Source organism: Bactrocera tryoni, chromosome 5 (genome assembly GCF_016617805.1).
Source record: "Bactrocera tryoni isolate S06 chromosome 5, CSIRO_BtryS06_freeze2, whole genome shotgun sequence".
In the NCBI taxonomy this organism is placed as follows: Eukaryota; Metazoa; Arthropoda; class Insecta; order Diptera; family Tephritidae; genus Bactrocera; species Bactrocera tryoni.
Window position 1 is genome coordinate 33,246,924 of NC_052503.1, and position 72,089 is coordinate 33,319,012.

The window sequence follows — 72,089 nt, forward strand, 5'->3', positions numbered from 1 at the left end:
ATAATATATTCATGTTTATGTATGGGATGTATTTGAGAGCTGTAACCTTTTACTTCAAGGAAATACAGAAAATTTAGCAGGAGTTCTAATATTTTTACTAGTTTTAGCAGGAGTAACTCCATTTTTGAATTGATTCGATGGTCAAAAGTTTCCCAGATAAATTAATATTTTCGCTTAGAATAGGCTTGCTGTGACGTTCTATCAACTCTATTTAGCCTTAGTTATAGATATGACGGTCGTAAATAAATCGACCGTAATCTCTTTAACGAAAGCATCCTCTTCAGTTTAAAATTTCAAAGAAGTGTGACCAGTCATGGCTCCAGTATGTCTATATCATAACGTGTTTTCTTTAATAAGGAAGCCTGTGTTGTGTTCTCAATATTTGATTTCAAAACGAAGTTTAAAGATAAATTTTTTTGACGTGTCGTAACCCGTATGTACTCACCTCGACAGCTACCTCTCAAGGAAATTAACAGCCCATAAAAGCGGGAAACACTGTGACACTACTTTCCCAGTTTGAAGATCCGAATTAATTCTCTCGACTTCACTTTATGAAACCCCTATGAACATTAAAAGAGAGGTCAATTTTCTATCTTAGCTGAAAGGAAATTATAGGATCTTATTTTGCACCTTTCCGACTGTTTCTGCCTAAAATTGCACTACTATATAGCATTACTCTGTCTGAGTCGTATTCACCTATTCTGAAATGAGGCTCGGCAAACTTTCAGAATATCTGCTACTAAAATTAAACCATATTTGACATATTGAAAAAACTTCGTGATTAATTTATACCCCCAATTCTCAGCCCTTCCGATAGATGAGAGATTTCATTAGCGCCCTCGCTAGTCATGCTTCCTCGAAAATGCGGTATTTACAACATACAACTTTCTAATAAATATTTTCCGCACTCATCTTCTGTAGTCTTTTTATAGACATACATACTATGTATAAACATACATTTGTAAATGAGTATGGCATAAAGTAAGTGTTTCCGCCAACTTCCGTTGCCGCAACCAAGGCAACGAGATGGGACACGCGAACCGTTTGAACTTTTTATTTCAATATTTTGTTAAACATTTCCATACATTTCCTAATCCCAATGGAGCAACTTTTTCCCAAAGCTATGCTTTGTGTTCATTTTGAAATATGCATAAGGTTGAGGCATATTTTTTCAGCTAATTTTCATTCGTTATTTAAAGAAACTTTGTTACATATAAAGAACCAAAAAAGGGAAGACGATGAACTTACGAACCAACCTTTTGGTTACAAATCGAATGTTCAATGAAAATGTTTCATTTATAAATTTTGTGCCTTTCACATTTTAATTTTTAAGATGGGTGGGATACTGATTTTGCGTGAAAGTCGGCAGATGAATTCCTTGTAAAGCATAACTTCAGATTCTGCAGAATGCATAAATATTTATATACATAAGGAGTGTTTCAATTGGGATGTGACTATTTTGGTAATTTCTGTTTGGCATTTTGCCTATAATTCTATAGCGACAAAGTGCTATAACTTTATCAAATATCGTAAAAATGATATTATTTTAACTAAATTCAATTCGCCTAGATTACTAAAGCTCTTTCGCAACCTCCTTTCGACAACAGTTTAGAAAATCGTTAACACATTTGTCTGGCATAAATGCCTCTCAAAATAAAAACATTAGCCGATATGTAATAAAATGTTTCAAAATACTTTTTGACCTTGGATCTTCATTTGCAGATATACTCCGATACGTGTGCGCTGCATAAAACAATTTATTATTTTTCATTTTATTCCTGTCTTATACCAAAACTTTCCAAACCATCAGAGTCATATAATTAATCCGAAAAAAGTAATTAAATGCCGATTCTTCAATATTCACAAAAAAGGACCATTGTGCTGTCTGTTTTGAAGCCTTTTTACAAAAAAGAAGATGAAGTTTAAGTTTCGCTTCATAAAAAACGATGACAATCTAGTACTTATATTATATTATGTTCGTATAATCAATCCTCCCAACAAGTGCTTCGTTGAATAAGAAACTGAGATGTTTGGTAATATAGCCACACGGGAAACTAACCTAACCTTAGACTAGTTCAAATCTAAAGGATTTAATAAGTTGCTAACGCAAAAGACCTTTTTTTTATCAGTTTTACTTTTAGCTCAATCAGATCAGTTACTTTAATAAATATTTAATTTAGTATAAGGAAATTCCAACAACCGCGGATGCCACATTTTCATTACTTCAAAAGTTTAATGTAATGCTGGCAAAAACCCAAAAACCAAAGTATGTGTAAGAGGAAAGGAAAACTTTTTGTACCGAATGTATGCACTTAAAGGCCCAACAGCCATTGCGGAGACACCGCAACATTGTTATATTAAGGTTTAAAGGCCTACTTTAATATTAACTATACGGTAGTACATGCATGTATCAGAACCATTTTTACAAGTTCTACATGTAAGTAATTAAGTGAAAGCTCCAATCAGTGATGAACGACAACTCACGAGCATCTCAGTAATTAGTTTAAGGTTTAATTAGTTTTTTATCTAATGACTATGATAGCTGGCAATAACAGGTGCGATAAGTATATAGTAGATATCAGATTGAAAGAAACGAGTCCCTTAAACCTTAGCTCTCCTTTCCTACGTCTTTCAAATACAGCAGAAAACAAGTAAGGAAGGGCTAAGTTCGGGTGTCACCGAACATTTTATACTCTCGCATGGTAAAGTGATAATCGAGATTTCATTATACGTCATTTACATATTTTTCAAATACCGTATTTTTGTAAAGTTTTATTTCGCTATCATCATTGGTTCCTAATGTTTATACTCGTATTATACAGAGAAGGCGTCAGATGGAATTCAAAATAGCTTTATATTGGAAGAAGGCGTGGTTGTGAACCGATTTCACCCATATTTCGTACATGTCATCAGGGTGTTAAGAAAATATTATATACCGAATTTCATTGAAATCGGTCTAATAGCTCCTGAGATATGGTTCTTGGTCCATAAGTGGGCGGCGCCACGCCCATTTTCAATTTTTAAGCAAAGCCTGGGTGCAGCTTCCTTCTGCCACTTCTTCCGTAAAATTTAGTGTTTCTGACGTTTTTTGTTAGTCGGTCAACGCACTTTTAGTGATTTTGAACATAACCTTTGTATGGGAGGTGGGCGTGGTTATTATCCGATGGTACAGTACATAAACAATAAGTAAATTGGTGCCTAATTGGGCAAAAAATCATGTCAATTTACAACGGACAACTGTAAAGTGCTTTCGGTGTAACCAAGGGGACAATGCCACCAAGATACTCAAACTTGAAGTATCTTTGCGTATTTTTATACAAATGCGCGAGTGTGTGAGGGTTGTAATGCCTACAAGCACTTACCATCCACCAGTAGACAAATTTCTTCACGCAAAAAGCGATTATCACCAGCCTTGGCATCAAAGAGGCCCCAATCCATTTTAATGTCCCAAGTGTAAGCATAACATGGGGACGCAATGGCCGCCACTATCCAGCAATAAAACCAAGGATTATCGCTCGATTTGAAGTAGCCGTCTGAATATAGAGAGAAAAAGAGATAGAGAAAGTGAGGAAATGAGAGAGGTGCCAAACATTAACTGAATTATGTATATAAAATAAACTGTTGCTGCAGACATTATGGAATGTTTGTGCAGAAATGTTATTAACAGTCAATTAAACTTAGTTGTCGAGACGTCAATTATGTTTATTGTGTTTATTGCGTACTCATGGACCAGCGAAGCCAGCCAGGTCATGGAAGTCGAGTGGACTTACCACAGTACTTAACAATTCGTAAATAAACTTTGTGTTGGATTATTTGTGAGACAAAAGTATTACCATTAGCTGAGCAGTGACATATGTATGCACATACGTATGCTATCCCTCTCCTTGTTAAGAATATGCCAATCTTAACCTCAGCATTGATATTTAAGTGTTCTTATGTGTCTATATTATGTATGTAAATAGTTTTTTTTTCATAGCATATTCCATTTTTAAAAAGTTGGTAATACTCCCAAAAATATCTAAACTTTGCAGTTTCTATTCATTACCATAAAGCAGTTCAGAATTTTTCAGCAAAAACTATGCAGACATGTTTAGAGATCTGCAAGCAGCATACATACATATAATATATTCATGTTTATGTATGGGATGTATTTGAGAGCTGTAACCTTTTACTTCAAGGAAATACAGAAAATTTAACAAGAGTTCTAATATTTTTACTAGTTTTAGCAGGAGTAACTCCATTTTTGACTTGATTCGATGGTCAAAAGTTTCCCAGATAAATTAATATTTTCGCTTAGAATAGGCTTGTTGTGACTTTCTATCAAATCTATTTAGCCTTAGTTATAGGTATGACAGTCGTAAATAAATCGACCGTAGTCTCTTTAACGAAAGCATCCTCTTCAGTTTAAAATTTTAAAGAAGTGTGACCAGTCATGGCTCCAGTATGTCTACATCATAACGTTTTTTCTTTAATAAGGAAGCCTGTGTTGTGTTCTCAATATTTGATTTAAAAACGAAGTTTAAAGATAAAGTTTTCTAACGTTGTCCTATTTCTCAAAATATCCCATAACATACATACATATGTACTCACCTCGACAGCTACCTCTCAAGGAAATCTACAGCCCATAAAAGCGGGAAACACTGTGACACTACTTTCCCAGTTTGAAGACCCGAATTAATTCTCTCGACTTTACTTTATGAAACCCCTATGAACATTAAAAGAGAGATCAATTTTCTATCTTAGCTGAAAGGAAATTATAGGATCTTATTTTGCACCTTTCCGACTGTTTCTGCCTAAAATTGCACTACTATATAGCATTACTCTGTCTGAGTCGTATTCACCTATTCTGAAATGAGGCTCGACAAACTTTCAGAATATCTGCTACTAAAATTAAACCATATTTGACATATTGAAAAAACTTCGTGATTAATTTATACCCCCAATTCTAAGCCCTTCGCTTTGTATGGGAGGTGGGCGTGGTTATTATCCGATTTCTTCCATTTTTGAACTGTATATGGAGATACCTGAAGAAAACGACTCTGTAGACTTTGGATGATATAGCTATAGTAGTTTCCGAGATATGTACAAAAAACTTAGTAGGGGGCGGGGCCATGCCCACTTTTCCAAAAAAATTACGTCCAAATATGCCCCTCTCTAATGCGATCCTTTGTGCCAAATTTCACTTTATATCTTTATTTATGGCTTAGTTATGACACTTTATAGGTTTTCGGTTTCCGCCATTTTGTGGGCGTGGCAGTGGGCCGATTTTGCCCAATTTCGAACTTAACCTTCTTATGGGAAATACGTGTACCAAGTTTCATCATGATATCTCAATTTTTACTCAAGTTACAGCTTGCACGGACGGACGGACAGACGGACGAACAGACTGACGGACAGACGGACGGACGGACAGACAGACATCCGGATTTCGACTCTACTCGTCGCCCTGATCACTTTGGTATGTATAACCCTATATCTGAGTCTTTTAGTTTTAGGACTTACAAACAACCGTTATGTGAACAAAACTATAATACTCTCGTTAGCAACATTGTTGCGAGAGTATAAAAATACCTTGTAGGAAGACAATATTTTGACCGATTTCGGCGAACGAAATAAATTTTATTAACATTTTTGGATTAATTTAGAAGACATAAAATTTTTTTTGAATGCTTCATGCTCTAAATATAATAAATTATATTATTATAATTGAAACGAGCTCAGACAGTTTGTTGGATATGTAAGTTAAGCCTCTGGAACAGCGACGATGAGACACTTTTCAAACTATTAAAACCGTCTATGCTTTTCGAACTGAAATATGAGAAATATCGTAATAACAACTGCTGAAATATGGGTGTTAGTTAGGTGGGTATAGTGGTTTTCTGACGACACACCCAAGGCTTTAGGAGGCTCATTATGATACATTCTATTGCCCAAATATAGATAATACCGAAATTGTCGAATAAAATTCACCAGCAAATCAACAAAATTCCTTTGAATATACTCTAAATAATTGGCAAACTCTGCCACTACCGAAACTTTTCTAACCTCAATTATTGTAAATAACCGTTGAAACCAATCAAACTTCAGGAAGGCGCACGAAACGTACTACAAAAACCAATAACACTAACCTTTTTTCTGTGTTAGTTATCGACTTCATCGTTTTTTATTTGGGAGATTGTTACTAAAGTTTTTTAAAAATTAAGCGCGTTATACCGAAAAGAGGGTTTGAGTGGCGGTACCATGTTTTGCAGTCTGTTATTTGCGTCAGAAGGGAATTGAAACGGCATTTTGGCGGCACTCCCCTGAGTAGATACCTTTATCAGGTTGGTAAACATGTTTGCCGAATTTGGAAGTATTGCAAGAACACCGGCAAATCCAAGAGATCCAACTCGTAACTTATCGGCGCAACTTGGTTAGCAGATGGTCATTACAACGGATAATTCATGATGACTTTAACCTGTTTCCGTACAAAGTTCAAATGATAAGCCGGTTGAACGATCGTCTGGAATTTTGCCAAAAAGTGATTGGCCGAAGAATGGCCGAAGAAGACAACAACTTGGTAAATTGAATGTATGTGTCTGATTAGGCTCATTTTGACCTAAACGGAAATGTAGGGATGCAAATTTAGCATATGAAGCAAAATTAGCATATATGGAGTGAATAAAATACCGAAATAATCCACCAGACGAAACTTCCCCCAGAACCAGTCACTGTGTGGTGCGCAGTTCCATACATACATTACTTCTAGAAGAAAACGTTGTAACGGCTACTGTCCATGAGCACCGTCCTTTGAAGATGCTTAATGAGTTTGTTTTATCGACAAATTCAAACAACAAACACACATTTATATCGGTATTCTGCTTGAGACGATTGTCTCATGTCTCTAATTGTCACAATAGTAATTTAGTGACTCTGTTAGTCAGGAGCCTAATTTTGGTATTCTGGCAGATACAGTATAGTAGTATATAGTAGTATACTGTATCTGCCCGAATACCAAAATGAGACAGAGTTATTAAATTAAGATGGTGACAATTAGAGACATGAGACAATCTTTTCAAGCAGAATACCGAGATTAATTAGTTTTATTCTTTACGCCTCATTTTCTTCATTTGATTTCTTGAACCACCAGCTGTTCTGCATCGGCTGACTGCTCTCGTTAAGAAAATATTGAACAGATTTGTTTTGTATTGTTGGACAAAAGTGTGAGCATAAATATATCTTAAACACTCACATACATGTATATCACATATTCTAAGTTTACATATATTGCAACCAGCGTTATATTCACGTAGGCATACGAGTACAAAATATATAAATAGGAGCACCAGATGAGCATACTTATACCACTTAGCTGCATTAATTTAGTTTTTCTTATTGGTTTTTTCCTCATTTTAACCTTATTCCTATCGTTTCTTCTCCATTTTATCGCCACTTAGTCTTACTGTCTGCTGTGCGTGTTTGATTAATTTATAATTTATAATTATAAATAACAATTAAGTAAGGAAACGCAAAGTTTGGTTGAAACCAGAAAATTTACACCCTCGCACTTTGTAAAGAACAAAGCCTTCGACTTTCTGGTGTTTGCAAAACATTATTTTAGGAAATATTGTGAAAGAATTCATCATTCAATGTTCGTTGAAATCGTCAACGAATTGCAATCATATTTTGTACTTAATTATGTTACTAGATACATAGTTAATACTAGTACAACCATTTATGTGATTTCTATTAGTTAGACTATAACAATTACTTAATGAGATATAGCATTTTTGTGAAGCAACTTGTGTTCGTTTACAAAAAAATGGATCATAAAGCATTTCGTGTGTTAATAAGGCATTGCTTTTTCGGGGGAATTACTATGGAATTTAGGCTCTGCACCAGGAAAATCAACCATTGAAAAGAGGTTTGCTAAGTTGGAAGGAGGCAAAATGAGCACCGAGGACAACGACGCCCTAAAGTGTCGAAAGCTATGTGTAAAGTGGCTGCCTTGCAAGTTCATAATACAACAAAAACAACAAATTGCTGATTCTGAGAAGTGTTTGAGTGCTCTTTAATCGTAATAAAGCCGAAGCCCCGATAATAAACGCGTTCCGTCGCTGGTAAATTCAAAGTGCTATAGGGAGAACCACGGCCACGGCTCTATTCATAGGCACGCTCCCGCCACCCCGGCCGCCCTGTACCACCGGAAACGCTACGTCTCGCAATTTTTTAAGCTGTAATATTTTCAAAAATGTTCATTTAAATCATATGTAATAAGGGGTCATATAAATCTACATTAAATCAATAGTGTATTTGGCCATGAAAGGAAAGCGTTATGTAGACGTAGAGTCCATTCAAAAGGCTTGCACCGGCATACTGGCGGCCACACCGGCCAACGAGCTAAAACACTCGTTCGACATGCTTTTGGACCGTACAAAAGCTGTATGGAAGCAGAAGGAGACTATTTTGAATAAAATAAATTGATTTTGCCGAAATAACCATTTGTTCTCTTTTTTTAAGTCTGTTTACTTTGCAACACACCCTGTATTATCCATTTAGTTAATTTTGATATGATATTTTACCGATATATACAGTATAATCCGCCAGTTGGGAACTCTTCTATTAATTATGTAGTAGTAAGAGAGCGATTTTACCTATTTTCACAAGTTGATATTGTTATTAATAACATTTCAATAGCATATCTAACTGACTCGCTTGTTTTCTGAAATCATCGGTATTCCATAAGTACTCGCTTAGACGTTTTGTAAAGTTGTGGCCCCATATTATTGCCGAAAGTCTTTATTTTGATCCCATTTTCTCATTTACGCAAGCAATAGCAAACTCAGGGTAATATTACGAACCAATTTTGGCTGCAATTTGTCGAGTAATTTCTAGAATATAGAGTTTTATCTTAAGCTAGAACAACTTGTGCAAAACTGCTAGTTCCGCCAATATATTTTTCAAGGTTTGTGAGGTATGTTCATTAAACTCATAAGGAGATTTTTTAAAAAGTTTTTATATTCGTAGAAAAGATCCAATTTTACTCTGATGGTGGAGCTGGCTCGAGTCAGACTTATCTGCGTGCAGCGAAAATACAAAAATCCATCGTCAGGTCTTACATAACAACAAATCCGAACACGGACATTTCGACGATACACGAGGAGATGGACCAAAATTTTAAAATTCCTACGAGTTCAGGTAATTAAAAGATTTTGGACTTTGGTTGTTTGTAACACCTTAACTTAATCAAGTTAGATATAGAGTTATATGTATACATCGTAAAGATTAGGATGGCATTGCGAATTGGGTTGTCTGCGGTTTAATGTCTTTTTAATTGGGCGTGATCCCGATCTTAAAACGTTTCATTTTTATATTAGACGGTTATAATTTGGAATTACATATATATACTATCTGAAATTTAAGCATTAAAGATTTTGAAGGTAGAAACAAGTTTTACCCAAATATGCTTTAAGGCTGTAATTCATTGTTTATTACAACTAAACTTGAGTTATCCGACCACCACTCACTTAATTTAGCGTACATCAATAAAAGGTCTCGTTAATCACTTGATAAAGAAGGTCGAAGCCTTTAACTGTCAAAACAACATCAACAACAAAAAGTGCGGATATTGCGTCTGTATGATATGTACCACCTTATAATAGAAGCATACATCTAAATTCATATATTCAAGACCATCAACAAAAGTTGGCCATATCCCTTGCCACAAATTGTTTGCCGCATTTGCAGAGATTTGCTTTATTGTTTGAGAAAAACGTTGCGGGCGAAAGAGGCACGTACTAGATTGCTCGCAGCAAGCCAAAGTATGGGCTTGACAGATTGACAGTTTGCTTCCGAAATATTGACTGGGGCAATTTTCAAATATGTTGCTGCGTATGTGCTTATACATATGTATTTATTTTGCGAAAATTTCAAGGCTAATGGTTCGTCTAAAAATGAAGGGAAAACTTGCAAACTCATGCTAAATAAACGAATAAAAAATGCAAGCATAATTGATGAAAGTACATTACAGTACAGAAATGCATAAAGTCATACATTAGTAACTAAATATACCTACTAATGATCGCTCTATCTCATAATATTATGCCGTTACCTGTTCAATAAATAGTTAGATTAAGTCGCGCCATAATCTTATGAAGCTTCATTTTTTTCACAAATCTAAATCACTAAAAATACACTGATCTCTTAAAAAAAAAATAAGCTGAACTCATTCCTGAGATTTGTCAAATTAAAAGTTTCCAAAAATAGCTGTCTTGTTGCTCGCCCTTAGGTAAGCTTATTGTGAATTCTGTGAACCACAAAGAAGAAGTAGTTTTTTAAAAACTTTTTCCTTATAATATTAGTAAAATAATGATATTATTAAAAACGTAATAACCGTTATATATTTTTTCCATATGTGGAGAAGTTGAGAATGAAGCAAAAGCAAAAGCGTAGAAAGAAAACTGGAAATTTTGCAGCTGACATAGTATAGAAATGGTATAAGGGTTTGTATGTTGTATTTCTGTCCAACTACTTACCAGGTTTAATTTCTTTCGCTATTACATTTACTATAAATATGTGAGTATTAGAGCTGTGTCAACCCAATTTCATTGAAATATGTATGTACTCAATATTGCTATATTTCCAAATAAAGCACCGTGTGAAAAACAGAGCATTCCAAATTTATGCCAGACACTATGCGACTATCTTTAGGTCCTGTTGATGGTCATCTCAAATGCAATTTTCACTGGAAACTGAATACGTTTAAGCTGAAATGGCAAATCGTTGGAGCTTAAAGGAATTCGTAGAATTATGCATCCTCCTCCCTTGTATTCGATAGTCGAGTGAAAATCAGTCGGGTTCCTTTACGCAGTTTCGGCACATGAAGATTGCTAAACATAATAATGACAGATCAAACTTTGAGACGGAATGATGTGGTGGCAAACCAAGCCTCTCCAAAGAGTTAAGAAATTTCACTGGACTTCGTCTTCATTGTCAAGATGATCGAAATTTTCCCATTTCCAATTCTTACCGAATACGATGTAAAATGTCTTCGGCAATATAATTTTTGTTCGTATCACATATGTAATTGACGCAGATTTGAAGGCTGATATGTCGAAATTGTCATCGCGAAAAGTGTGCGAACTTCAGTGGGATACGAAATAGCTATCGCATCATCCATCGTTTGATTTCAGTGGTTATCATGTTTCAGCAATTGAAATAATATCAAGGCATTTCCGAATAGAGCAATGTTCCCGCAATCGGATCACTGACGCAAGTTGGCAATGTCAGTTTTGTTGCTGGCGGTATTTCCGCTGGCTGTACTGTATTCTCTGGGTTAAAATACACTCTTTAACTATTCTCCAAATGAGCTGCGACATGCACAACAGTCGGAAAATGTCTTACAAAACGTTTCAGTGCAGTTCATGTATCGATCGATTTGATACTAACCTCATCTCGTTCAAGGCCAATAACCGCCATATTGCTTCCTTTGGTGACGTACTTGCAAACGTATTTGATCGATTTCGGCAAACTGCAATACTCAACATTGATATGAGTTTTGAATGTAATTTAGACAACAGTGGCGAATATGGTATGATCGATGTGCTATCAGCTTCGATATTTACTCCTCTAAGTTGAATGCTTTATGTTCTGCCATTGTCGTCTGGTGAGCGACACCGATACAATGGATATCCATCTTTTCCTGTTTGCATTTCGGAAAGAAAAACACGTAGATAGTGTTTAGTGCATTTATTGTCAGACATACAAACCAAAATGGGATTGTAGTGTACGCAAGGTCCATGAACCATATTGGTTTTCACCACTTCGTTTAATACTAGATCTATCTCTGGATTTGATCTGGTGTAACCACCATCCACCATTCAAATAAGAATGTGTGCGTGCGCCAAACCTCTTTTTTGCCCCTGAACAGAGTACATCCAGCATCTAACAGCACCATACAAATATATATATGTTGCTTCAAGATAAAGTTCATCAAACATCGTAGCTGTTGTTGCCGTTCTATAACATCGTGACGATCTCAGATTGTATTCCATAATCTATGGCCATTTTGCATTGCAAGTGAATGTAATAAACAAATCCGTCCGTCCATAATTCCGCACGTATAGGTATACGAAGTATGCCAATTAAGTAATGAGACTGATTTCATAAAAGCCGTACATTTGAAAATTATTCTACCACTCTGCCATTCCCTTCAAAGTCGTCCCCTTGGGCAGCTATGCAGCGATTCCAGCGCGTTTTCCATGCTTCGTAACATTTCTGGAACGCTTCGACTGGGATGTCCGCGAGTACCTTCGTCACGGCCGCCTGGATGTCTGTAATCGACTCAAAATGGGTTCCATTGACCACCGCTTTTGTTTTAAGAAACAAAAAAAAGTCACAGGGTGACATGTCGGGCAAATAAGGCAGCTTTTGCAACACGGCGATCCCTTTAGATGCCTACTGGGACACGCTGAGTGCGGTGTGGCACGGCGCGTTGTCGTGATGAAGGATCTGTTGACTCGTTTTCGCAATCTTTCGGGTACTTGGCAATAGTAGACTTGATTCACAGTTTTCCCCGGTGGAACGAATTCTTTGTGGGCAATTCAACGGCTATCAAAGAAGGCAATAATCATAGTTTTCACCTTCGACTGGTCTCCCACTCCGCGCCTCGTCTTCCACGCTTTCACGACCCTCCTTAAACTCTTTGTGCCATCGAAACACCTGGGTACGACTAAGAGCACTAGCACCATACACTATTACAATTTTAGCGTACGTTTCCGAAGCTGTTTCGCGCAATCTGGCGCAAAATTTTATCGCGACGCGTTGCTCTTTATTTCGTTTTTCCAATTTCGTGACGAGCACTGCAAACACACGTCTACTCAACTTGACGCAGCAGGTGAACTAAACAAGCTAGAGCGATGGTGCATATTTCAATGCCGAAAATAGAGAAAGGGCCGAAATTTCAAGGTCACAGGTTTACCACAAGCGCGCTAATAAAATCAGTCTCATTACTTAATTGTCAAACCTCGTATCATCGCGTCCTGCGATTACTCGTCCCAGTGCTTTGGGCTGACAATGTATGTTGATGGCAAAAAGAACTCCGACCGATATTAGCGCGACCGCTTCGTGGCATCGTAACTAATTTCAATCTGTTATTGATCACTTCGTATCAAACACACCTAAGGTGTTCACTGAATAATTTTAAAAAATTTTCCTTTTGAATAGCCGAAATAAAAAAAGCAAACAGAAATTGAACGATTCAAATAATTTAGAAATAAATCAATTGGAAAACAAAACAAAAAAAAATGAAAGACCAAATTTTGTATGGAAAAGTCACCTTTTGGAAATTTACGCCCGTAAGTCCCTTACAAATTAAGTTTTTTTTTTGCAAACCAGCCTCATTGGACTTCCTTCAAAGTGGTTCAGGCCAGTTTTCATTTCATGCAACGATTTAGAGAGCTATAACGAACAGACAAAAAACCCAACTTATTTTTTATATAAGATATACATATGTATATATACATATATATGTATTATATGAATATATAACGCTATGTGGGTTCATTCTTTTAATATTAATATTCAAAGCTACAAAGCTACAACGCACATGTGCTCGAAGCCGATTTTAAATATTTGCGATTAAATGAAACGACCGTCAAATAATCTCTTTTCTGCCTCCCGGTTCAATTTATTTTTTATTTATATATGTATGACCTCAAATATATCCTACGCTTATGTTTTCACTTGTTGGCAATGAAAAATGATTTATTCCCAAACAGATGACAAGCAAATAAGTTTATCCGCATTAAGCGTTTATGCAAAATTGCGTATACGCAGTGTCGTCCCAACTGTAGGGTGCTAATTCTATTAACAACTGCAGATATATGAATGTATTTAAAGCAGTATTTCTGAATATTGTCTTTTTATGTATGACTTGTCAATGCTGTTGCTTAATGTCAGACTCAACGACGCAAAATTGATAATTCTACAATTCCATTGGCATTCTACATTAACTTGTTATAAAAATTAAATGATAACCATGGGTACATTGGTGGCGAATCGAAAAAAACGTGAAATTATCAGCTCACTGAAGTGTTCTCTCAATAAATCCATTGATTGATGCGATGTGTAGGAAGTGGCGCCGTTTTGATGAAACCAAATATCGCCGAGATAACAAGCTTCACTTTCAAGCATCAAATAAATGGTTATCATGGCACAATGACGGTTGCGATTGACGGTTACGTTCTCACGGGCATCATTTTTGAAGAAATATGGAGTGATGATTTCGTCAGCCTACAAACCACACCCACACGTTATTTTTTCCGGACAAAATAGTTTCTTTTATCACTTCGTGTTACTGTTCGTCCCAAGTGCGGCAATTTTGCTTGTTTACATAGCCATTGAGCTAGAAATGAGCGTCATCACTGAACAAAATTTGGCTCGAAAACGCCGCATCTTCTTGGAACATTTCAAAAGCCCATAGAGCGAAGCGATGTCGCTTGGAAAGGTCAAGCGGCTTCAGTTCTTGCACAAGCAATTTAATAAAGTTGAACGATTTGTAAACGTTGGTCAGGCATAAGTCTTTCCATGGTGAAAAGCCAAAAAATACCGAATAAAAAGAACATGACAGCTTGGCAGGACTCACGCGAGAATTTCCACAAAAGGCTATTGAAAAAAGTTTATAAAACGGTAAAAATCTTCATAGAAATACTAACAGAATTATGACACTTTGATATTACATGTACCATAAATGGTAGTGGCTACATATCCATAATCTTTCTAGATGTCTTTGTGCACAAAAATAATGGAAGTATATTTATGTTATGTCTTCTTAGAACCCTTAGAGTGAGTACCTATTAAACTATACCAGGTTGTAGAACTATCAACATTTTTATAACTTTGTGGTTACTCCACATGATTTTCACTTTCATAGGGTTTTCCTGTTTCCTGCTGTTTTGTTTAGTTAGATCATACTTGGTCAACCAAAAGCAAGCGTTGGCGTACATTCTTATATTTGAAAATATTAGGTTGTCAAAAAAGTCTTGCGGTATTTTCGCTAGTTGGCGCTGAAAACGCGTAGTTCTAGTTTTGTTTGTCGCATCGGGTCATGCTATACCTTTTTGGAAAGCTCATTTCAGGCGCTAACACGTGTTTGATTGATTGTCGTTTCTTTTAAGTCGTTTCTTAGTTATAGCGTCGCAAACATGGGTCAAAATAAAGAGAAAATACGGTATGTTTTACAGTACTACTACGATAAAGGCAAAAATGCGTCTCAAGCCGCCAATAAAATTTTTGCGGTTTATGGACCCGATACAGTTTCCATTTCTACCGCACAACGAAGGTGTAGAGGTGGTCGAAGATGCGCCACGCTCCGGAAGGCCTGTCGTCGAAAATTGCGATAAAATCGCTAAATTGGTCGAAAGAGACCGGCATACATAGTAGCAGCCGTAGCATCGGTCAAGAGCTGGGCATGAGTGATCAAAAATTCATTTCAATTTCAATAAAAAAAAAAGATTCAATAAAAATACCGCATGACTTTTTTGACAACCCATTATAGTGGGTTGTGCTCGTAAGCAAAATAAAATAAAATATATACTTACATACACTAAATGTAGTCAGTGGCAAATATTTATATACAAAAAATATTTGTGCGTTTTTTGCGGCACTTGTTGTGATTAATTTGAAATGTGCTCTGCAGCGGAGTTATCAGTTCACATGCAGACAATTTCGTGGTGGTCGAACATCAAAACCAACATGTGAATGACCTTTATACATGTGTAAGTAAGTCTACATACAAATGTGAATATGTTTGTAGTCACGAAGTAAATTAGTTTTGCTGATGATAATTGACAATTAAGACGAAATACACATTTGGGTCTCAGGATTTTGTTTCCGTGTTCTAACACTTTGGCAATAAGAAGCTTCAATTTAGCTAGACATCATCATAACTCTGTTTCTTGTCTGTCATTTCAATAAAGTGGGCGTATGTATAAGAACTTTTCAAGCAAGCTCCCAGAGTTATTGCTCGCCCACCACCGCTTTCGTTGGGCATTGTCGTTGGTGGCCCGATTTTCATTATGAGTAATCAATTTTTTAGATATGAATTTGTCGCTATTCAGCAGCGATTTGCAGATGGAAATTCGACCCACGAAGATTCAAAAAGATTACCAACATTAATAAAAAAAAAAAATACCATTTGACCTCTTTTTTTGTTGGCCATCTAAATATCCGTCAAAAACTTCCTGTTATTTATTTTTGAATCGCTGCCACTTTTCTTCATTGATGCACTAAAATGCCACAGAATATGAATCGCATTAAATAAGCCAATAATCTTCTTAACGTTTTACAACTATGTTGTTATTGTAACTAGTAAATTTGAAATATGCGAGATTTAAAAATAAATAATGCCGCAAGCACCTTAAAGGCTGCCGTCATATATATTTTTATAGAAGCAATATCGATAACAAGCTCATATTTGAGAACTTCTTTTTACCACTTTTATATGCTTTATTCATTGAATTTTTTTTAGTGGAAGCGCCGAGCGAACCGATATATTACAACTGCTTACGCATGTAACATCTCGTCTCCTTTGCAAATGTGTTTTCTTCTCTAGTGGGACCAGCAACGTACTATGGAGAGTATAAATTATAGCAGGAGCTACATCACGATTTGTAACGAATGAATGCAAAAATTACACGAATTTGGATGGGATGGGAAAATTGTTGTTGTAAATGTACGAATATGCACGTAAAGCTACTTTTGTGCCGCATTAAAAAACCGGAGGCTCGTTTACGGTAAAAATGTAAAAATGGCAGTAGATCGAGGAAAGAAGATGAAGAGTGTTTTTTGAAGTCACGCTCAAAGTTAGCAGAATAATCAATACCGTTGAGTTAGATTTATACCACGTGCATACTCCGTTGCCAATTTAAGACTAGAATATTTTGAGAAAATAAAAGGCGTTTCACTAGTTAAAGCATCACTGTCTTCATATTCATATGTGTAAGTGTGCATAAATAGTAAAATATTTTACTAAAAACAAATTTCACGGCTTCGAAAGGTGCTCATATATATATACAAATTAGTTAGGAAAGCATTGTAAAATAAATAAGATTTGAAAAAGATGTTTCTTTAAAGGTATAGATGTGTTATTTTAAACAATATGCAGAAAAATCGGGGAAAGCGTCATTATTTTGACTTCATAAGCATAATAAATCCGTTGGTCTAAATTTGTACCTTCAATAATGCGCCAAATATTAATTTATAGTAGCAATTGACCTGAGTTAGTCTTGAAAAGTCAAATAACATGCTCGGGGTGATGATTTGAAATGCCGTTTGGCATGCTGCATCGTCCTCCCAGAACCATTTAGCGTTTGAGCGAACGAAATTGTTGTGACAAACCAAAAACTCTTTCACTAGTGTTATGCTCACCTCTGAAGTTGGTATTGATTACACGTTCGCTTTTAAAAAGCTCGGACCAGTAATACCCTTGGCATGCAAACCACTTCATATGGTAACTTCTTAGAGATTTAAGACAGATTGTCCACTATTTAGGACTCCTCTCACTTCAAATACTGCAAACTTGCTTATTCATGTCACAGATAAGCCAGAAAATTGCATCATCAATGATGCATGTGAAGTTTCTTAAACTTCTTCTACGTAAGACACGACCTATGGAAATAAATTTTCACCGCATGTCCATGATTTCCACCAGTGTATGTGATGAAATGGTAATATTCCAACGGATACTCAACTTGAATATCAAGACTATACTTGGTTTGACAGCAATACCTTTAGAAACTTATGTACCACTAAATAAATACCCTTTATATACTAAAAAGTTAATTCAATTCATTTCCGAAAACTTTATATTAAGAATCAAGATCAGCTAAGTTAAGAGGCAACATTTTTTGAATTTAAAAATTATACTGGAACTTTAATTCATCGTCAAAGAAAAACAATAAAAGTAAATCCTAAGCCTTTATGGTATATTATCGTAAATAGATTTGGAACTGAATTCTTCACTTTGATTTTGTCTGTACAGAAAGCACGTAAAAAAACTTTTAAATTATAATTTTTAAGCATTAAGCAATATAAATTAAAGGATTAAAAAAACATTAAACGCATAAGGAATCAGGAGTTTTACCCGTTGCAAATCGCAATTCCACAACTTTCTTTTAAATGAATTAGCGAATCTTTCTCCTTGCTACAACAGCAATAACAACAACAGGATAATCGCTGAAACTCAGGCAACTTTGATGCAAAAAAGAAATCGTACTACACAATTTATATCTAAAAGTTGTCAGACTGTTATAACTAGTAACAGACTCGATAGCAACTACGTTAATACAAAAAACCAAATTTTTCTATTTTTGCATAAAATGGTACCAAAATTAATTTTGTCCGCTAAGAATTTTGTTTTTTTTCAAACTTTAGTAAATGAACCGATTAAAAAAATTAAATAACAAAATAATTATGCCTAAACTAATAATAAGAGTTGCTAAGTGAAATGAATAAAATCGATTTAATTACTAACCATTACACACTTCAGAAGCAATCAGATGTAAACAAGTGTTATAAAATTATGATTGTCTTATTAAAAGTTTTTTCCGATGATATTGCGTGGATTATGGGAATTGTTCATTACTGCTAAGTGAAAGAGTAAGTTTGAATTGTTTTTACTGCATATAGCACGATAATATTTACTTATATTTGTATATATTTCGTGTGGTTAGAATAAAAATATTTTAAAAATTTATTAATTTTGAAATATGTTTTTTCTTCATTTTTTTTAATGCACACAAACTAGAAGCAGCAAATGGCGAAGCTGAAAAGTGAAGCGTATTTTATTTTGTATAATATTAACTCAATTACACAATAAGTGAGGTAATTTTTTTTTGCAAAGGCGGTCGCCATTTTGCCAATTTAATTAATTAAACCGCTTAATTTATATGTCCAACAAAATCGGCGACAACAAAAAAATGTTAATAAAAGCATTACTAAATTAGATTAAAACACCTAACACGGTTGTGTGTGTGTTTTGTATTTTTTTGGTCAATTTCATTACACCTACGTCCATGGCGTATGAGTAACCTCTGCGCTGCCATTTCGCAACCAATAGGTTATAGGTAAGTCCTCCGGTCGCACAAAGCACAAGCACGTGCTTGGTCCGAAAATAGCAGATTAACAAAACCACTTTATACATGGTATTGTTTACTTTATGGATTTATTCAACATGGGCGTTCAATGTTCAAAGGCGGCTGTCTGTGTTGTTCTGCTAGCATACTAAAAACATATATGTATATGCATACATATGTACGAGTACATGTGTGCACTCAAAATTTCTCGAGAGCGTAATTTGAAATCAGAAAGCTTTCAGCATTAAGCACACATGTGATTCTTTGTTATTAGTTGCAATACGGCCGTACTAGTTAGTAATTAGAAGAGGTGTTTGAAGCACAAGAATAAATTTCTATTTTCACAACCCATTTGTCATACAAATAAAGGTTATATTGTTTAAATGAAAATTAAAATTTAAGCTTATATTATTTTGGCTATAAAAATTATAATAACGTCATAAATAAAATGAGGTTTTTTTAAGTGTTTTTGTTTCAAAAATAACGATCCAAATCTTACGTCTTACAAGGATCTGGTATTCTCGGAGATGAATACAGATATGCAAAAGTTTAAAGGCATCTCATTTTTAATAGCACCAATGAGGTAATACGAACAGAAGAACTAACAGAATTGCTTATTGTCCAGCAAAAGTAGAATTATTTCATGATAATAGCATGGCTATATTTCAAAACTGAGATAAGTTTGTTTATTATTTCCCTTAGCCCCAATTTAAAAATTTCAAACCAGCGTTGGAATTTATATGCTCCAATTTGTTAATTATCTCAATAAAGATAACGTGTTTTTAAATAAAAGCGTATCTAAGAAAGGTTGTACTTAAATTGAAAATTGAAAGGTGTTAATGTTTCCTTTTTTTAAACATAAACTTCAGAGGGCATTTGCAATAAAAAATCAACTTGGAATATTGTATAGGTTGTTGTTCAACAATCACCTTCATTTTTCGCCTGAAATGTCTGGTGTAAAACGCTAGTAACTTGCGAACTACAGAAAATTTAATTTTTAAAGTTTAAACAGAAAATCTCGAACCAAACCTCTCCTTACTGCAATTTATGTCAGTTAAGTGAAAGCAAACATTGATGATAATTTTGAGCAAATAAATATTATATAATCGAATTTTTATTCGGGCATGTGTAAATTTTTGAATATATTATACGACTGCAAATATGAATCTGTTCAGAATCTACTCGAGGGACCGATTGTGACTGATTATTTGACCAAAAATCACATTTTAACCATTAACCACTCCCCGTGTTTACGGGCTTTGACACCGTGCGATTTCTCCCTTTTCGGAAAAATGCATTTGCCCATGAAAGGAAAGCGTTATGCAGACGTAGAGGCCATTCAAGAGGCTTGCACCGGCATACTGGTGGACATACCGGCCAACGAGCTAAAACCTTCGTTCGACATGCTTTTGGACCGTACAAAAGGCTGTATTGAAGCTTTAACATTTTAAAAAAATTTAAAAGAAAAAACAGAACAAATTGTTTTTTTGGCAAAATCAATTTAATTTATTCAAAATAGTAAATTTTTACTGTTAGTGACATCTATGCTAAATTTCACGTCAAAATATTCATTAGTATTTGAGATACGCGTCGTTTTGTGAGGCTCTAAAAATGAATTTTTCGATTTCTACTGTGTCTGAGTTTACTGAACAAAGTGATAATGCACCATCGCATACTGCATTGGTTATTCGTGATTATTTCGCCAAATTTTCAGCTAATAACGCGCTGCAACCACCGCATTCGCCTGATTTACCTTCGTGTAACTTCTGGCTATTCAGCAAATTCACATGACTACTCCGAGGACACCGTTTTGACTCAATTGAGGATATAAAAGCTGAATCGAAGAAGGCTCTGATATGATCACGATGGAGGATTTTCGAAGTGACTGGAAAATTTGTTGGCATAAGTGTATTGCAGCGGGAGGAGATTACTATAAAGGAGATGAAATGGACAAAATTAACCTTTCCATTTGATCACTAATTTAAAGATTTTCATGCTTCCATTTTAATGTATGATATAAAATATGTGAGTACTCTTAATTAACTTGTTTGTAAATAACATCGTATCTAATGAAAGATTTAAATTAACGTTAGATCCCTTTATTAGGACCAAAACTGAAACTTCAGTGGGCTTTCGGATTTAAAAAATCAACTTGTTAAATAAAGAACACCCTAACGTATAGTACATGTATATATATAATAATTCTTAAAACCTCAAATGCAGTTCAACAAATAATTACCTATCATTTTCGCCTGAAATGTCTGGTGTAAAATACAAGCAATTTGCGAACTACAGAAAATTTAATTTCCAAAGTTTTAACGAAAAATCCCGAGTTAAGCCTCACCTTGGTACCATTTGTGTCAGTTAAGTGAAAGCAAACATTGATGATGATTTTGAGCACCCACAAAATATTCAAAAATATATTTTAAACAGTCTATTTGGTAACATAACATTAAAAACATATATGTACATATACGTATGGCATCTCCAGTCCAAAATTTACACATGTGTGCTTCAAAATGCTTGTTATGTTACCAAATAGACTGTGTAAAATATATTCTTGGATATTTTGTTTGAAATGGATTACATTGAAAACTGGAACAAAAATAAATAGAAGAACCATTTAACTAATTTTCCATTGATAAGATCATAATAATGAATTTGTATAGATTTAAATAACAAATGTTTGGTATGAACTCATATTGTAAATGGAGATATCGTGTAATATGAATAGAAGTTTGCTTGAAAATGAACTGCAAAATCGCAAAACTCATAATAAAATTATTTATCATGAATTCAAGTTTCTTCAAAGGAGATGAACGTTTTAAATTTATAGATATACGTAACTAATATTAATCATATATTGCGTAGTCGAAAAAGTCTTTTCGTATTTCTAATCAAATTTCAAATTATTTTTTTATATTTATACTAATAAATAAATGAACAAATATGTACAATTTTGGTAGACCACTTTTCGTTCTTTATCTGCTGGATACATTATTCCATCAGTGTAAAACTTCCATCAAAGTAAAACGAAATTTCGAAATTTCCAGAGTGGAAGCGAGGGAACCATTGTTGACTGATACAGCATCGTTCCGCAAACTTCACAAATTTCATTGATGGCTTTCGTGGCATTCTTCCTTTTTTATATAAAATTTTCAAAATACAGTTACGTTTAAATGTAATTGCTTAGTTCCTTTTTCAATTACATCGACATATGCTCTTAATTGATCCTATTGAAAATTATTCAATGTCGAAATAGAGCGCAACAAGACTGTTAATGCAATGGGTCCAATTAAAACAATTTTTACCACTTATTTTATTACTTATATCGTAGCGGAGGTCAATCCAATTATGAAGAGACAGGCACAACATTACTCGAGCAAATTGATTGCCACTAGAAATAAGATTGCTCATCCGCTATGGCGTGCTATATTTCACTGGACTGTGATGCAAATGTATTAATGAATAATGAATAAAATAAGTAGTACACAAAAACAAATTAAAAATCTCTTTTATTTATAAAATTATTTTATAAAGGCTAGTTTTAAAAGCAATTTATGAATTTGAACGAGGATTGAATGTATAGATCCAATAAACCTTCGACTGTATTTCTACCACGAAAAAGCGTGCCATAAAATTTCCATCTGGATTTTGTTATATCTAGGTAAGTAGAGAATAAGATAATGTGTGAGGGAATATGTATGATACGTTTCACCAAAATTTTAAATTCAGACAACAAGGTAGAAAATTTGAAAACTGTCATAATTGAACTATCAAGACCCAGCCAGAACAAATTATTATACCGAAATTATGAAAAAGAAACCTTTTAGGAAATCAACAGCAGTAACAAGACGTTTTAAAAAATTTAGGATTCACACCGATCCTACTAAATAAAACTAACGAATCATCTAGAACAAATATATAATCATAATTATTATTATTTCTTATTATTACTTATGTTCCAAATATATTATGCAACTCTCATAAGCGACATAAGAACCTAGACAGCAATTATTAAAAAGTAGAGCATGTTGTAATTAAATTTGGTCTTAGGTAAAGGACGTCATACTGACTTGTCATTTCAATCCACTTCCTTTGTAGATCAAAATATTTGTGAACTTTCTGCACATAAGTGACACTGCCGTACATAAGTTTTGAAAGTTGTCAAAGTAGTGCCGCAATCAAAATAAGATTGAATGCTCAGCGCTAATGCAAGCTATTGAAAGAGAATATTGGTTACACAATGTCGAAATATAGGACAAGCCTTCTTATATTTACTTAAACAAAGACCGTTTTTACCGTTATATGTGAGCACATATGTATGCATGTATATGTAACTTTAATGGTACCTTCGCTATATATGTAAATTTCTGTGCGTGTATGTATGTATGTGCTGTTATTTAGGATTTCCTTAATTTGATTTATTTAACTTAAGATAAAAATAATCAAATTGCAATAAATCAGTATTTGCCGCAATCAATATTTTACTTTATTGACACTACGAGCACAACAGGACTTTGAAATATATACAAACATATGTATATACTAGGGTGAGCCTAAAACTATATTATTAGAAATCCATACAGCAAGAAGCATATACTTTTTACGTGGCATTTATAGGTCTATGGAAATCTTAATATTCGAATGCTCACCGACGCCTTTTCAAAATTAAACTACAAATCCAGTTTCGTTTTAACCCATAAATTCAATCGGTCTTTGGCCCACCCTAATATATAGATGTACTTATATATTGTATGTTCATAGAGAGTGATACAAAAGTTAAGCTGTTGTGTACATGAAATTTGTCAACCCCAAATTTTTGCTCCAGCAAATGTTTGCGTAAGATTTTGTGCTTTTGCTGATTTTGTTTTCATCTTTAAATATTTGCTCGCAACAAAAGTGTTATGTTTGACATATATCTATGTGGGAATGTAGATCGGTGGCAACTCCGCCAACGAAGGCGGGTAGGTGGGAAAGACAATGAGAACAAAAGCTAAAGTCAGTCGTTAAACTGGTGTCATCGGCGAAAGGTGTTTCTTCGGTATTTCTGATCTAATATTTTCGGTAGTTTGTGAAGATAAGTGTAATCCGAACGTTACTTAAATATAATCATTTTCAATGTCATTGTGAGCTGCAATTTTATACAAATTATAATTAAAACTGTAATCCAAACCGTTATTGGAACTGTAATTAAGACTGTAATCAAAAACCATAATTAACAAACTGTAATTTGAATTAAAGTTAAGCAATAAAGTGTAATTTTGGAACTGTGTGAAGTATTGTTTATTTCAATTGGAAGCGTGTTGTGGTAGCAAAATCCCACATCTATAGTAAATACATATATATTTAATTGTTTTCTTAACTTCCTTCCTTAATCTTGACACAAGTATCAATCAATTGAGCAACCGGAAGCCTAGCATTGGCTGGGGAGATTGTCAAGGCGTATAAACAATCTTCGGCAATTCCCTTTAGCACACATATTCTGTTTACCCAACTGACATGGGTTAAGTGATTTCAACACAACAGACCATTGATGAGTCACCTACGTGAGCTGTGGCCTTTTTAGTAACTTGCCTCATATTGATGTGACTTGTAATACAACAACTCAGCTGGAGATTAGCCCAAGGCAAAATGTTATTCATCTTATAGGTAAGTGTGCCCCATTTAACCGTTGTTATCCTTTACATTGTATTGAGTGGGGTACTTATTTAACTAACGTTATTGATAGGTAAACACTTGGCGCAGTTGACACGGATTATATTAAGAAAACAAGTAAGGAAGGGCTAAGTTCGGGTGTTACCGAACATTTTATACTCTCGCATGATAAAGTGATAATCAAGATTTCATTATCCGTCATTTACATACTTCTTTCAAATACCGTATTTGTGTAAAGTTTTATTCCGCTATCATCATTGGTTCCTAATGTACTATATATTATACAGAGAAGGCATCAGATGGAATTCAAAATAGCGTTATATTGGAAGAAGGCGTGGTTGTGAACCGATTTCACCTATATTTCGTACATGTCATCAGGGTGTTAAGAAAATATTATATACCGAATTTCATTGAAATCCGTGGAGTAGTTCCTGAGATATGGTTTTTGGTCCATAAGTGGGCGACGCCACACCCATTTTCAATTTTTAAAAAAAGCCTGGGTGCAGTTTCCTTCTGCAATTTCTTCCGTAAAATTTGGTGTTTCTGACGTTTTTTGTTAGTCGGTTAACGCACTTTTAGTGATTTTCAACATAACCTTTGTATGGGAGGTGGGCGAGGTTATTATCCGATTTCTTCCATTTTTGAACTGTATATGGAAATGCCTGAAGGAAACGACTCTATAGAATTTGGTTGACATAGCTATAGTAGTTTCCGAGATATGTACAAAAAACTTAGTAGGGGGCGGGGCCACGCCCAGTTTTCCAAACAAATTACGTCCAAATATTCCCCACCCTAATGCGATCCTTTGTGCCAAATTTCATTTTAATATCTTTATTCCTGGCTTAGTTATGACACTTTATAGGTTTTTGGTTTTCGCCATTTTGTGGGCGTGGTGGTGGGCCGAGTTTGTCCATCTTCGAACTTAACCTTCTTATGGAGCTAAGAAATACGTGTACCAAGTTTCATCATGATAATTCTATTTTTACTCAAGTTACAGCTTGCACGTATGGACGGACGGAAGTTCATCAACATAAGGACGATGTGACCAAAGATGCCTTCTATGAGCGCGTGAATCGCACCTATCAGAGCTTCCCCCGCCACGATATAAAAAGCGTGCTTGGCGAATTTAACGCCAGGGTGGGCAAACAAGCTATCTTCGGCACAACGGTAGGGAAATTCAGCCTCTATGAGGAAACATCCCCAAATGAGCTGAGGCTGTTCGACTTCGCCGGAGCCCGAAATATGGTTATTCCAGCTTGAAAAAATTCATAAAGCTATCTGGTTGTCTCCAGATCGAAAAGCCACCAACCAGATCGATCATGTTGTGATAGATGGAAGACACGTCTCCAGTATTCTGGACGTGTGTACGCTTCGAGGTCCTAACATCGATTCGGACCACTATCTTGTTGCAGCCAAGATTCGCACCCGCCTGTGTGCAGCACAAAATGCACGTCAACAAACACAAGGAAGGTTCGACGTCGAGAAGCTGCAATCACAACAGACGGCCGAACGATTTGCTACTCGGCTTGCACTCCTGCTCTCTGAGAGCACTCGTCAACAACTCGGTATAAGGGAACTGTGGGACCGCATTTCAAACTTCTTACGTACAGCTGCAACCGAAACCATTGGTTTTCGGAAAGTGCAAAAGAACAGCTGGTACGACGAGGAGTACCGTGTCGCAGCCGAGAGAAAGCAGACTGCCTACCTAGCAACGTTACGATCGAAGACAACACGTGCGGGATGGGACAGATACCGAGAGTTGAAGAGGGAAGCGAGACCCTTTTGCAGACAATAAAAGAGAGAGACCGAAATGCGCGAGCAAGAAGAGCTTGACAATTTATGTAGCCTCATAAATTGTAACAACAACAACAACAAAAGTGCATACTATTATTGCTTTAAGTGGTGTTTGGAATGATACATATATGGCGCATAGTCCCTACTGTGTAATTTTAAAACTTCATGATTTCTGTGTAAATAAAGTTGGAGCTCTTCGGTATTTGTTAAAAATATTTAAGAAATAATTTAGCCATATGCTGAAAATGTAATATTTTCGCTAAAACTCTTCCTGCTGATTTTATTTTAATGACTTTGACACAAAGCTTCTGCAAACGGTGGTCCGTTTAATATTACAGAAGTTAATAAGAGCGTATTTGGTTTTAGGGGCAAGCTTGTTAGATTATACAGCATACACATGGCGTAATTAGTTTAACAGTTAATTAGTTTTCTCTCTAATGATTATAATAGCTAGCAAAGATATAATTAGTTTACATTGCTCTTTCTATGCTCTTGCATAATTTCGGACTAAAAGACGGTTTTATTAATATAAAGGATAAATTAAGTGAGAGGTACAGACATCAGGATGAAGGGATTCGTCCTTTACACATTTTTAATACGACAGGAGGCCAATATTTTGACCGTCTTTGTCGAATGAATTAATTTTTATTAACATTAATGAATCAGTTTAGAATACGAGACATTTCTTCTCAAATGAATCGTCGTCAAATATATATTTTCTCGTAGTTCCTAGGTGGAACATAGGGCCACAATAAACAAATTATAATTAATTTTATTTAAAGCTATGAATTTAATTTCTCAACAAGAATATCCACTTCTCTGTGCTTCTGCTTCGACTTTCCGTCTCCAGGTATTGGCTGGTCTCACGCGTCTTCGGCTTCCTTGCGAATTCCATTCTATCGCTGTTCTACTAATGTCATCGTGAGGCTTTCGCAGAGTGTGGCCGCTACATTTTCATTTACGACATTGAATTTCGATATGGATCGGTAGCTGTTTGGTTACGGTCCAGTGGTTAGTATTGCTTATAACGTTAGGCCAGAATATCCGCATAATTTTTCGAAGACATGGGTTAAGAAAGGATTGCAGTGATTGTAAAACATTCGCTGCAATATTCCACGTCTAGCAGCCATATAATACAACGGATTTCACGCTTGAATCGAATATTTTTAGCATCGTTCGTATGGATATACATATGTGTTGATCTCCAGACTTTATAAAATATTCCGAAGGCAGCGCGACCTTTGGATACACGATTTCGTATATCGGTTGCTGATCCACCGTTTTTAGTTATGATGCTACCTAAATAGCAAAACTCTTCGATTTTTTCGAGACATGTTCCAGCGATCCTTCTTCTTTCAGCTCGTCTGGCATCTTTTCTGAGACCCAAATATCCTTGACATAAGGAGGAAACAGTGTCCGCGCAGTCGTCTGAGGATCAGGTTTTAGGAGTTCTGAGTCGATGTTATCCGGTCCAGGAGTTTTGTTGCTCTTTAATGTTCTGATAGCAGTCATTATCTCCGTCTCATCTGGGTACGAGGTGTGAATGTCACGTCTTGGTGTGTGACGTTGGCAACCGCTTGGCTGAATAGCCTCCGACGAAGTTGGTGATAGCAATTTTTCATAATAACGCTCCCAGATGGTAGTCTGATTATCTTTGGCCGTTGTCAATTTGCCATCTTCATCTTTTAGTGGTTTGGTGTTTTTGAGTGTTGCGTTTGTCAGTTGCCGTATCGTTTGATACAAGTCACGAGCCTCCTGCGCTTTTCAAGCTAAACTGTCACCCCAGAATCGTTTATCCGTTCTAGCGCTTTTCTTTATCAGCAATGTGGGAACAAAGCGCTATCAAAACTTCAAATGCGATTTCAGTAAGCTCAGGTAGGAATATCTGAAATATCTCCGCAACTTTCATTATTTCACTTACAAACCAACATTCTCACACCTCACGCGCATAGCATTGATTTGCCACAAAATGGTGCACCGAAATGGTATAAAGACTATCTGTGCGGTGTGAAAGGCAGCTATGCGCAAATCCAACAAGCGAACAGTGGTGAACCAATTGTTGCATGTATATCGCGTTGAGCGTTAACATACCGCCAGCTTCGGGTTTGAGCAGCTCCAGTACATTGGTTAGCGCCGCTGTGTTGGCCACGGCATATGTATGTGCACCAATTGCCCTTGGACCGCAAACAGTTGGTCGCCATATCAGCACGTTGTGAACGCAACATTGGCACAAAGGGTGGCAGCATCGATCAGGCCATCGCCTACCTGGCCAAAACTGGTTGCGCACAATTCATCGAATTCCATCCGGAGCTGAATGCCACACACATACAGTTGCCGGCTGGTGTGTGCTTCATGGCCAACAGTCTAGCGGCAAAGAACAAAGCAGCCTCGTCGGATTTCAATGAACGCGTAGTGGAATGCCGCTTGGCTGCGCGCATTATTGCCAAGCATATGAAGTTCAGCAATTGGCGTGGCATGTTGCGCTTTGTGCAGTTGCAAGAGGCGCTGCATTGCACGCTTGGCGAACTGGAAGAGCTAGTGTTGAAATGGCTGCCAAAGGATATTTACACATGCGCAGAGTTGTGTGCGCGCGAGTTGGAGGTCGACGCTGAGGAATTCGAGAGGGAATTTCTCACCGTCAATACGCGGCACATGACAGAAATTAAACTGAAGCAACGCGCTCTACACGTTACACAAGGTACGTGGAATTTTGGGGGACATGGCGGCAAACAATGGTTGCGTTGCAAGTAAGTGCTAATCTCTGCTTCTTCTTAATCGTATTACAGAGTCGCTGCGTGTGGAAAAATTTCGCGAAATATGCGAGCGCCACCATAACGAACCGCAATACATCTGCAATGGTGTAAGCGGAAAGTCAAACAGTAACGGTGTCAATGATGCCGCAAAGGCATTTACGCTGCCGTCACAATTGATGCGTCAATCACACCAAAGTTTTAAGGAGCTCTATTTGTACACCGATCTGGATCGTTTTATTGGCTTATCTGATGCGGTTGATGTTGGCGCTAAACTCACCGGTGCAGGGTAAGATATTATTACTTACGTGTCATTACTACTAATAGATCACTAACTCACAACACACCCATACATACACACATACATATTTACATAATTCACTTATCACTTTCTCCTTCTTTTTACCTCAACTTTCAGTTGGGGTGGCTGCGTAGTCGCCTGCTGTGACTCTCTGCAATACATAAAAATGCTTAAAGCGAATTACTTTAAGCTGCTGCCACAAAATTTGCTCGAGCGGGATAGCGTCAATGACTTCGATGATGTTGTGTTCGCAACATTTCCGGGAAATGGCGCGGAAATCTTTCAACTCAGCTTTGTGTCTTGTTTATTGACAAACGCGTCGTTTTCTGTTGCAAACAATTGCCAAAATATTACCAGTTGAAATATATAAACATTTTTTACATAATCCTCCATCTAATACAGGGTGATCAATCAAATATATAATGAACTGCAAACAAATCTTTAATTCTCTTTTACAAGAAATAGCTAAATGCATTTTTATACGAAATCATGTAAAAACAGTATTGAACTCAATTAAATAAACGGAAAATATAAAATTGAAAAATTTAACAAATACACGTACATACTTGTATATCTAGATATTCAAGCTTAAGATTCTAAAGAGGAAAGTAAGTATTCCATAACTCTTTACGACACTTATTTTCAAAAGATTTAGTTAAAAAGTGATTTCTCCGTTTTAGGAAGTCAAAATATTTGACCGGGGCCGGACCATAGGGAGAGGGGTCTCAGATGTGTAGGCTCGCTTGGTCGTTGCAGCAGGTGACTGAAGGGATGATTTTTACGAAAATACCCCTGCAGAAACTGGTTGGATTGGGAATTCATTATACCCCTTTACTGGTAGCATACGGGCCTTATATGCAGGTGTTCGATAAGAGACATAAAGAGGCATCCCGTTCTTGTCCGGCGTGCAGTGTTCTGACATTTCGGAAGCTTCCTCGTCTGCGTTTCACTGCATCCAGGCGACCGTATAGGTGCGGCGCAGTTAAGGACCGTTCGGCCGATTATCTTGTATGTTGGCAACAACGTTTCTTTGTCCTTTGCCCCTGTGCTGCCGGCTAGGAACTTTAGGATTTTGTTGCGGCTCTTTACATTGAGAATAATCGCGGAGGTGTGAGAAGGGAAGGAGCACAGGCTTTCGAGTGTCACCCCTAAAACCATAATAATATTGACAGACGGAATTGTAACGCTATCGACTGCAATTGAGATGTAGAAATTAAAGAGCAACAAGGATTCTTTTCAATTTAGAGTTTTTACCACATAACAGTACGGATGATTGTCTACCGCCCAGGCAGTTCATAGTACACCTCTTCAATATTGGAGGGAGGGAAATTTTGTGATGTCCTCAAGTAGCGTTGTGTGGTTGACTGTGTGAAGAGCTTTTGACAAGTCCAACGCTACAAGGATCGTTCTCCCGCATGGTGGTTTTTGGTTGAGGCTAGAACTATGTGGTGATGCTGTGCACTTTTCAGAAGCCATGTTTGTGGTTTGCTAGACTCAGGTGGTGCGTGAAGGTCAGGAGTACTATGACCACATGTGTCTCCTCTACTGAGGAGAGGAGAGTTATTGGTCGATAGGACTCTCCTTTGTTGGCGGGTTCTCCAGGCTTCAGTAGGTCTGTCCTCTAATTTTCCACACCTTGGATATTTAAACAAAGGTTAGGGATAGGGACAGGTTGAGGACCTTGCATAGAATAAAATAGACAAAAACTATAGAAGGAAATATTCGCGCCCATATAAAGCATTATATACGCAAGTGTATTATTTTGATGCTAATGACTCCAAAATGACGGCACAAAGGGATATTATAAAGAGTGATCGAAATAACATTCTTTGGCATTTATTTTTTGAAAATTATCTCTTTCAAATGTTGGCCGCGGCTACGTTTCAGATGGTTTTTCCATGGCTCGTTCGAGCATTTCGACTGGTAACTGACGCATGACGCATGCCAAGGCCTGAAACCGAGCGGAATTGTCCGCATAGAATTTAGATTTACATATATCCACAGTAAAAAGTCTAACAGTGGGATATCACACGAACTTGATGGCCAAATGACCGGTTCGAAACGTTAAATTATCTGCTCACCGAAGTGTTCTCGCAATGAATCTAGTGATTGATGCAATGTGTGGAAAATAGCGTCATCTTATTGAAACCAAATGTCACACAGATCACGAGCTTTAATTTCAGACATCAAATAGTCGGTTATCATGGCGCAATAATGGTCGCCATTGACGGTTACATTCTTACGGTCATCATTTTTGAAGAAATATGGACCGATGATTCCAACGACCATCAAACGATGGCGCTGGGAAAGGTCGAGGGGCTTCAGCTCTTGCACAATGTGTATGTTTTACTGTCAATTTAGGATTCCCACGTAAAATACGCCAAGTCGTTCCCTATGTCAGTCCCAGTTGTTGCGAGCGGCGCCGAATCGACTCTCCATGGCCTTCGTGTACACTTCTAGCTGCAGCTGCATTATTTTCTTCACTGTGTGCTGGACGTGGTCTATTCGGTCGGATATTAGCGAATAATGAATGCATGGTCTCGAGTTACTGCGAATAGTACGCACAGTCGGCCGATTATTTTGACCATAAGTTTAGCGAAGCGCGCGAAACAAATTCTTTTCAAATTGTAAGTTTTCATAATAAGGTTGTAAACATTGTTCAGGCGTAACTCTTTCCAGGATGAAATGGCAAACAATACTGAAAAAATAACATGCAAATAACTCACGCGTGATCTGTCAAACAAACGCTACTGAAAAAGTAGCTCTACTTGGATCACCCGTTATAATAATTTTTCCAAACGGATATAGACATAGCATATAGCTGTCACTACTTACACATTGATTCCGCAGAAAGTAAGAAAGTAGGCAATGAAAATATGAGAGAAACAAGTAATTGACTAAAAATGGCCAAATAAGAGAATAGTAACAAAAAGCATTTGTAAATTTTATTAATTTTTTTTTCATTTTGTTTGTATTTCATTAGTTGCAACTTTCTTCAATCTTTTAGTTTTAACCTCATGTACGTGGACCGCTTAAAGAGAGACTCACACTAATGCACCAAACGTAGTAAGTAGGAGTAAAATAGTAATTAAATTATTAAATTAGTAAACATGCAGCATGTACATATATTTCCTTTTAAACTAGATGTTGGTTGCTTTGACATCAAATTGATTTCAAGGCGGCCGTTATATTAATTTATAGTTTAGCCGCAAGAGCAAGAGCAACAGTAACAAGGTACTCGTTCAATTTATTGCAAATCCCTGAACACTTCACATCACTCACAGGTAATGGAACAGTTTACTTGCCTGGAGGCAAAATAATCACCCTGTCGGAAATGCATTACAGTAAATTCCAAATTTATATATAGCTCACCCACCAGCCAGAACTAAGTTGTCACTTTAGAGGAAAGCTGGCAAACGAAAATAAATTCATAAATCATACTTCCTACTGGACTTTATTGCCATTGCTTAGCTAAGGAAAAGTACTTGTATATATAATACATATACGCATTTGATTGTGTATAAAATATTTGATTTTATGTAACATCAACATATCTATGGAGGACACTATGGTTATTCAACAACTTTAGGCACTTGAATTAATGCGTTGATATGAATAAAATTTCGTATTATGAGCTTTACTATTTTAGTACTTTTAAGCAATGAGTTTGCCACAACAAAATTTAAAAAGCTATATTATTAATAATGGTAAACATGGCATACAAAATTTGAAAATACTTGCTTAAGTTTCACTACCAAATCAAGGCGAATATTCTCAAGTAATTTACAAAGTATCAGTAACTGCTGTAGGATCTTTTAAACTCCGTACGGCCCGGGGATAATTCATTAAACAGTTATGTATGTGAAATAGAGATGAATATTCGATCACTTCTTGACCTAATTGGTGCCGTATAACAGCAATAACATATCGAGTATTCTCTTTTGAGGCATCAATCGTCTGGAGCTAATCTGCGTACAAGTTAATGACAGCCTCCGAAACTGTAAATAAAATTTAATCTTTGCATTTTGCAATTATACACTCTCATAAATTAAAAATCTTAGTTAACGTTTTTGATTATTTAAGAATTCGATATGCTTTTTATGTTCTGAATCCAATAATCCAATCTTATCAAAACAATATCGCTCACCCTCACAAGAAGGCATAACAATAATAATTGTAAAGAAAACAGAACGCTTAACGTTCCGCCGAAATATGCTGAAACAGCCAACATTGTAATTGACACTTTCTTAGTTCTGGATCAATCACTAGCTGATGCTTCCACTTCAGCTTTAGGTTTAACTTTAAGTAAATAAGAACAAAATGAATTAGTATTTTGGAAATAAAGTTTTGAATTCTCTCTGGTAATCCACTAGAACCACATGTGTTCTCAAAATATATTTTTTTTAAAACTCCCTCGTCGCGGGAATTAGTTTACACAAGTTACTTCACATAACTCCAAAAGAAATAGTTCAGCGGTTTTGCGATTTTGGAAGCTATGGCATTAGCCCAAGATGCGATATATGCGGGCACCAAAAGGTTTTTTCAATAAATTGGTTGTTTCGATGGCTGTATGGAACCAAAGGTGGTCCTCGTCAACAATCTCCAATTCAGGCATGAAAAAGTAATTATTAAAGGCTCTACAGCGTTTCCCATTAACATTATGACCGATTTCGTTTTTGAAGAAATACAGCCAATTCCTTCTGTATATAGCGCAAACCAAAAGGCGACTTTTTATGGATGTGACGGATGTAAGTGGACACAGCTCCAATTCTTGTTCGCTATAGCGAATGGACTCATTCGGCTCCACACGTCTAAAAAACATCCGTTATACACTAATGTTGGGGCGTAGATATGTACATACATATGTGACTTTTACAGGGTTTGTCCGGAAAGTAGTAGGACTGAGTCGATTTAAAAAAATTTATTGAACCAATCGTTACAATTCTTTAAAAACTTTCCAAATAGGCTCCTTCTGCGCTGATGAAGCGCTGCCAGCGCGATTTCCAAACATTAAAGGCGTCACGGAAGGCATTCTGCGGAATAGCCTTGAGAACCGAGGTGCATGCTGCGTGGATTCCCTTTCATCGGCTTTCAGGCCAGAAAACAAAAAGAGTTCACATCTGGACTGTAGGGTGGCCGCGGAAGCGTGAGGATGCCGGCTTTGGTTAGGTAGCTGTTCTATAGAAAGGCGGTGTGAGCTGGGGCCTTGTCGTGGTGCAACTTCCAATCGGCTGTGATATCTTGTCGGACCCGATTAATCTTTTGTTTGAGTCTCTTGCGGCCTCCCACGTAAAACTTGGCGTTAATGGTTTGTCCAGGAGGAACAATTTTCACTAATGGACGATGCCTTTGATGTCAAAAAAGGCAATGAGCATGGTTTTCACTTTGGATTTGCTCATTCTCCCGGTCTTCATCATCATCATCATCAGCTACCTCTTCTCAACCCTCCAAAAAGACCTGGTGTCACCGAAACACACCACTTCTTGCTAAAAAGGTAACATCAACTTAGGTAAGCCTGGTTGATCATATCAAACGTCTCTGTCGCAGATTTATCGCGTTTCACATAGATCTTAATCGCGTACCTCTGCTCTAACGAACGCTGCATTTTCGGCTTGCACCACTCACAGCACACGTCGCACGAAAATGTTTGTCCTGACTCTCCAGGTGCTCGGAGACAACTGACCCAGCCGCTCATTCGTTATCTAGAACGCCTTCTACCGAATCCAGTCGGTGCACGCACGCTCCGAAGAAAAGCAGTTTTATTTCCAGAAAAAACCTGTATTTGATCAAACTTAATGACAGTCATAGTCAAATCCATGGTAAACTATTGTAATTTTCGTTGTGAATTATTATATTATATTGTCATAGCTTTATTGTCTAGATATACTCAAATTCCTAAAAACTTGATTACGATAACTATTATAAAGATTATTATAATAAAGTCGATCACAACAATTATAAAACTAAATTATCCACTGGGACTTGTGTACTCATTGAAGGACGAACGACAGGAAAAGTGAGTCGTGTGTAGCTGCTTTTCGTCTGTAAACCTATTACTCCACTTTAATAGCTAAACATTTCAAACACAAATAAACATAAGTAAGCAGGTTCGGAGAATCCCAGTCCGATCTTCCATGTCATTACGTAGTAAATAGCTTTTCTAATTGGATTATCAGTCAAAATTGACTTTTTCACTCAAACAGTGATGATATCCCAACCCTGGTACGAGATATGTACATAAGTTATTACTTTTTCCATTTTGACAGATGATTGATAGCGTAAGTAACCCCACCATATGATTTTTCCAGTCCCCGAAACACTTTTCGTAAGCACTTTTTGGGATGGCTCTCAGCTCCTTCACGAATTTTGTTTCATCTCTTCGAATGACTGCAAACGAGTTCCACAGAGCAACAATTTCAGTTTGGGGAACAAGAAAAAAGGAGCCAAATATGGTGACTACAGTGGTAGTTCGATGGTATTCATAGTGTTTTTGGCTCTAAATTCCGTCACAATCGTGGATGGTTCTTCTCACGCAAACGCTTGAATGCGGCCAAATAGAAGTCTTTATTCTCTGTCTGTCATCTGTGTCTCCGGAACAAACTTATGATGCACTAAACCACAAATATCGAAAAAACAATGAGCATCACCGCTTGCCATCTTAGAAAAATACATTTTTTTGAAATATAACTTTCCTGAGGAATTTAATTATAATTTCCGGGTGCTTTTCTGTCACAATTTACTTTCAAAAACTTTAAAATTACAAGAGCGTGGACCAAACAAGTTGTTATATTATCATATATATTATTTGGACCGGTAAGAGGAAAATTATCTCTCTTCTCGTATCCTAAATATTTCTATACGTACATACATATGTACACCATACATAAATGCGCAAATATATATTGCCTATAGAAACGGTAAGAGAAAGATGCTTGCAATAGATGTGAAAATCTTAAAGACTGTAAATACATATATTTACATGCATAAATAACCTTTCGAATTTTGAGGAATTTCGCACACATAGTCAGACAAAGTTAAGTTGGGTTGACCCTTACATAGTATATACGAGTACAAACATACCTATGCTTTATGGGACGTTTTGTCCACGTAAATTTTCAAAGGTCATGGTATTTCCATATTTCAGAGAATTGTTTATGGTGTGTATTTTATATTTGACTACATAAGCACCTAAGTGATAGCAAAAATTTATAACAGATTTTTGGGCGATATGAAAAACAAAAATATTACAAATACATAGAATGTTTCATATATCACAGTAGTGGTAAAGTTTGTAAACAAAAATGTTTTCAGGCAATACATTTCAGATCTTGCAATATACTCGTATATGTACAGCATATTTATTGAAGCTTATGCCTTAGCAACACATGCCCTAAAGTAAGCTTCAGTTAACTTCGAAATTTAATTACTTGGGTTTGCATGTGTACTTACATATCTACATGAAGTGTTTTCGTATTATTTTTCATTCGATTATTGCCACACCTTTGGTAAGTGTCGTGCTTCTATTAACGTTACTTAAAAATGCATTAAGCTAATGCAGTTTGGACATCGTAACTGTTTAATAGCCTCACTTAATGTAAACACCGTGAAAGCTTTTGAAAGACGTGAATATTTAGTGCAAGGTGACTCTAACTTAAATATATTTGTGTTTAATATCGACTTGTATATATATATTAGGGTGTTTATTTTTTGAACTATCAATTTTTTCAGTATCGTCAAGAAATTTCCTTGGGAATACCCTAAAAAAGATTCCCTGAAAATTTTAGCCCTTAATATTAACATTAAGAACATCCATAGAAGATACATTACAATCGTGAGTTTTCATCTTTAAATTCCTACAGATCAGAGGTATTTTATAGCTTCGCTTTGACTTTAGACGTATATTTCTCACAATTGTTCACTCTGCCCAGTGCAAGAAGGTCGTAACTCACACCGGCGAGGTAGTACGGGGCTCTAAACCCGATTTTTCCAAGAATTTCGCATTTTTTTGTATATATCTCGTAAATGACAGGAGATTTAAAAAAATGTACACTATAAATTTGTAGAAAATTTTATTTTCTATAAAAAAAGTACGAGGCCCAAATCGCTATCATTAATACTTCTGGAGATATTCGGCTTTTTAAGTAAGGCTATATAGAATTTGTATAGATGGTATGTATTAAAAAATCTATGAAAATTGCATACAGTCTTACTTAAAAAGCTGAATATCTCCCCTTTATGCCCCGGAACCTAGATTAGGTGTACCCGGTTGCACACTGATAGGCGATTCAACCTTTCTATACACTCCTCCACTAAAAGCAATTTAACTTCATACGCTTAGACTGTCGCGATATATGTGATACGCTGGTTGCGATAGTTTCGGTGGAGATTGATTTCTGCACACTGACTTATAACGAAGACTTATGTATGCTTGAAAGATATTCGCAAAACATCCCATTGCTATGAATAGTGTGGTGTGCGCTTCCGCAATGCCTATCTTTCGGTGTTTTCGAGTCGTCAGTATACCACAAGATAGTGCTGCCTCTCAGCATTAAGTCGCCTTTCTGCGGAGAGTAACTCTCAACTTCTTTGTAAAGTTAACTTTCTTCGTAACGCCGTCCCATTTGTTGAGACGACATTATATTCTCTTTGCTGAAACCCTCTGCTGCCATGATCATCCTGCTTGATCACTACATGTAGCGGTGTGAGCTCCACTATGACTGATGTTGCGGTTAGGGAAGTACGCATTGTCCCTAAAGCGCATGCAGAGGCTAGCCTTTGCAACTTCGATAGTTGAATGCCTACCGAACACTGCGTTGCCTTAGATGCCAAGCAACCGCTCCACAAGTGACATGGTATGCAGCCTTATGAAAACTAGTTTGCAGCCCCATGATCTGCTGGCAAGACGTCTGCATATCATGAGTGCCTTGGTGGCTTTGAACAGTGTTAAATTCGCATGCCTTATCCACCGTAAGATTGAATCTAATGTTAGAACAAGGAATTTTTTAAACACTTCCAACGCCCATGGGGGCCTTAGTTTCCCTTGCTCGTTTGAAAGATAATGTAAAACGCTGAAACATCCTTATAACAAATCTGCTTAACGAAAACCCGCTCTAAAAGTTTTACTGTGTAAAATGTTGTTTTGCGTTTTGTTTTGCATTGAAGAGATCTAAACTGCTGAAGGTCAAACAATAAAATGCAATTTAAGATTAATCTCGATTCAGTAGAAAACAAAAAGTAGCCATAATCTCTGAACTTTATCACAAAAAAGACAACAACAACATTCACAAAAAAATTTCAACATTTCAGTGAACTGCATGTGGAATAAATTTCACTGGCAACATAACCGTTCAGTGACCTAAAATTTCCTTTGAATTGTTTATGCAACAGATTGTCTGCATATTTTCGATTGCGCTCTTAGCACATACCACAAAATATACATATTTGTACACGCATACAAATGCAGCTGTGTATTACAATCTGGATGTCCGCTTACATTCAACCATACAATGACCGTCGTCTATTGTGTTGCATATACGCTACGTTGCACGTTTAACGCTGTTCACGGAACATTTTCGCTTAAATTCGGCAAAAAAATTTGTGCGTGAAAGAGCATATTTATAATTTATTGCATACATGTTGTTTAACATAAATAAGCCGTCGCTGATTTGTGTCAGCCCGATTGGCCAAACCAGTTATCTACCACAGCCACAAAACCATGATGGGTGATTTGTTGACCAACAGGGCGTATGAGTGCTGACAAAATAAAAGCAGCAGGTGTTTAGTGAGGATGCGCTAAAATAAGTGTGTGTTTGCAGGTGTTCTACTGGGCAAGTGATTTCAGTCGCCTTGCAATTTTCGCTCCAAGATCAATTTAGAATGCTTTTGAGGATCAAAAATTCGATTTGTTTGTAGTTCAATCCCACTTAAATTAAAGAAGAGAGTTTAAATTATACGAAAACATTTAACATGCTGACCGATTTATTGAATACTGTTTGCGATCACATTTATCCCTTCGTACAAATTTTGGGAAACATTTCTGAAAAACGTACTTACTTATGCATATTATTATGTTTAGTATTTGGAGGATGGAGTCATGTATAGAAGTTCACGCAAGTGAGGAAAGTTCTCTGATCGCCATTTACTTGGGAGTGGCCAGAAACGATTCTTTTACACATGGCTCAAGCAGCTCACTACTTCCGGTCTTTGACCAAGTATCCTCTGGGTAGCCTAAGAACAACCGTTCGAAGGCGAGCTAATGTGAGAAGGCGAAACATCCCCTACATAGGGTTGTGCGCTGGGTTTGGGACCCGCCACGTAAGAAAACACTCCAATGCAAAAGAAAAAGCAGCCTCGCTGTTGTTAACTCGGCTATAATCGCGTAAGCGGTATCTACGCCAATTAAGAAGAAGATTTGGTGGAAAGAGTCTTTGAGCTAGAAAAATGGATGTATTTATTCAAGATTTTAATATTTGTGTTATTTTTTATTATTGAGAGATAAGAAAATTTACACACTGGTTTATTTGATAACATTTAATTTGTATTTGAGGTGAATTGAAAACTATATAAAAAGTAAAATGCAATATCTAATAGTATGAGGAGTGTGAATATAACCAGTGGAAATTATACGGAAAGTTTTAAAAAAAAAAATCAATAAGAGCAGAATGTAATAATTTTGTTTTTGTAAACTATGTAGAAGTTTGACAGGTTTCTCCAAGCAAAATATTGTAAGTTTTTGTTTCATTTTAAGTGAAAAAAATAATTAGCAAAACTTATAAATAAATTTCTCAAAATATCGAATTTAATTTAAAAACAAGAAAAAACGTTAACTTCGGTTGTACCGAAGCTAAATACTCTTCACTGGTGCATTTCTCTTAGTAACTTTGTGTTCTGTTTGTATGGAAGCTATATGCTATAGTAATTCGTTCTGAACAATTTTTTTGGAGATTATATTGTTACCTTAAGCAGTAATCCATGCCAAATTTCGTGAAGATATATCGTCAAATGCGAAAGTTTTCCATACAAGCCCTTGATTCCGATCGTTCAGTTCATATGGCAGCTATATGTTATAGTGGTGCGATATCGGCAGTTCCGAAAAATGAGCAGCTTCTTGAAGAGAAAATGACGTTTGCAAAATTTCAAAAGGACATCTTAAAAACTGAGGGACTAGTTCGTATATATACAGACGGACGGACTGACAGACAGACAGACGGACATGGCTAAATCGACTCAGCTCGATAAACTGATCATTTATATACATACTTTATAGGGTCTCCGACCCTTCCTTCTGGGTGTTACAAACTTCATGACAAACTTAATATACCCTGTTCAGGGTATAATTAGGGTTTTCACAAGTCTCATAAAGTTATAAGTTAAAACGATTCGAAAACACAGCATTGAGAGTTGTAAATGTGTAAACTCCTTTTTTATGAAATCCAACAACAATTTTTTTAAAGAAGTGTAAAAATTTATAATTTTACGATTTTACGATACTTTACGACGGGTTGTGAGTACCCCAAATATATTAAAATAAAAAAACAAATGAATTAAATAAACTTGGAAAAGTTTTAAAGAAAAAAAGAAGTTCCCAAAATTTCCGGGTAGTTCTATATTGAGCAGTTTGGCTTAATCTACATATTATCTAATATTTGTACTTGTATATCTCTTTACAGCTAAGTTTAAGCAAATTTCTTTTAAAATTTCTTTAAAATAAACATAATTATTTTATTAACTCAGTAAATTAAATAAATAAATCAATATTATTTGAGAATGAATTTCGTCTATCTGGCAATTTCAATTTACCATACAAATATACGTATTGCTCATAAGTAGTAAGAGTCCGTTCAAAAACAATTTGCACTTTTTGCTTTAGATAATTTTCATTGGGGTTCCAGGCTTAATCTCCCTCCATTTAACTACTAATCGCTTAAAACTTATAAATCTACCTACACTCGCTCGTTGTAGGGAGATGCTTGGTATAATATTTCTTGTAAAACAAAAGAATGTGTCAGACAGTAGTCTATCTCTATCGTTTGGTATATCTGAATGTTCCCGTTCGCTCAACCAGACAGTTTAGACCTTTACTTTTAAAATTTTCTAGAACAAATTTGGAGTTATATGAACCATTCTGTCGATTTAATTCTCATGCCAGCACGTTTGAGCTAACAGACTTACTCTTTACCATTAAAAAAAATATATATTTTATCTACTCTTAACAAGTAACATTTAAAAATAATAAACTCATTTTATGTTAATTTAATTTTGACTGTTGAAATGTTTGTTTCTGTAGCTGGGCAGCTTAAGATCGCAACTCTTAAAACTCGCTTGCCTATTATGACTCGGCTAATTCCGCTCGTTTGCGATTTGCACCCCTGGCTTCAATTGGGCGTGAGGAGGGTAATCGCTGAGTATTATTATTAAGTTTTTTGTTCAAACCAAATTGTATATTAATACAAAGGTTGGAGGGTATGATGATTTTAGTGGATACTAGGGATTAGTAAACGTGTCTTTGTAGTAGGATAATGACGATATTATGAAAGTTAACAGCAATTGAGTGACAAAAAATTACCATAGACAATAGACTTGACGTAGCCCCACAGGAAATAGTCTGACGGCGCCAAATCGCACGACCGAGGCGGCCAATTATCTGGACCATTTCGTGAAATAAAACGTTCACCAAACTTGGTTTTGGTCTATTGCATCAATTTGATCTTCTAAGGATGTGAGCCAAGATCTTTTCGCAAAATTCGCCACAACGACGTCACAGATATGCCCACGACGACGTGCTTCAGAACGACGTGCGAGATACTGATTTGGGTCTTCCTAAATTGGTGCGCCAGCGGTAGCAATGTTCTCGACACTGCGTTGTCTCACGGGAACGGGAACATTTTATACTGTGTCTGCGAATTAAAATTTTTCTGTTAGACACTCAATTGTTGATCTGACGGGACGATTTTGACGACCATAAATTGGATGTAGCGCTTTTTAAGTTGAGGTCACTTACACCGAATTTCCGTACTAAATTTTAATAATTTCGACTCCTTGTTGTTGAATCAAATATTTTTCCATGATCAAATGGCAAACCTTATTGAAGAGAAATGTTAAAAGAGCGGGAAATAAAATGACGTCGCTTACTGTCTACTTTTGTAGCGTCCCTAATCAAAAACCAGTTATATCTATACTATGTAAATTCAGACGAGGGTGAAGTTAAAGCCACTGTTCGATGATATGTATCATAAACTCAATATCAGTTTTGCAAAGTTTAAAGATTTTTTTTTATATTTTCCTTTCTGACATACATATTTGCATTGTTCTGCCATTAAAGCAATCGTTCCTAACGGTTTGCTATTTTTATAGCTTGTTGCTCTTCGACAGTACTGAGACATCAAATCCTTCGAATTAAGACTCATGATTGGGCAACTCATTTTTTTCAGACGGTCAGTTCATCTACTTTTGACATCGAATCAGATAATGAAGTGTTTCAAATATTATTAAGATACCTATAATAAAATACTTTTATTGATATAGAAAATTAATATATCGAACGGAACTTAAACATTAATTTTTTTAAATAAATAAGACCACCAGCAGGCAGAAAAGTAGGTAACGTTAAAACTAAATATTTTTTTGTTAAATTTCGATTTTATAGATCATTATTGTTGCTGTCGAGGATTATAGCGATTTCATACCCTCAATGTCGTTTACCACGAGTTTGTAATACTCAGAAGAAATATATTTACCAATACTCAGTGTGATAAGCAGAGTTGATTTAGTCATCAACTGTCTGTATTTACGCGAACTAGTTCTTCAGTTTCTGAGATGTTGATATGAAATTTCGCGCTCTCCAAGAAGCTACTGGCTTACCGGAATCGCTGATATCGAACCACTATAACATATAGCTGCAATTCAAACTGAACGATCATGTTCAAGTTCTTTTATGGCAAACATTTTTGTTTGTCTGGATATATTCATGAAATTCGGAACGGACTACTGTCCAAAGCAACGCAAGCAAATTTGAGTAAATTATTTTTATCAGACTACTCACGCTGCCTTGCAAAGTGATCGATTCAAGATAAGCATATTTTTATATCCTTTTATGTTTTACAAAATGAAAATTTCAACCTGTTTTTCAGATATACCGAATATGAGGGAGAAATAATAATGATATTCTTCTTTTCTTCCTTTCAGTGTAATATTATGTCGAGAACTGGAAATAATATATATGCTAAAAACAGTCAACATTAGTAGATTAGATTTCATACTCGATAATAATAGATAAATTAAGACAAATACAAATCCTTATTAGTAATATACATAAAATTTACGCAACATAATCTTAATCTTCGCTATATTTAAATTAGTTTCTATAAAGAAGTGTAATTACCAAAACTACTAATTTACTTTTAATTATAAAATTCATATTAAAATTTCTATTAGTTAGTAGGAAAATGAGTATATGTATAACTAAGTTTTGTTGTTTAGGTATGCAATAATAATCACACTCTAGTTTTGTGAGAAATCCGCACAACCACACACCCAAGCATACGTGTTATTTTTAAACAGGCAAATAAAAAACAATTGTCGTGGAAATTCGGTGAATTCAGAGAACTATTCAGCCATACAAACGCACAAAATTTGTATGCAAATTAAACTTGTTTCCATAAGTTTGGCTTTTACTTGCACAAACACACATTTACAAGTAATTAATATGCGTCACATAATATTGGCAATGCGGAAAGGATTTCGAAGCTTAAATTAGAAATAAGTGGCGGTTATGTGGCAGATTTTCATTGAAATTCATTGAAGCCAATATAATTCAATTTGAACTATTTAATGGTTTGCAAAAGGCAAAATTGAGTAGAACTGGAATTATATCTGTGCCTTGCAACTCAGCAAGCGAAATATTTGTGTTCGCTCGAAATGTTGAATTCAAACAAAACGTTGAGTTTGATTCGGGCTCTCCACAAGCGTTTACAGTGGTACAGTGGTCTGAAAAGCGAGACAATGCACTGTAACTGAAATAAATGATGTCCAAATTGCATGATGTGGGATCCAAATTGTTTACGCTTCCAGCTTGTCATACAGGTTGAAACCTAATCAATTTCTTTACAAACCTCAAACGAAAACTCTCTTGAAAGAAATCGATGAAACGATAGAAAAATAAGATCGAAAAGCCTACAATGATAATGGCTTTTCGCGAGCAAGTGTTTTGAAGCACGATTGGAAAAACAGCGTCGCAATAACGTCTGTGAAACATTGATTTAATTCTACCAGGATATCATGTAACTGGCGATGTACGGTTACCACCCGGAAACAGACGATTAATCAGCAAAATATCCTGGCAAAGGTAAGTTAAAAGTGAAAAAAGCACGTCACGGTTATGTTTACAGTTTTTCTCGGTTATCGAGGTGTGGTGAAAACCGGACAAACTGTCAACAAGGAATATTATTTGAGTGTTATGCGTCATTTGCACGAAGTTTCTCGAAAAAAGGGGCTGGAATTATGGGCCGACAACTCGTGGTTTTTGCACCACCATAATGCACTATCGCATACTGCATAGATTAATGTTGAGTTTTTCGCCAAACTTTTAACCAATTCTAAGCTCCAAGTGACTTTTTACTATTCAGCAAACTCAAGCACCGCTAAAAGTAAATCGTTTTGAGTCAATTGAAGACATTAAATGTGAATCCTTATGAATGAATTAACAACTGTTTTGAGGATTGGAAAAACGTTGGCACAAGCCCTTAGGGCCAAGAGAGATTACTTTGAGGGGGACGAAATAGATTTCGAAGAATAAATGAAGAATTTAAAAATTAGGAACAAAGTCTTATCGTTTTTGCTAATAGTGGTACATGTATTTAAATAATTTGAGGTTATATGGGTAATGCCAACCAATTTAATTGAATTTCATTTTCTACAATTGTAGTTAATTTCAAATCCTTAATGAAAAAGTCTTTCTGGAAACACTTAAATAATTATTTACTTTAATCCGTTTACTAAATAAACAAAATTTCTATTTTGATATAGATAGAACAATAAATATAATTTAGAGTTGCAATAAAACGAGATTTTGGAAACATATTATAAATTTTGCATGATTTGCTACAGTTGCTAAATGGAGAGCGCATTAAGCTTTCCATCCACAACTGATGATAATTTTGAGGCAAACCTCTACGATTCTTTAAGAAACATTGCGTATAATTCTACATCGATAAAGCGTTGAGTCTATCAAGTACCAGATAAGGGGCATTATTTCAATTTTAGCCAATTCGCCCGGCTGAAATAAGGTCTTTCCCTACCTCCTTTCAGCAACAGAAAAGATGTTTAGTTTCTTAGCACAATGTCTTTCAACATAATATCATTAAAATAGTGGTTGACCTTATATCTTCATAACCAGTGGACGACTCGGATCCCACAAGAAAATTTGTATTTGGAAATCTGAAATTTTCGGAAAACGTTTTTTTTCTTATATCACAGCTGTCCAAACCAAAAGTGCTATTAATATACGTACTATTAGTTGTCATCGCTCGCTCAATATTATTAATTCAGCTGTGTATGCAAGTAATGCCAAATGGTCATCTTCTGCTTTCACACATTGCCGCAGAAGATTCGATCATTGATAATTTATTTAGACCCTCCAAATTTCTATAGGTTATTCGATATGTCATGCTCTCCGACACCGTCCACAAACTGCAGTCCTTTGGGTTCAAATCAAGACTTCAAGATAGCCACTCATCTGCAGCTAAGAAACATGGAATATTTATCTGACGTCACTAAAAAGCGCATTGCTTAAGAGCTTCTAAAAAATCCTGTTGGTATACTTTTGCTAGAGTTTTAAATCCTTTTTCACAGAAGTGTAACATTATACCAACGGTTACCACAAATGAGCACCTCACGGATAGACAATTAGCCAAATTTAAGAATTAAATATATATCAAAAACTGATGGATATACAGGTTATATACATATATATACGTTTCTAACTGGTTGTTATCCTGTTCAGGGTATATAAACTTTTCCGTCTTGTTAAGATAGGTGCGCAATACTACATTACACACATTTCTGTTCGGGCATTGACATCAAAGAAGACAATGTCAAATTTCTGCGTTCAAATACAAGTTTGAAGATATTTATCAGCTATCTACACCGAAATTATCATCGCCTTAAGTACAAAAACGAGTAGATCAATAGAAGTAGAATGGTAGATTGGCGTCGATAAGCGCAAACTTAGAAGTCGTAATCACAAAGAGTCAAAGCATCTATAAACTTATTATTGAGCTATTTTAAAAAGGAGATGTTTATCTTTTAGAATGCTTTCAGCACCAAATTGCTATAGTTTTTTCACGAGAAAATGCTTGAAGTAGATATAACAATAATATTGTTCGTTGGCGACATAAATAAGTCATAGTTAAAATCACAAATTTATCAAAACTTTTAAGAATTTAGTTCGGCAAACTTTTGTATCCATCCACACCATAATTTTGATGCTATTGAAATGCATGGGACAAAAACAGTGTCACACACTCAATTGGTTGAATCGAATATTTACATGGGTGGCGTAAGCAGAGGAAATCAATAGTTTTGACTACTTGTATAATTGTTTACATTAATTGCTTAACTATTTAGTTTGAGAGGCATATTCAACCACAAATTTATCCGCAAAATGAGTACACCCCATTTTAATAGCTTTTCAAATTTATTCTTTATTTTAATTTTTCATTATCATTAATATTAAGAGTGCCTCCTAAAAAAGACTTTTCGAAATTGCAATTATTTCAAATGTTAAAACCACCTTAATGTCGTAGCAACCTTACGTCAAACTTTTATTGCATTTTTCTTCAAGCAACTTTTCTTGAAAGCTTTTGTCCAAAAAATTCAATCTCTACTCAACTGATTTATTTAAAATTTGTTATCAAATGATAAAAATTAAGTCGGGTTGTTGACTTGGCTAATTGTAAACAAAAGTGTAATTGACCTCAAGAGTCATTGATCTGTTGCGAAGTAAACAGAAGGGTCACTTATCTCATGAAAGGTAACCAAAGGGTCATTAACCTCGGGTTGATGACGTGGATAAAGTAAAATAAAACTGTAGACCTAACCTAATGAAAACAATACGGTTATTGACCTCATGAAATGTAAACAGAAAAGCCATCGCCCTCAGATTGTTGACTTGGCTAGATATAAAGAAAGGTTGTTGACTTGACTCAGACTAATTAAAAAATTACTGAAATATCGATATTTTAAAAGAAGCTTTCTTTAATCTAATTGAAAATCGCCTGAACAGGGTATAGAAAATTTATAAAATATTATCATTCTTAATGTTTACGCAAGATATCCAGAAATAATTTTTTCCAGATAAGAATACTTTTTCTACCGAGTGTATGCACTTAAAGTCCCAACAGTCTTTGTGGGAAAACTGCAAAATCGCTAGATTAAAGTCTAAGGACATACTACATACTAACATTTATTGGTATATGTTGAAGAGCCATTAGTACAAGTATAATTGAAGGTACATAGACGCAAAGGTATAAATCTACATGCAAGTAATTAAGTGAAAGCTCCAACCAGCGATGGACGACAACTCACGAGTATCACACGAACACAGAGCTTTTACGCATTTGTTTACATTTTCTCAACACGAGATTTCATTCACAAAAATCTACTGCGCCAACAACAACCTGAGTTGTATAAAACAACGCTGTTGCGAGCAATCGAAAGTTAGTCCTGTCGTTGAATTCGTGCAATTTGGACGTGTCGCGTGATAGTCGGAAGCACGATATTCGCTAGCATTGTCGTAAAGTTTTTTCGAACGTCTTTTGCAAAACGAAAGTCGCGGAACTGTGTTGAACGGAATATGCTTGAGTGATTTATCGAGGCGTTGTGACTTGACGTCTATTGGTCTTGTTACTCTTTGTGAAAATGTGCCGTTGAGGTCTGTGTATGCTAGTGTTTTTTGTTGGTTTCTTCAGTGTTTTTGTTGAAAGTGACACGCGGCAACAGTTAACTGAAAAAGCAGTGAGTCTGTGCCAGGCGCTGCAAGTGAATATGTTAAAACGTAAGGCAACAAAAATTATATTGCCAAACAAATTGTGGTAACAACAACAGCAACAGTGTATACTAACATTGCTTAAGCTGCTGTTTGGGAGTGATATATGGCTAATGGCCCCTGATGTGTAATTTTAGATCTTCATAATTTTTGTGTAAATAAATAAAGTTGGAACTGTGCGGAAAAAATATTTAAATATAAGTTTTGTTTAAAATATTTAAGAAATAATTTAGTAACATGCTGAAAATGTAATATTTTTATGTGCTTCGCGAACACTCTGACTGTGATTTTGTTGTGATTATTAACAAAAACAGAGCTTAGTTCGGTGTTGTCCATTTTGTGAAGAGCCGGCATCAATTCGGCATTTACTACATTGTCCAATTATCGACTCAACCCGAAAAGAGATCCTGAGTACAACGGATCCCTTCGACCTTTTGAGAGAGGCTAACATCACAAACGTTCTAAAGATGTACAAATTGTTGAAAGAAACTGACTTGTTAAAGCATATTTAATATTAAGAATAAATCGTAGGATTTAAAGTTGTGCGTAAAAGCACGAGAAAACACACGGAGATGGCTATCCTGCAGTCTTGTTGCTTTTGGAAGACAGTGCGTACCGGCAGCATGGCAAGCGCCACATACACTTTGGTAAGTACTTATATAAAATTCTTACATTTACTATACATAAATGTATATATAGAAGTACACGAACATAAGTATTAACAATGGCCAGCATATACCGTAGTTTTTCTTTCATGTCTATTAATGAGGAATAAATATTTTTATGGTTAAAACGTTCTTCTAAGAGAGCCTTAAAGTGCGATTGCCATCGCATTTCAAAGAAAATGAAATTAATAGTAGTTGGTAATGTGCGAAGCGAGCCATTCTTATCAACACCACATTTGTTTTAAAATATTATCGCTAGTGTGTGTTTATATATTTATATATACATATATCCCAGTTAATTTTCCCTACGCAGAATAAAAATTACAAAGATTTTCTCGAGAAATCAAGAACCACAGAATTTTGCTGAAAATCGTTAACAACAACCCTCTACAATAATTGCTTTTAAGGGGGGAGCCTGCTTTAGAAGCTTTAAAAAATCGTTTTTTTTTATTTAAATCTCTTTAGAAATTATCTAAGAATATGTCCCCAAAGTTAGAGATGGGAATTCGAAATATTTCCGTAGCTAGAAGAGAAATAGTGACCGAGCGCCTAGCAGATATACTTACTATTATTAGCGCTTGGGCAGAAAGCGAAAACTTTGACGCGAGTTAAAGAAAAATAAGTCAACGAACTGCGAGTCAGAATAATATATCTTTATTAATTTAACTCCGAAACTTAAATTAAGATTTGTCTTAATTAGGATAATTCTTATCATAACTGTTTTTAAATCGTATGGAATTTGTTTATAGCTTATATATACATATATCGGTCGCAGTTAAGTTTTCCCTACGCAGAACAAAAAAAAGGATAAGAAAAGTCAAGTTTGAACACATTTTTAAACAAGATAAAAAACGTTTTTTTTGGTCAAAGACCACTTGTTTTCATTTAAAACAAAAAATTTTAAAATTTTGCATAGTTTTTTTTGGAATTATCTGAGTGTAAGTATATGACAAGTATGTTTGTAAAATATATAAGTATTTATATATATATGTATATATATGTATGTATGTACTTGTATGTACATATAACTCGCGCGATTTCTCGGTTTTTCATTTTTACGATTTTTCTTAATTGGATAATGGAATAAAACTAAACGGCATATGGAATTGGGGTAAATTTTATTATCGTTGGCATTAAATTATAAATCCTAGAAATTTCGCTTTAATCAATTATTTCCTTCCCTTCGAAAAAAATCCTCAAAAATTGCCTTTTTGAAGTCTCCAAACCAGGCTCCCCCCCATAAAGACTTAACTTTGGTTAAATTTACAAAAATACGGGCGAAGGAAACGATTGGATCTTGGCATTTAGACATACATAGCACAATAAAAGCTACATGCTCGGTTTACAAATAACAGTGATATGATTTCTTTAAAAAAAATCACACTATATGTTTAGGAAATTCAAATGTTATTTATTTAATGTGAAGTACAATCGATACATTTAAGTTATGAATATAAGATAATTCTATTCTAATTATGGCCTACACGACATATTTTGAAGGAACGAATTCGATGAATCTAATTTTCGAGTAATTTTTTCACCAAATGGAGCTGTCGTTCAATATTGACTTCTAAAGCTTGAAGACAGTCTGGCTTATTGCTAAAGAGCGTGACTTCAAATAACCGTACAATAAGTAGTCCAATCGTTTTAAATCACACCATCTTGAAGGCAATTCAATGTCACAATTTTTTTAAATAATGGAAACTCCAAATATTTTTTAATGCGAGATTCGCTTTTTGCATGTGTTGTATGGCACGCAGTCCAGTCGTGATGGAGCCAGATGTTGTCAAGACCAACTTCTTCCAATTGCGGCCATAAAAGTTGGTTGCCATCGATCTATACAGCTCTCCATTGACAGTAACTGTGTGTGTAATCAGCTTAATTTTGAAAGAAGTACTGACCGATGATTCCACCAGAACAAAAATCACACCAAACTGACCATTTAGGTGAATGCAACGATTGTACATGAACAATTTTCGGATTTCCTTCGCTCCAGTATGTTTATTTACCGATAGAATCATATGAAAGTGTGCCTCATCGGAAAAGATGATTTTCTTAAAAAAATCGTTTTCAAGTTGTTCCCAAGCAAAATTAGAATATTTAGGATGTTTACAGTGGTCCACTGGCTTCTGGTTTTGAGTGAGAACAACTTTATACGGATGCTAGCCCAAGTCCTAATCCTAAAAGCTACGTGGTTTAGTTAAACTTTACGCTTAACTTAGAACTTGGACGAAGAAAAAAATCTAAAATTGGATTTTTAGCAAATATTTTCAGAAAAAATGATGATTTCGATGACAGTTTCGCGATATTTTTAAATAGTTGTAATCAAAAAAATCCTTTGTCCAAGTCTTTAAGAATTGTATCTCAAAGACCTACATATGTAAAATTTTATGAAGATCGGTTGAGTAGTTTTTGAAAAATCTTGCCAACAGTCAACTCAAAAACACAGTTTCAAGAAAAACGCGTTTAATGATTTGAGTGACAATAAAAGTGGGACTCAAGTGCACAAGTTCTCAAAGCTGTATCTCCGAAACTGTTACTCCGATCAACTTGAAAATTTGGGACAATATTTTATAGGTGTTGTGGAATTTACTAAAACTATAAAAAAAATCGATTTTTTGAATTCCGTAAGCCAATATAAAACCTTCAGCAACACTTGCCTGCAATGTTCTTTGTCTTATTGGCACTTGAACATTACAGGGTTCGGCACTCGTAACCAATCAAAAAAGCCATAGATTCGCTTTGGAAAGTTATTTTTATTTATTTTAAAGTCCAAAATGTGTAGAAATAATCATAAATTCAGGACCAATTCACTTTTGCTCGATATGACCACCGTTTGCCTTAACTATGGCCTTGAGAGGTCAAAAAACGAATCCCAAGCTGCCCGAATGTGACTCGCGCGATTTTGGCCCACTCACGGACAATGACTTTCTTCAGCATCTCTCTCCAAAGTGGCCCAAAAAGAATATTCCTTTGGATTCGCATTTGGTGAATTCGAGAGCCATTGTGTGGTACTTTGGAAAACACCTTGTATGTGTAGTTTGAAAATTTTTGGTGTGCCTTCCTATACTTTTATTGTTTATTGTCTTACTAAAAATTAATGTCTACGCAAGGGACAATGGAAATCACTGAAATAGAATTAATGTTCGTAAGCGGCTTAAGCACTTCACATTTATACTTATTATTTTACTTTAATTTTGTATTTCAGTTTAATGGTATGAATATGAAATATTAAAAGACGTGGTTGAGATAGCTTGAGTAGCAGATATTGATGAATGAAAATGCTCTTTATACATATTTATTAATGTACCTGGAGTTCTTGGGATGCATAATGGCAGCTTCAATACAAGCAATAATTGAGCTTTCCACAAGTCTTGAAGTCATGAAAATGCTAACACAACCAAATCATGTTACAAATGAGTTTGGAGTCCCTAACAATATGCTTCAAATTCATCGTATGTTTGACTTCAGCATTTATTTATTAAGGATTAAGCAAATACAAATTTTACGGCATATGCTTTGATATTGTTTGCGAGCTGATTAACATAAGAAAATAAATATATTAGCTTGTGAGATTTCTGTAGCTACTCAATGCAAAATAATTTTAGATTAGATCGAGTTTCTGCAAACACTGACATTCATCCTACAATCAACCTAGAATATTTTGGTCTAATGAGTAGAATCGAGGGAAATAGACAGTTTTTTTCAGACAAATTTAGCTGAAAACATATGAACGTGGACGTAGGGGTTTTTACGACAACCAGAAAAATCTATTTAAGGTTCTTGGAAAGTCACTGCAGAGCACTAAGTTATGTAACATGGAAAATCTCTTCCAATGCACTCTGTACACTATGTGAGCCAGTACATAAAGTCATTGACGATAGATAATGCAAGCAACAAAATAGTAAGCAATATTTTGTCGGTATAATTGGCAGATGTCTGTAGTGTATTTTAAATACAGAGATTTAAGATAAACAGCTTAGTTAAGCTCTATAGTCCGGGGATCAAGGATTGAAATTTTCTTTGGACCCTAAGAAATTAAATTTCATATATTCTTCATTTACTAGCTACAATGCAAAAAAGTATTATACAAAATATAAGATAGGAATTTAGATTCCTATTAAGGACAGTAAAGCTCTAAAAAGTCAAAATTTTGTGTGCAGAGTAAAAACTATTTTCTGTCGCAAGAAAATGTATAGTTAATCTTCTGACGATAGTGGTGACGAAGAAAACTTTAATATTAAGTATTTCTTTATCATCCATAACACGAACTGGACTTAAATGTGATGAATGTTAACTAAATTTAGTCAGGATAAAAATTTATACATGATAATCTCGACTCTACAGGCTTAGGAAATCTAAAAAAAAAGTTTTTTTTTATTTAAGGACTTCCCTAATATGCAAGTGCATACTTATAGACTTTTACATACGAAGGCATATGTAATTCTTATGGGCATCGTGTGGACAATCATGTTTCTGTTATGTGCACACGTTACCCTTGCTTTAGCCATAAATGTTTCCGACCGCTTACAAAACGTTTTGATGCGATTAATATTGGCCATCCTGTTGCAAGAAAGTGAAGAAGAATTGCAATGCTTTCAGCCACAAATGCAAAACCGGACTATAACCGCCTCAAAAATGCAAAAATGCAAACTGCAGTAACAATGCACACATTTGTGTGCAGTTTCAATTCATCCTTCCGAATAGTTTCTATCCGGTGAGAGTATTTTGTTTTTGACGTCAAACCTAGCAGAGAAATAACGTTTACTCGTCACTTTCTTTTAAAGTCTTCTACAAACGTTAGACTACAGATTTATGTCCACGTGTCTCCTTTAGGACACTTTCTTTATTTTTTTGTTTTTGTCTAGGTCAGACGAGCAACGTGCTGTTGTGCATAATTGAAAAAAGGGTACTCATACGCAGTGTAGAATAGTTGCATGCAATCAAATGAGTGCTTTTATTTTAAACAAACAAGAAAGTAGGCGAAACATAAAAAAACATGTTTCCTGGAAGTTTTCTAACGTGGCATGAATGTCCAAAATTGCAAAACATGAAGTAATAATAGCAAGCATGTCTCGTTAAAATTAGCTCCAACGAAAAATTTCTTGGAAAATCAGTTGAACTGAATAGCAAGTAACTGAACTGGTTGGTTTGGCTAGCCTTGTCTACGTTGCAATAAGCCCAAAGTTTTTCATTTTTAAATATAACAAGTGCAAAAGAGTAAAGATTGGGCATAACCGAACATTTAACACTCTTGGAAGGATTAAGCCCGGGGAAGTGCCTTCAGGTACGTAAGGCCTGTGGTTATATGGGGTAAAAAAAAATACGTTCTCCTAATTTTATTACGATAACTCAAATATTGGCCGATATATGCGGTATTATGTCCCCCGGAAGTTCTGAAATCTTTATATTAGATATAAGGGAAGTATTAAACTGATTCAACTCATTTATAGCTGGCAGGCTTACTACTTTTTACTGGCTTCTCTATGAATTTGAATTACAAATCTCACACATTAACCGATATTTTCGGTTAGAAGCCAACTATAAGCACTAGCTCCACAAATTCCTTACCCAGGGACTTGAACAGTTTTGGTTCTATTTGGTAAATTTTTAGCCATAAGGTAGCAAACCTTATTACTATTACCTTTATCCTGATATATGAATTGGTTCTTAATTTTTATACTGGAAAGTGAAGGTTTCAACTGGAATTTAAATGAAAAGTAGGTTCGACTGTAGTTCATTTTCATAATATAACATAAAAATATCAGAGGAATGTAACGTACCAAATTTGGTTTAAATCCGTCCGGCGAGTCTCGAGATATGTGATTTTACTTTAAAGTGAGCGGTGCCACGCTCATCGTTCAATTTTCACACCGGGTGTCTTGTACCATCTCGGTGGTAAAATTCAATGTTTCTGGCGTATTTAGTTATCGATTTATCGCGCCTTTAGTAGTTTTTAACAGCACCGTTATATGGGGAGTGGCAGGATTATCAGCCGTATTCATCCATTTTCACACAGGCGGAAGGAGCTCTAATAATATTTGCGTTAAGTCAATTTGATGTTTGTAGCTCTAGTGATTTAGGAGATATATGCATTAAACCAATTAGAGAGAGGGGACATTCCCACTTTTTCAAATTTTTTTTGGACACTTGTGTCCTTTACTACTGCGATCATCTTTGCCAAATTGCAGCTATACTATGTCTTAATTTAGTGCTTAGTTATGGGAATTTATACGTTTTTGGTTAAGAGCGTTTTGTGGGCGTGCCCATTTGATGGGAAAAGTATCAGCCTACTAATCGTGTATTATAACATATAAATTACGTTTTAAATATAGGTGTACTTTGGTTTCTCCACCGTTGTTATGCTCATTACTGTTTACGATGAACGGGAGTTTCTGGCTGGCGGTAGAGAGCAACCATTAGGAGAAAGCATCTTGGCTAAGGGAGAGATAACACCGGGTGAGTGTGTGTTTAGAATTAGTTAAATAGTTTGTCAATTTCAAAATTTAAAAAATTTGAGTAATACTATATTGGAAATGTACTTTTATTATTTCAGCTATTGTTATATTTAATATTCTCTTTCTGATTTGCTCGTTCTTCATCGTCATATCGTCGCTCTTAACGTTCGTTGGACTAAAGCAGGTAAGTGTGAACTGGTTGGAACTTAAAGTTTTAACAACAAAAAGAGCGAACAAATGAAATAAATTTTTTCCGTGCACAGAATCGTCGTCAACTGCTGTTGCCCTGGATTATTTTCATGCTTTGCGATGTGCTCATTGAAATTGTTCACTTAATCTATTTGTCATTTACGCAAATCGTGAACTTCAATCCAGTAGTCGGCTTTATATTCACCATCGACTTTTTTATAATGTGTCTAAATGTGAGTATTTAAAGAATACTAAATTATTTAATATATATTTATGTGTGTGTATATGCGTTGTATATGTTGCCCCATATATTTGACAACTTGAGCGAGAATTTTCAAAGGCTTTTGAATAGGTTTTAAATTAATTCATTATTTGCATTCGTTGGTTGGTTTAGATCAATATCCATTTTTTTATAAAGAGTTCTTCCCTACTAACACCTATCATAAAGTCAAATATAATTCAGCGGCTTCTTCTTAATAGTCAAATTTATTTACATCGTACGTATCAAGGGCGTTAATTATAGCATTACAAACTGTTAAATTACATTACAAACTGTTTTCACGTCAACTTAACTGACAATCAAAAAGATTGAGACAATTTATATACAAAATTCAGTTAATTTTGTTGTGTTGAGTTATATTATACAGCTGATTCAAGAGCTGAAGGGTATTGCACTAGGTCTTCATAACGACAGAAAAATAGCGCATATTAATAGTTTTTACCAATCGCCTTGAACCCATTACAAATCTACATAGACGTTTAATTTATACTACTGCTATCTCAGTTGGATGTCTAAAGGTATGAGACCTGAGATATTTTAGCTTTGATCTAGCAAATGCGATGCAGTCAAGAAGAAAGTTTGGGGATCTCACTACCTCGTCTTCTTCCAAGCAACATTTACAACTGGCAGACGATAAAATCTTACCTCGTGCACGCCAATGGAACAATACCAAATAGAACCTCTTCAATTAAAGAAAGATTAACCCTGTTGTGGGTTGAAGCTCGCTGGTTCTTTTGCAATGTACACTGAGCCAAAAGGATCTTGCACAAGATTATACTTAGGCAGCAAAGCTCCAGCGAGTTTCCACTCTAGCGCAATCAATATTGCACTGCCTTTCCTGGCCAAACTGGTCTTATCCAGAAATAACTCAATATCGTTTGAGTATTTCATAACCACCTACGAGCTCACGGTTAGTGAGTTAGAGGTTAGCATTGCCACTGGATAGTCACTTTCCTAAGGGAGGTTTCGCTTGAAACTGTCATTTCTGGATAGTTCCCTAGAGGAGACTCTTCCACCAATTAAGCGTTAATTCATTCATAAAGAAGCTTACGCCCACTCTCATTCAGCGGCTTCTTCCTACCCCCTTTTTTCCCCTTACGGATGGAAAAGGACACAAATACTTCATTCTACTCTCTGAGGAAAGCGGCTTCTTCCCTTGTTCATTCCTCTTGACATATTCTGCAGACATATCGATCTGTTAGCTCCAATCTGCAGGCTAAAGACAGATTGAATTAAAAGCAAACAATTTCCTAAATTTGCTATGATACGATAGTATATAATTGGTGAAATTTTCCACATTTCTTTTTTTTCACAAGTAGTTAGTGACAATGTGAAATTACTTATCTTAGGAGTTGACCGACTGATTTAAGCTAAATTTAGTACGTAGGATTCGTCTCATATGCCTATATCACTGCGTAATAATGGACGAAATCAGACTCAAATCAGATCTGAAAGCAATTGATATAACAGGCTAAATCCTTGCACGAGTTAATAGTATGTGGTGTTGGCAAAAATAGATAAAATCGGTTCGGTAATAAAGGTGATACTTAATATAAAATTTTACCAGCACCTGAAGAAATTTAATCAGCGAAACCTTAGCCCTTCCTTACTTTTCAAATTTAATGTTTGGACATTATATAGTTTCATGCTTTTGCCGACCGGGATTGGGCTCGGTCGGTCCCATTTTTCCTGAATAACGCATCAAATTAGTTGAAAGCTCATTCATCTCATTTATTGCCACAAAAATTAGTCTAAAATTTTAATTCTTTCTCCGGGACTAGCAGTGCTGCACAACTGGATCAAATTGACAGTACATACTGACTACTGATATTGAATATCAAATGAAAATCAAAAAGTCACAAATAGTTTCCCGGTAACGCTCATCATTAGAGGCAACTTGAGTTCTGTTTTCAGTTTGAGAAAAGTATAGACCAATAAAGCTTCCGAGATCTAATACATACAATATATATTTTGAGATGCAAGAGTGTGTGGAGAATCTTTTCAAGACTATTCGTTCAGCAAATATTTCCATTCTGCTCACTTCCGGACCCGCCAAGCCAGAAATGTAGACAATACGGTATATAACACTTTTGTTAACTTCCTTCCCATTGAATTTCTCCACAAATATTTAATGCAAAACTCTGCATAAATATACGTGCATATATACATAAACTGCACCTGACACTGACGAAGGTGCTCTGACAGATGTACAATAAATAAAAAAACATATTTAATATTTGTTGGCACATTAGTTTTGTTGATGCTTAGCGCAAACTTGTTTCGTTTGACCTCTTGAACCAGCAGATGTTCGGAATCAGCTGACAGCTCTCGTTAGGAAAATATGAAACACATTTCCTCTGCATTCTCGTTAGTGGACGAAGTGTAAGCATAAACATTTCTTAAACACCCACATATGTATAATATAATGTAAATGTTATGTAAATAGAATGTAAACGCAGCATTCTACTAATGAACACATTAATACAAATGTATATGCATACATACATATACCATAAGTATAAGGAAACCGTTTTTTTGTCATCATTACTTTACTATATCTTCTTGCCGTTTCTTTTCTATCTTAACCTCATTCATATCGTTTTTTCTTTATTTTATTGCCACTTAGTCTTACTGTCTGCTGTGCGTGATATCGCAATATCAAAATTACCTGCAAGGACTGGGTTGCGGGAATCAACAGATACGGGTAAGAATTAACAATTTTCTACTGGTCATATTCCCAACTCAATAAAAACGATCGTAATATTATGAACAATAAACACATATATGTACGTATGCATATCTCGAGTGGTAAAGATTTCAATAATGATATTACAATGAAACCATTTAACTCGGGTTTTTCGTTTGATTATTAAATAATGTAAATATGTAAATACTAATAGATCAATAAAGATTTGCAGAGAATGGTAATTGGTTTGAATGGTTACGTTCAATGTAGGTTTGATTATTCCCATTTCTTTGTAAATTATAAATAAAAACGTGAAAGTTCGGAGGTAACACTCTCGTATTTTGCAAGTATCAAAGCGGAGGAAATACTTCAATGTGTTATCAAAACTTCATTCGAAGAAATATTTCAAATTAATGCAAAATTTTTTGACTGACACAATGGCTTACGATCAAATATGTTGTCATCTTAACTTAGTACATTATAGGTCATATATTCATTTTTTTTCATTGCTGCACATTCTTCGTGTCCAATATATTTATATGAAAACCAACATTTTGAGTTGATAAAATAAAGTATATGTGACATAAACTCCATTAAAAGCGTCAAATTTTATATATTGGATGTATGAGGAAAGAGTTAAGAGATAACTAAAAGTTGTTAAATTAAAGTTATGAAGTTTAGTTCAAAAGTCGAGATCAATATCAGTTATATTTAGCGCTAAACCAAATTAAGAACATATCAAGTGGAAAATCAAAAATCTCTGTGTGGGGTATATTGGAACTAGGAGAAGATGTGGACTGATTGAATTACCTTTTGACAGTTAATTTTCTGCCAATTCTATGCATCCAGAGAAGGGCAAGCCTTATTCCTAAAATAATGCGACTCCGTTAAAAGGTATAAAATCATTAATAGTTTAAAATTAGAAATTATTGTGCTTTTTCATTAGATTGGTATTACAAAAAAGAATGTCAACTCTAAAACTGAGAACAATTACCAACCTTAAGATACCATACTGTATACATACATACATACATACATACATAAATACATACACACTTATTAACACATATTTACCATCTAGAGTGGTAAAGATTTCAAAAATGATATTAAAATGACATCAGTTAACTCGGGATCACTATTTGAATTTTAAAGAATGTAAATATGAAAATACTAATAAATCTATAACAGTTTACAGAGAACGGTAGTTAGCTTGAATAGTTGCGTCCAATGTCGGTTCGAAGGTTTCCATTTGTTTGAAAATTAGGAATAATAACGACTAAGTTCGGATGTAACACTCTCGTATTTTGCAAGAATCAAAGCCAGGGAAATATTTAAATATGTTGGCAGAACTCTATTTGAAGAAATGTTTCAATTTAATTTAATTCAAAATCCGTTATTTGAATGACTCAACGAATTATTGTCCCAACGGCTTTGCCATCTATATCTGACTCCGACTAGAAACCTCCTGCTCCCTAGATACTCCTACCTTTCCACATCATCTTCGGAAATCCAGTCATTCCGCAGAAATAAAACACTCAATCCCCTTCTTAACCTGAATGCAACAGCACACTCTATGACAATCAGGTCAAGAGGGGATGCACATAACAAAACCTATATATGTAGCATCCGTTGAGACGGTGCGACATACAGGCAATGACAAGCATCATACAACTCAGTATTGAGAGGAGTTTTTGGCAACCCAAGACTATCGTGGCGGCTCTATAAGTGGTGCAGGATACAAAGAAGCCATGATATATGGTGCGAACAGCACAACGTCTGAGACCCTAATCAGCCCACAAAAAGCGTCGTACTTTGCCTGCGGTTACCTGCAGTCGTCCTTCACATTCGCCAAGTGTGGAGTGAAACACATAATTTCACTTATGGTCAGCCCTGGCCGGAGATCCTATAGACCTGACCGCAGGAGTCGATCCGATTCTCTTTAACAAAACTTTTCCAGTTCTCCAATTATAAGTAACATATCTGTATATTTTCTAATCGCTCAAGAAAATTCATACCCAAGCTGGGACAGCCTCTCTGACAGTCCTCTTAACTTCCCCAACAAACAAACAGCATTTGTTATTGATTAAGTATTTAAAATGCCTGGAGTATTTCGGTATATCGGTGTTATATCGGATAACGTTCTGTATCATCTCTAAAACTGAGAACCATTAGCACCCTTATCATAAAAGCGGGTGTTCAAAAATGTGCATAGTATATAAGTAGTAAGGTACGTCATTGTGATTTCAATGAAATATTTGAAAAGTAAATTCATTAGGGTTATAAGTTAGAAAAATGGAATGGTACTAATTGAATGCAATTAAGCTAATTGTGAGAAAGGTGATTTTTGAGATAGGGGAAATGTAGTAGAAGTAGCAAATACTAGAAAACGAAAGCATGTAAAAGAAAAGAAAAAACAGTATACCTTATATTTATTGATTTTACTGTTATGCATTGTCCACAAACAAAAGCATTTCAAGTAATGCTATAACTCCACTATTTTCACAGACCGACGTGGTGATACAATCAGCTGATGGTGGAGCTAGTTCGAGTCAGAGTTATCTGCGTGCAACAAAAATACAAAAATCTATCGCCAGTCCTTACATCACAACAAATGCACACACGCATATTTCGACGATACACGAGGAGACGGACCAAAATCATAAACTTCCTACGAATTCAGGTAACAATGGTTTTTTGGACTTTGGTTGTTTGTAACGCCTTAAGGTGGTAGTCTGGTAACTTGGGTTCAAAAAATCGAAAATTGTTTTTGCTTAATTTGAAAGTACAATGTCTTGAGAATTTACTGTGAAAATTTCAGACAAAAATTCGAAATATTTCGGGAGTTATAACGAGTTTCCTAGAGCGCCTGGAAGTCTTTCCTGCTCAAAACATTGTTTTTCTGGTCGCTCCGGGTCCTAACTTTTTTCTGCTGAACCGATTGTTTTCAAATTTTAACAGGCTGTTCTGCACACATATATGCAGTTTTCGTCGGTACTAGCCAGCATTTTTTTCACCCATAACTTTTTATTTTACAACCCTTTCTTTGCTAAAATAAAAGGACTTTTTTTCAAAGTCCGCAATTTTGTTATTTACCCTTGAAATTTTACTTCAGTAGTTCCATCCAGAAACACATGTCTATAGATTAAGAATAAACAAAAATATTTCATTTCAGTTAACATCAAGAGTCAAAATCACCCGGGTCACCTATATGCATCTTTTGAGGTTCCAACTTCGAGTGACAATAATAATAGTAATAAAGTATTAAATTTTTTCAAATAAATTTTTTTTTATTTTCAATATGTAAATAAAAATACTCCAAATATTCAAGATAATTCATTTTTATTTTCCTATAAAAAACCACCCTCCAAAGAAGTCATGAAAATAGGCATAAGTTACCAGACTACTACCTTAACTTAAACAAGTAAAGCATGGAGACATATCTAATAATGTAGTTGGAATTGTAATGTCTGCGGTTTATTGTTTTAGAATTGGGCGTTATCACTCTCCTAAAACGTTCAGTTTTCATATTTTTCAATAGAAAATTAAAATAATTTCTACGTATTATATATAGTATATATGTAGGAATATAATAGATCGGTGGCAACTCCGCCGACGAAGACAGGTGTGTGGAAAAGACAACGAGAACAAAAGCAGGAATCAGTCGTTAAGCTGACGTCGTCACGATAAAGTATTTCATTATACAATATTTCGGTATGTTCATGAACTGCAATTTAATTCGAACTGAAATTTGATTCAATATTCCTAAATAAAGTTTAATTTTGATACCGTTGTAAGTGTTAGTTAAGTGTCTTAAATTTTGGAGACGTGTTGTGGTAGCAATTCCCACATACATATATACATATGTATTTAAGTAGTTGAAAGCATTTCTTTCCAAAATATGCTTTGCGGCTGTAATTTATCTTCTTAAGCTTGAGCTACTCGACCGCTACTGACATAATTGATTTACGCTGATAAAAGGACTCGTTAATCATATCATAACGAAGGTCAAAACGTTTAAGCGCCAAAGCAACAACAAACAGTGCTGATATTGTGTTTACTATACAAGGTCTGTCGCAAAAGAAAAAGGACTGTTAAAAAAACAACAAAAACTTAGTATTTTTCAAAAGTTATATTTTTTTATTCAAAGTAGTTTCTTTGTGCTTCGATACAGCGTTTAGCCCGGTCAATTAGCATTTCAAATGAGTGTTTAAGGTCATTTTTCGGAATGCTCTTGAGAATATCGGTCGTCGCCTTTTGGATAGCTGAAATGTCCTGAAACCAGTGTCCTTTCATGGACAAATGAAGTTTTCCAAATAGTTAAAAATCACAGGGTGCTAGATTAGGTGAGTAGGGTGAGTGATTAATGCTTAATATGGAGTTTTTTGTCAAAAAATCAGTGACAAGCGTCGACCGATGACACGGCGCATTATCATGCAACAGGCGCCAGGACCCTGCTTCACGGTATTGTGGTCGAGCATGACGAATGCGTGACAGAAGACGCTCCATAACACTAAGGTAAAACACAGTATTAATCGTTTGGCCAGGTGGGACGAACTCTCGGTGTACAATACCCTCGGAATCGTTAAAACAAATCAGCATTGTCTGTATTTTTGACTTCTGAAGACGACCGACTTCTGATCGTTACAGAGGACCTCACGACCTTCTTGGAATCGCTTAAACCACTCATGCACATTACTACGGGATAGACACTGATCACCATACACCTTTTTCATCATTTGAAATGTTTCAGTAAACGTTTTCCCAAGTTTAAAACAAAATTTAATATTTGCTCTTTGTTCAAAATGCATTTTACGACCGATGACCAAAAGCTGCTGTCACTTTTTGATCGATAACATCGATTGTAGTTATCCAATTGTCTTAAAATTTTTACGAAATGTCAACAAGAGATCAGACTTTTTATTTCATATACCCACCAATAGGTGGCGCCACCAGAAACAGTTATATGGCATAGACAACCAAAAAAATAGCCACATACATATATGTAATTAAATTTAAATATTCACTTCCGTACACAAAAGTGGGCCACATCCCTTGCCGCAAACTATTTACCGCCACTACAGTGATTTAGTTTGTTGTTTGGAAAAAAAGATTGGTGCGAAGGAGGCACGTGCCAGATCGCCCGCAAGAAGCTAAAGTATGAGCGTGAAAGATTGCCAGTATCCTTCCGAAATACTAACTAGGGCAATTTTCAAATGCGTAGCGGCGTTTGTGCTTGTAAATATGTACCTATTAGTTTTTATTTTGCCAAAATTTCATGGCTAATGGTTTAGTTGGTGTCAATGTAGCTAAAAATTAATATAAAAGGAAGTGAGGGGAAAATTTGCGAAATCATGCTGAATAAGCGAAACGAGCGCAGTGCTTCACATTAATTTGACGTTATCTGTTCAATAGTTAGAATAAGTCAGTCCATAATCTTATGAAATTTTATTTTTTCAAAAATAAAATATACTAATCTCTTTAAGAAAATAATATGAGTTCACTCCAAAGATTTATCAAATCAAAACTTTTCAAAAATCACTTGTTGGTGAGTTTTTGTTTGCTCTTTGGTAAACTTGTTATGAAATTTGTGAACAATAATGGAGAAGTTGTCACCTCAAAACACTCAAAGCGAAAAAAAAATTTCAAATTCGGTGAAGCTGAAAAAGCAGTTACAGCTGTTCGAAAATGAGTGAAAATAATGAAGTAATTCGCTATATTTTGAAATTTTTGTGTAAAAAAGAGAAGAATGCCACGCAAGCCATCAATGAAATTTGTGAAGTTTATGCAGACGATGCTGTATCAGTTCGTGTAGCACAACATTGGTTCGCTGTGAAAGATGCACCCCGCTCTGGTCGACCTATCGTTGAAAAAGTCGATGAAATTATGAAAAAGATTGACCAGGACCGTCATATAAGCAGCAATGACATCTCTAAAAAACTTAACATTCATCATCAAACGGTTTTGAATCATATAAAATAGGCTGGCTACAAAAAGAAGCTCGTTCTTTGGGCACCACATGAATTGTCTGTGGAAAACTTAATGGACCGAATTAACATCTGCGATTCTTTGCCGAAACGAAATGAAACCGAACCATTTCTGTAGCGAATGGTAACTGGAGACGAAAATCAAATACGACAATAATGTGCAAAAAAGATCATGGTCCAAGCGTGGTGAAGCTCAACAAATGGTCGCAAAGACAGGATTGACGCCTAGAAAAGTTCTGCGAGAATCATCCACTATGAGCTGCTTCAGCCTCAATTCGGTAGAAAAATTGATTCTACATTTTACTATCAACAAGTGATGAGATTGAAGCAAGCAATCGAAAAACCGGCCAGAACTGATCAAGAGAAAGGGCTTCGTCTTCCATCGGGACAACGCTAGACCACACACATTTTTGAAGACTGCGCAAAAACTGGGAGAACTCGGCTGGGAAGTTTTGGTGAATCCATCATATAGCACTGACTGTGCATTATCGGACGACTATTTGTTTCGGTCAATGCAGAGCTCTCTTAATTCAGTAAAGTTAGCTTCAAGAGAAGCCTGTGAAAATTACTTGTCGCAGTTCTTCGATGAGAAATCAGAAAAATTTACAATGATCAAATAATGTCTTTAGCGGAAAAGTGGCAAAAAGTGGTCGACTAAAATGATACAAAGTTCATTATAAATATAAAAAAAATAAGTTGAAGTTTGATTGGAACAAATTTATCACAAATTTGTCCGTCAAGATATTGGCTCTTAATATTAGACGCATTACTATCTATGGAACCGTACATAAAATACCTAAAAGATAGTTGTGGTTGATGCAGATTGTGACATTTTATAGTGAACTGACTAAGAAAGGTAAATATATTTGTTAGAATTACTGTAAAATTTCTCCTAGATAGATACATAATATAGAAACCATCGCTTTTGTCATATTTTTTTTCTGAATACTTCACTGCTACTTCTATTCAGCAGATCAACACTTTTATATACTTTATAACTGTATTCCCTGCATAAAAGCATTCAAAGTATATTCACGTTTGAACACCCTTAAGTGAATAACTACTAAACTATACAATGTTGTAAGCCTCTTTGCATATGTGTAAATATGTGATCTTCACGTTGGTTGGCTTTTCCGTATCCTGTTGCTGACCTTATTTTGTGTGGTAAGGTCATGTTGTGTCAACAAAAAGCAATCGTTGATATACATACCTACGTACATATGTCAATATGTCGATTGCAAGCAATATAAAGTACAATATATACAAAGCACATTAAGTGTAGTGTCAGTGGAAAATATTTATGCATTTTTTTGCTTGACTTGTTGTGACTAATATGAAATATGTCCTGTAAGTGTGTTAGTGAATTAATTTTATTTTTATACCCTAAACAGGGTATATTAAGTTTGTCATGAAGTTTGTAACACCCACAAGGAAGGGTCGGAGAGGCTATAAAGTATATATATAAATGATCAGTATGTCGAGCTGAGTCGATTTAGCCATATCCGTCTGTCTGTCTGTCTGTCTGTCTGTCCGTCAGTCCGTCTGTCTGTATATATACGAACTAGTCTCTCAGTTTTCTCTTCAAGAAGCTGCTCATTTGTCGGAATTGCCGATATCGGACCACTATAACATATAGCAGCCATACAAACTGAACGATCGGAATTAAGTTCTTGTATGGAAAACTTTTACATTTCACAAAAGTTGCCACAGGTTATTTTCTAAAGCAACAACGTAATCTCTGAAGAAATTGTTCAGAGCATATAGCTGTCATACAAACTGATTGATCGGAATCAAGTTCTTGTATGGAAAACTTTCACATTTAGCAATTAGTATATTCACGAAATTTGGTATATATTATTTTCTAAGGCAACAGTTGCACCGAAGCTAACGTTTTTTCTTGTTTTAGTTTCCATGCAGACACTTTCGTGGTGGTCAAACAGAACCAGATTCACTTCAAAATGTGAATGAACTTTATGCATATGTAAGTGAGTCTACATAAAAATGTGTATGTGTTGGTGCTCAAGTAGCAAATCAGGTTTGCTGACTGTAGTTGTTAATTAAGATGTTATTACTCATAACTTCAGGGCTTAGTCTCTATGTACACTCATTCTTTCTAACGCTTTAGTATTGTGTTAACGAATTTGAATCAAAGTAGAGAGTCCTTAAATTAGAGCTATAGATTAAAAGTCATTTTACAGCTTCTTCAAAAAATATCCTACAAATATTGCAGATTGATATCAGTTGGAGGTGTTTCATTGCCATTCTTACAAAATACAGTTAATCGAAGAAGTATAAAGTGGTATAACCAAGCCAAGAATCATGCATCAACATGCACTAAAATTTTTACATTTTGTGTGTGGTAACGATGATCACAGTGGAGGGTGCATTTGTTAATTTAAAATTAGATTATGTAATAGCAAGATATATGAAATTTAATGATAACGATCATTCGCCAGGCCGAAGTGAGCACAAATTTTAAAATTGGCTTATGGACATGGCCCCGGTCACAAACAACTCGACCAATTTGAACCCAATTTAGTTCCTTTTATTATATTTTGGAAACGGGAAAAATCGGTGTACAACCACATCATTCCTTACCTTTATAATATATAACACAAGTATCAGTGAAGAAATTAAACAAAATTGTGTCTTCATTTTCTACCAACTCTCACCTAGAAATTGTCAACATTAGTTCCTAGCAATATCTACCGAATATGAGAATATTTTTGTCTGCATCGAAAATATTTTTAACTGCAGTCGGTCAATTCAACTATGTCAATTTAAAATTCAAATATATTCGGCATCTAAAAATAGTGTAGTCTGGTACATAAAAATAGCTAAAATATCCGTAGTCCCATTTGGAATAATACTGATGTCTTTTCCGTCAACAATATAATCAGCCATTATATGATAAATGTTTATGACACAATGAGAACATGTTATTCTCTTAACAAATTCTCATCTTTATTTGGATACAATTTATTGTCGAATTTTTATTGAGGATTACCTTTGAGTTCACCAACAACATCTGATGGAATTTTTGTTATTTGAAAGGGAGGATGTTCTATCGTAACTTTTCCTAATGCATGTTAATTTCATAAGTCTGATGCGTTTACACTTTCTGTTTCTCCTTTAAAAAAAATTGTAAAATCCTTTGCAAATGTGACCATTACGCTATTTCTATGAAAGGCTGCTTCAAAACGTTTCTTAACCAAACTTTTCTTATTTCAAAAGACGGTGTGATGTTTTAATTTTCAAAAAAATAAAAACACCTTTCCCCTAATTGAATGCGTAAATGAAAACTGTGATTTTTGAATGCACTACTTGAATATGCGAATATCTTGAACATAAGTTGAAAATTTAACTTTATTTCATTTTACTTACTTTCAGCGGAAGTGCCGAGCGAACTGGCTGAGGACAACTGCTTACACATTACTGCCAACATTCCGTCTCCGTTATAAATGTGACATTACCAGCGTTTCTTCTCTAGTGAAAATGGCATGTGGCGGACAATACAAGCGGTAGTCGAAGAAGCATCAGAATTTGCAACGTATGCATGCAACAACTGCTTACAGATAAAATATAGAAATTGCAGTTGCAGTACAGGCAAAAAGACATATAAGGTCTGTGAGCGGTAAAATGCAAGCAGCGTTTCAGTGAAAATATAAAAAGAAGATTATTTTTCGAAGTCTGGAGGATCTACACACATCAAATACTACAGATTTGCCTACTCACGTAACAGTTAAGTCATAAATGTGCCTAAACAATAATGCGTGCGAAGTGTTTCGAACCTATGCCACGAGTTTTAGAAATAAATTTTCACTTTATATCAACCGGCGTAGGAGTTTGCATGATAATATTCCAAAGGAGAGCTACACCTTTCTTGATTCCTAAATAAACACCCTTTATACGTATACAAAATTGTATATACAATTTAATTCCGAAAATTTACAAGTTGTGAGACACAATTTTTCGAATGTAAATATTGTAATAAAATTTTAGTACATCGCTAAAGTTAAAAAGTTAAAATAAATCGTAAGCCTTTATGTTATCTAAAATTAATATGGAACCGAATATTTTTTCATTTTAATTTCGCCTGTACATAAAGTAAGTAATTTTGACATAATAATTTTGTAGTTTTAATTTATATAAATTTAAAGCAGTTTGCAGAAAAAAAAAAATAGTAATAATAATAATATAGTAGGGGACTAATATTTCGAATAACTTTGTTTGGACTCTTAAACTCTTGCAAGAGTAAGCCTCGAAGAGACAAAATTAGCGTTAAGTGTATTTCCAAAAAAAAAATCTTTACAAATAACTTAAAACTAGTCTACCAAGAAACTTCTGGAACATCGTTTCAAGTTTTTAGCATTAATGGAATTTAAGAAAATCATTCAAAAGATATTAGTAAAATTATTGAGCGAGGTCTGAGTGAAGATATAGTTCAGATTTCAATCCTTGTTTCAGGAAAAACAATGAACAGACTTTCAGAAGAAACTGTTACGAACGAATGATAATAAATTGATACAGTTAATGAACACTCTGAAGGTACCAATGTTCATGTATATTTGGATATGGGAAAATTTTACCCAAATTGGGTGCAACCGAGCTTACAATGCAGAAAATATCAGGTCCCAAATTAATGGAAATAACGTCAATGAGATAGGCTTCAAATTACTTTCATGTGTATCGCATTCTCCATACCTGGCTTTTAAGGATTTTTTATTGTTATCAACTTGCTTAAGCATAAATACTCATTAGATAAAAATTCAAAAACAATGAAGACGTTATCGCCTGATAATCCGAGCTAGGAAACTAACTATAACGAATAAAGGCTTCTAACTCTTCAGCGTCCTTCAAACTATTTATTGCGTAACATTTTTTGCCCCAAGCAATAACAATAACAAGCTAATCGTGCAAACTCAGAAATTTTTAAGAAATAAAAATTATACTACAAAATTTATCAACAAAATGTAAGAGTTTTTGTAATAAACGGTAATTCGCCTTAAAAACTTTAAAAATTCCTATTAAAAAATAAGATAATTCCAACATATTGCTTAAATAATTTTGTAAATAAGATTTGTTAAGTGAATTGAATAAAATCGATATAATTACTAACCATCATAAAGACACTATAGGAGCAACCAGCTGTCAACGGGTTCTATAAATGTATGATTGTCTCATTAAAAACAGTTTTCGATGGTATTGCCTGGATTATGGGAATTTTTCATTACTGCTAAGTGAAAAACAAAAATTAAATTATTTTAATTGCCAACAGCATAACAATATGTACCTATTTTTGGGTATATTTCCTGCGGTTGGACCAAATTTTTTTTTTGTAAATGTAAGGCCTTATTGTATAAAAACGGTCCAAAAGTGTTTTCCCCTTATCCATCCATTTTTTTGTAAACTAGCACAAGTTGCCTTACAAAAATTTTATATTTTTTTAATACTTAATAGAAATCATATAGATGGTAGTAGTAGAGTAATAGTATTATCTATGTATGTGTCAGTCTCAGTACAGCGTGGACGGGTCCTCAGCCGCACTTTTCTTGGAATTAAAAAAGAAAAGTAAAATTTCCTGCAAATGTTGAGAATTCGGCTCAAAAAGTGACATTTTCAGTTGAGAATAAGTTTGGGATGCAAACAGATCTCTACAAATATTTTGTTGGGTTAATGTTGACACAAAAGTCCAAGATCGATATAAAACGACTTAATCGAGTTAATCGACCATAATATTTATAAAATTATTCAAATTAATTTTTATATTTTTTTAAATGCACACACTCTCTAAAAAAATGGCGAATCCGGCGAGTAAAACTTATTTTATTTTGGGTACATTTATTATGCTCATATACTCAATTATATAATGTAAATGAATAACATTTTTTTGGCAAAGGCGGTCTCCAATGAGTTATAAGTAAGATCTCTCGTCGCACAATGCACAAGCACGAGCTCAGTATCAAAATAGCAGATTAACAAAACCGCTTTATGCTGAGTATTTTTGATTTTATGAGCTTATTCCACATGAGTGTTGAAAGTTCGTATTTTCAATACAATAAAAGCCTACAAAATACAGCTTGTGCAAGAACTGAAGCCGCTCGACCTTCCCAAGCGACATCGCTTCCATTTATGAGATCCAAGAAAATCTGACGTTTTGGAGACAAATTTTGTTCAGCAATGAGACCCACTTCTGGCTCAATAGGTATCTAAACAAGCAAAATTTTCGCATTTTAAATGAAGAGTAACCTGTAGAGATTTAGTTTGCACAAGACGGCGCCACTCGAACGAGTCATCGAAAATTGGATTCAGATGGACTACCTGAGACGGAGCCGTGGCCAACATTTGGAAAAATAATCTTCAGAAAATAAATGCCAAATAATGTTTTTTTTTAATTATAGTGAATATATTTCATTACTTTAGAAGTTTATGTGTTTTTTTTTTTTCTTTAAAAAAGTAGGAAACATCGAAATAGATTAAATGGATTTTTGGTAAGAACTCATATGGTTATTAGGACTATCACCTAGTGGGACAAGAAGTAAATATGGTTGAATGCGTTCTGCAATATTCATATTCAAGCTAATTTTGTTAAATTTCAGTTCTTAATTATTATACACTAACATTACTTATATATTTTCCTTTAATTTACATTCTGAAAGAATTCTGTAGTTCCTTTTTCTATAACATTTACACATTTTAGTATTTTTTTTTTTGCCGGCAACGAAAATTATTCAGTGCCTGAATATAGCACAACAAGAGTACTAATCCATTAGATCAAATGGAAACTCTCTTAAGCATTAATCATATTATATTTATCATAAATGTGACCAATTGACCCATCGGCCAACCATTATTGAAGCAAAATGATTGCTGCAGCAAATAATGTTACTCATCTGCCACGACATACCTTATACTCGTATAACTAGACTGCGAAGCAAATGTGTTGATGAATAGTGATTGCAAAACAAAAACAAAAATAGATTTAAATAAATAACATACGCTTTTTTTGTTATAAAATGACGTTGTACAGTTTAGTTCTAAATTTGGATTTGAAAGAGGGACCTGTGCTAACTACCATAAAACTAATGACCTAAGAAAAAATACACACCCATTTTATTTTGAATTAGCCCTGTTAAATCGCTTCACTTGAATGGGATATATATTTGAAAA

At 35.2% G+C, this 72,089-nt stretch overlaps 1 protein-coding gene and 1 pseudogene across 1 annotated transcript; both read left to right on the forward strand.

The window, feature by feature from the left end:
* Positions 1–6,333: 6,333 nt before the first annotated feature.
* On the forward strand, positions 6,334–29,976 carry LOC120777111 (annotated as a pseudogene).
* Positions 29,977–48,979: 19,003 nt separating this feature from the next.
* Positions 48,980–68,923, forward strand: LOC120778192. Its single transcript, XM_040109930.1, has 7 exons — positions 48,980–49,304; positions 55,658–55,781; positions 55,879–55,964; positions 56,044–56,202; positions 58,876–58,953; positions 61,441–61,615; positions 68,310–68,923. Exons 1-7 carry the CDS (start codon positions 49,230–49,232, stop codon positions 68,378–68,380), a joined length of 768 nt encoding a protein of 255 aa, XP_039965864.1. The 5' UTR covers positions 48,980–49,229; the 3' UTR covers positions 68,381–68,923.
* Positions 68,924–72,089: the final 3,166 nt, after the last annotated feature.

Excerpts from the sequence above, each read along its gene's own strand:
- LOC120778192 (XM_040109930.1), top strand. The coding sequence starts at position 49,230 with ATGGCTATCCTGCAGTCTTGTTGCTTTTGGAAGACAGTGCGTACCGGC. Across the intron at positions 49,305-55,657 it reads CAAGCGCCACATACACTTTG|GTGTACTTTGGTTTCTCCAC; the intron begins GTAAGTACTTAT and ends TTTTAAATATAG. Across the intron at positions 56,203-58,875 it reads TTTTTATAATGTGTCTAAAT|TCTTACTGTCTGCTGTGCGT; the intron begins GTGAGTATTTAA and ends ATTGCCACTTAG.